At 45.7% G+C, this 72,089-nt stretch overlaps 2 protein-coding genes and 1 long non-coding RNA gene across 22 annotated transcripts; 1 reads left to right on the top strand and 2 right to left on the bottom strand.

Annotated features, from left to right (window-relative positions):
- Positions 1-22,827: 22,827 nt before the first annotated feature.
- LOC123139098 (replication protein A 32 kDa subunit B) lies at positions 22,828-37,263 on the bottom strand. 18 transcript variants are annotated; one of them, XR_006469451.1, is made up of 15 exons: positions 37,059-37,253; positions 36,799-36,935; positions 36,440-36,696; positions 35,670-35,826; positions 29,866-30,017; positions 29,718-29,771; positions 28,602-28,657; positions 25,815-25,929; positions 25,625-25,732; positions 25,329-25,547; positions 25,140-25,227; positions 24,934-25,064; positions 24,646-24,714; positions 23,151-24,547; positions 22,828-23,004 (listed from the first exon to the last, which is right to left on the bottom strand). XR_006469451.1 is itself a non-coding variant. In XM_044558902.1 (9 exons), the coding sequence occupies exons 5-9, from the start codon at positions 25,367-25,369 to the stop codon at positions 24,469-24,471; spliced, it is 408 nt and encodes a 135-aa protein (XP_044414837.1). In that variant the 5' UTR covers positions 25,370-25,406; positions 25,625-25,732; positions 25,815-28,657; positions 29,718-29,771; positions 29,866-30,024; the 3' UTR covers positions 24,298-24,468. The 18 variants fall into 18 exon arrangements, 2 of the variants coding, with proteins under 2 accessions (XP_044414837.1, XP_044414838.1); XR_006469446.1 differs by having other exon boundaries at positions 22,831-23,004; positions 25,329-25,406; XR_006469452.1 differs by lacking the exon at positions 28,602-28,657.
- A 2,993-nt stretch (positions 37,264-40,256) lies between these two features.
- On the top strand, positions 40,257-44,908 carry LOC123139102 (uncharacterized). 3 transcript variants are annotated; one of them, XR_006469454.1, is made up of 5 exons: positions 40,259-40,733; positions 40,823-41,476; positions 41,589-41,895; positions 42,553-44,228; positions 44,299-44,908. It is a non-coding gene; the product is annotated as an uncharacterized lncRNA (long non-coding RNA). The 3 variants fall into 3 exon arrangements; XR_006469455.1 differs by having other exon boundaries at positions 40,260-40,733; positions 42,645-44,228; XR_006469453.1 differs by having other exon boundaries at positions 40,257-40,733; positions 41,589-44,228.
- A 3,427-nt stretch (positions 44,909-48,335) lies between these two features.
- Positions 48,336-49,643, bottom strand: LOC123139581 (uncharacterized). The gene has a single exon (XM_044559348.1). It carries the CDS (start codon positions 49,641-49,643, stop codon positions 48,336-48,338), a length of 1,308 nt encoding a protein of 435 aa, XP_044415283.1.
- Between the last annotated feature and the right edge of the window lie 22,446 nt (positions 49,644-72,089).

Genomic DNA, 72,089 nt, shown 5'->3' on the forward strand with positions numbered 1-72,089 from the left:
GTCCGGCACCTCGGAATTACGAGCTTCACAAGGGACAGGGTCGGTATTCGGCTCCATCGCCGTAGAGGTAGCAGCCCCCAAGGCGGTGTCTAGCCACCCATCCTCGATCGGCGCAGTCGGCTCCAAGTTAAGGGATGGAGCGGACTCTTGTGCGGCCTCCAGGGCACTGTCCGGCAGCAGAGCTAGATCATGCCCGTCGTGACAGTGCGGCGCGCTCGGTTGTGGCTCGAATTCGTCGAAGATCAAGTCTCCACGGATATCAGCCGTGAAGTTCAAACTTCCAAATCTGACCTGATGGCCAGGGGCGTAGCTTTTGATCTGCTCCAGATGGCCAAGTGAATTGGCCCGCAGTGCGAAGCCGCCGAATACGAAGATCTGTCCGGGGAGAAAAGTCTCACCCTGGACCGCATTGTTGTTGATGATCGAAGGAGCCATCGGGCCTATAGGTGACGACACATAGGAACTCTCAATGAAAGGACCAATGTCGGTGTCAAAACCGGCGGATCTCGGGTAGGAGGTCCCGAACTGTGCGTCTAGGCGGATGGTAACAGGAGACAAGGGACACGATGTTTTTACCCAGGTTCGGGCCCTCTCGATGGAGGTAAAACCCTACTCCTGCTTGATTGATATTGATGATATGGGTAGTACAAGAGTAGATCTACCATGAGATCAAGGAGGCTAAACCCTAGAAGCTAGCCTATGGTATGATTGTTGTTCGTCCTATGGACTAAAACCCTCCGGTTTATATAGACACCGGAGAGGGCTAGGGTTACACAGAGTCGGTTACAATGGTAGGAGATCTACATATCCGTATTGCCAAGCTTGCCTTCCACGCCAAGGAAAGTCCCATCCGGACACGGGACGAAGTCTTCAATCTTGTATCTTCATAGTCTTGGAGTCCGGCCAATGATGATAGTTCGGCCATCCGGACACCCCCTAGTCCAGGACTCCCTCACCCTTCATGGCCTGTTCGGCCACCTTGTGGAGCTCGACCAGCTGCTTCAGCTGGTCGCTAAGGGGCACCAGATGTCCGGCCTCAGCATACTGAGACCAGAACACCTTCTCCGTCGAGCTCCCCTCCTCGGCTCTATAGAAAGCGGCAACATCGGACACGCTACGGGGTAGATCTACGAACGCTCCTGGAGAGCTCCAAATTCGGGTAAGTAACAGGTAATTCACTTTTACATGCTTGCTTTGCATGAAGAATGCCTTACCCGCCGCTATTTTCTTCAATGCCTCGATTTCCTGGAGGGCCTTGTGGGCTTAGGCCTTAGCGGCTTTGGCACTCTCAAGAGCCGACGCAAGCTCGGACTCTCGAGTCTTCGAGTCACATTCCAAACTCTCGTGTTTTTCCACGAGAGCCTGGAGCTCTTGCCGTACCTCCGCCACCCGCGCCTCCTGCTTCTCTCGCTCGGCACGTTCCGCGGCCGCATTGCGTTCGGCCGCGGACACCGCCTCCTTTAGGGTCGCCACCTCGTTCGTAGCCCTTGGAGTACCCACGTTATCCTTGTCATTTCTCTTGCAACCAAATCCTTTTCTGTAAGGTACAACTTTAATAAGGTGTTACTCACCTTCCTTGTCCTCGACCTGCTTCTTGGCACGGTCGAGCTCGCTCTCGGACCACTCGAGGCTCTGCTTCAAGGCATTAACCTTCGCAGTCAGTGCGGCAGAGGTCAGCAGCGCAGCCTGCATTCCCATATTGACATATTTTTGTTAAGACTCCTGCGTATATCTTTTTAGATCCTCAGTCCGGCTTTTCTTTCCGAACACCGAACCGAGCATCAGGGGCTACTGTCTATGTGGTACTATTTTACATATCTTAAAATTCTTACCTCAAAGCCTGTTAGAAGGCTGTTGCAGGCTTCGGTCAGCCTGCTTTTGGCGAACAGAACCTTCTGAATCACCGCACTCATGACAGTGCAGTGTTCCTCTTTGATGGAAGCGTCGTTGAGCGCCTCCAGTAAGTTATCTGGCGCCTCCGGTTGGACGGAGGCCGCCGGCGTCACAGTCTTTCCCTTCTTACGAAGGGGCCGCCCGCCAGACTCCGGAACCACTTCAGGTTCCGGTGCGGAGTCCGGTCCAAAGTCCGGAAGGTTGCCCTGCGGCACCTCCGGGGCCTCCCCCTCCTAGTGGGTCCCTTTCTGAGATCCCACCTCGGCGTCACGGGGGGAGGAGGCGGTCGGAAGTGAAGTGCTATTCACATCCGACGTACCCAAGGACCCGCTCGATGAAGCGGGAAGATCGTCCTTGGGCGGACTACAGGGTTGTATGCGGCGTTAAAAGATGCTATGCGACAAAAAGAAAAATTATGAGTTATTCAGGAGTCTGGACACTTACAATCTCGCCAGGGGCTTGGCCCTTGAGGGCCACTCCTCGTCGGCCTCGCCGGCGTTGGCAGAGCAGTCCGGGGGAAGGGTCCTTCCCTTCTTGGACCCTTCGGCCTCCCCCGTTGGGGAGGCCTTCCTCTTCTTCTCTCCCCCCGCTGGGGGAGAGGCCTCTTTCTTCTCCTCCGGGAGGAGTCCGCCTCGGAGTCATCGAACGATGAATCCGATAACACCTGACGCCGGGAACTCCTCTGGGTTCCCGTGGCCTTCTTCTTGGCCTTCTTCTCCGGCACCACGTAAGGCGCCGGGACCAGCAGCCCTGTCAAACGGGCATTCGCTGGGTCTTCTAGAAGGGGAGCCGGACAGTTAACCTGTCCGGACGTCTTCTGCCAAGCCTATTAAAGGTATTGGGAGTTTAAATCCTGCATAGAGTCAAACTATGAAAAGCAAGTGTCCCATAAAGGATAACATGGCTTACCTCGCCAGCCGGATGCTGCGAGCTGAATCCGCGATCTTCGGTAGCGGATGCGGGAGCCTCGGCGCCCTTGAACAACACCCTCCAGGCCTCTTCGTACATAGTGTCGAAGAGCCCGCTCAAGGTCTGGTGCTGTGCCGGATCAAACTCCCACAAATAGAAGTCCCGCTGTTGGCAGGGGAGAATCCGGCGGATGAGCATGACCTGGATTATGTTGACAAGCTTGAGCTTCTTGTTCACCAGGGTTTGGAGACAGGATTGGAGTCCGGTCAGCTCTTCCGAATCGCCCCACAGCAGGTCCTTCTCTTTCCAGGAAGTGAGCCGCATGGGGATGACTGATCTGAATTCGGGGGCCGCTGCCCATTCAGGGTCACGCGGCTCGGTGATGTAGAACCACCCCGATTACCACCCTTTGATGGTTTCCACGAAGGCGCCCTCGAGCCAAGTGACGTTGGGCATCTTGCCCACCATGGCGCCTCCGCACTCCGCTTGGCTGCCCTTCACAATCTTCGGCTTCACATTAAAGGTCTTTAGCCATAAGCCGAAGTGGGGCTGGATGCAGAGGAAGGCCTCGCACACGACGATAAACGCCGAGATGTTGAGGATGAAATTCAGGGCCAGATCATGGAAATCCAGGCCGTAGTAGAACATGAGCCCCCGGACAAAGGGGTGGAGTGGGAAGCCCAGTCCGCGGAGGAAATGGGGAAGGAATACCACCCTCTCATGGGGCCCGGGGGTGGGGATGAGCTGCCCCTCGTCGGGGAGCCGGTGCGCGATGTCGCTGGACAAATATCCGGCGCTGCGCAGCTTCTTGATGTGCCCCTCCGTAACGGAGGAGGCCATCTGAGGGAGTCCTGGAATAGGGGGTGTCCGAATAGCCGGACTATCATCATCGGCCGGACTCCAAGACTATGAAGATACAAGATTGAAGACTTCGTCCCGTGTCCGGATGGGACTTTCCTTGGCGTGGAAGGCAAGCTTGGCGATACAGATATGTAGATCTCCTACCATTGTAACCGACTCTATGTAACCCTAGCCCTCTCCGATGTCTATATAAACCGGAGGGTTTTAGTCCGTAGGACGAACAACCATTACAACAATCATACCATACGCTAGCTTCTAGGGTTTAGCCTCCTTGATCACGTGGTAGATCCACTCTTGTACTACCCATATCATCAATATCAACCAAGCAGGAGTAGGGTTTTACCTCCATCGAGAGGGCCCGAACCTGGGTAAAAACATCGTGCCCCTTGTCTCCTGTTACCATCCGCCTAGACGCACAGTTCGGGACCCCCTACCCGAGATCCGCCGGTTTTGACACCGACATTGGTGCTTTCATTGAGAGTTCCTCTGTGTCGTCACCAATAGGAAGGATGCCTCTTCCCGTCTTCAAAGACGGTATCTTCACCAAAGGAGCCTTGGCCACCAGCCAAACTATCCGGCTGGGTGGTTTTCTCATGACCGCCTGTTCGGCCACCGCTTCGACGATGACCTCTCGGGTCATCAAAAGCAATCTTCACGTCAACTCGGAATTCGCCGAGCAGTTGGATCCAACAGAGCTCTCATCCATAAACGAACTCTTGGATCGCATTGCCGCCCTGGGAGTCGCTACAGACTACAACCAAATTGGGCTTAAAATCGATCTGAGAGAGATTAAGTCTCCCCAGGTTACCCACCATGTTGCAGTGGTAGAGGAACAACGCGGCGACTCTTCTCCTATATTGAAAACTAGTCGTGTCCGGGCTTCCGAACCCCCCATGCCGGATTCCCGCGGGGGGACGGACTTCGATCAAGCACTGAACCTAAAGTCAGGCATCGGACCGGACTCGTTGGACAACGTTCAACGATCCAAGTTTCCAAATTCGGAAACTTCTCGGCCTTGAGCCTTGAGATGGGTAGGATTCCGGACTTAATTCCACCCACCCGCCCAGACATATGCGATCTATCTCAAATCCGGCAAGAGCCCGCTGAAACAGTACATCATTACTGGGCCAGATTCCTCCTGGTTATGGACAGGATAAAGGACTGCCGTGAGGAAAACGCAATTTCAATTTTCTGCAATAATTGCACGGACAAGGGAATTTTGAACGCCGTCAGTCGCCGCGAAATTACACGCTTCGCCGATCTGGCGTCCATAGTACGAAAGTACTGTGCGATGGAGAGTTTCCGGAAAACCGAAACTAAGTTTTGGGACAATCCGGCCCCGAATACAACCCTAGTCCAAAGTAAAAGGATGCATCACACTCAGGCAACAGGTACAAAAGCCAAAAAGCAAAAACCCCATAAAGGGCACGGAACCGTACTGGAAGGTTGGCTCAACGGACCCTGTGAAATCCACAAAACAGAAGGCGCCACTCCAACACATAGCCTTCGAGCATGTTGGATATTGCGGCAGGTGGCCAAAAGTGGCGAAGAGCTTCTAGCCCCGGAGAGCCACTCCAATAATACCAGTACGGTGTCAACAGTCTTCGAGACTTTCGCATCGAATAATATGCGGAAACGAACAATCCGCAGCCTTGCCGAAGTCTACCAAGTAGCAACAACAAATCCATGGAGCGACACGGCCATCACCTTCAACGCCACCGACGAACCTAAGTTCAGAACAGCCCGAGCACCAGCCGCATTGGTCCTCAGTCCAATAGTGGATGGCTTTCGTCTTACCAAGGTACTCATGGATGGCGGCAGCGGACTAAACCTCATCTGCGAGGAAACTCTTCAAAAAATGGAAATAGACTGGAGCCGCATTGAGCGAAGCAGCACAACCTTTACAGGGATAATCCCTAGTCGGGAAGCGCGCTGCACAGGAAAAATCACACTTGATGTGGTGTTCGGCTCGCCGGACAATTATAGATCCGAAGAGGTCATGTTCTAAGTGGCCCCGTTCAGCAGCGGATATCACGCTATTAGGGCGAGAGGGATTCACAATTTTTCAAGCCATACCCCATTACGGGTACATGAAGCTTAAGATGCCTGGGCCCGGCGGAATAATCACTCTCGCTAGTGATCCGGACATAGCACTCCGCGCCGAAAATAAGACAGCCGCATTAGCCCTAGAGGCATTATCCGAAGCCCTAGCGGTGGAGGAACTTACTGCGCTACGCTCTACGGTGAATAGGGACGATGTGATACTCGATAAGAGACCCAAGTCCACCTCTTTTAAACCAGCAGATGAAATAGTCAAATTCCAGGTCCATCCAACGGACTCAACAAAGACGGCCTCCATCGGGGCACAGTTGAACCCTGAGGTAGATGCCGCACTGCGAGAATTCCTTCGGGAAAATTGGGACATCTTTGCCTGGCACCCTTCAGATATGCCAGGAATCCCACGCAGATTGGCAGAACACAGCCTAAACATCCTAAAAGGATTCAAGCCAGTCAAACAGGCTCTTCGGCGATTTTCCGAACCCAAAAGACAGGCAATGGGAGAAGAGCTAGCCAAACTATTGGAAGCCGGATTCATCAGAGACATTAAACATCCGGACTGGCTAGCAAACCTGGTAATGGTACCAAAGAAGGATAAATCCTGGCGCCTATGTGTCGATTTTAAAGACCTCAACAAGGCCTGCCCAAAGGACCCCTTCCCCCTTCCCCGCATCGACCAAATAATCGATGCTACTGCAGGGCACGATTCATTGTGCTTCCTTGACGCATACTCCGGTTACCATCAAATTAAGATGGCGGAGGCAGACCAAGCCGCAACGGCATTCATTACTCCATATGGACCATTCTGCTTCAACACGATGCCCTTCGGACTCAAAAACGCCGGCGCAACATATCAGCGCATGATTCAGACATGTCTGGCTACCCAGATCGGCAAAACAGTAGAGGCATACGTAGACGACGTAGTCGTCAAAACCAGACACGTCGAAACTCTAGTAGACGATTTGAGGCTCACATTCGACAACCTCCGAGCATATGACATTAAGCTGAATCCGGAAAAATGCGTTTTCGGCGTACCAGCAGGAAAGCTCCTGGGCTTCATTGTATCCGGTAGAGGAATTGAAGCAAACCCAGCCAAGATCCGAGCTCTGTCACAGCTGGATATTCCAAAAGACCTCAAACAAATACAAAAATTGACTGGATGCGTGGCGGCTTTAAGCCGCTTTATCTCCCGTCTGGGAGAAAAGGCATTGCCCCTCTATCGCCTCCTCAGGCGCACCGAACACTTCGAGTGGACGGATGCTGCCACTGCCGGACTCGAAGAAATAAAAGCCATATTGGCAACAAATCCGGTCCTGGCCGCGCCTAACCTGGGCGAACCAATGTTGTTATACATCGCGGCAACACATCAAGTTGTAAGCGCGGTACTCGTCGTCGAACGAGAAACAGAAGGGCATAAATTCCCTCTCCAAAAACCAGTGTACTACGTATCCACTGTCTTAACTCCCTGCAAGTCCCGTTACCCGCACTATCAAAAGATAGCGTACGCAGTGTTCATGGCATCCCGGAAGCTCCGACACTACTTTCAAGAGTGTTCGATAACAGTGGCCTCCGAAGTGCCCCTCAACGACATCATAAACAACCGCGACGCAACGGGCAGGATTGCAAAATGGGCCATTGAGCTCTTACCATTCGATATAACTTACAAACCTCGGCGAGCCATAAAGTCACAAGTCTTGGCTGACTTTGTCGCTGAATGGACTGAAGCCGAACTCCCTAAAGAGTACGGCGCATACTCCAATTGGACTATGCATTTCGACGGCTCCAAAATGTTGGCCGGCTTGGGGGCTGGCGTCGTATTGACGTCCCCAACCGGGGATACAGTCCAATACGTACTTCAGATAATGTACACGGACTCCAACAATGCAGCCGAATATGAGGCCCTCCTACATGGCCTCCAGATGGCAATCTCCATGGGCATTCAACGCCTAGAGGTGCGCGGGGACTCAAACCTCGCAATATCCCAAGTAAATGGGGACTTTGACGCCAAAGATCCGAAGATGGCAGCCTATCGTAACGCTGTCCTAAAAATGTCAGCCCGGTTCGAAGGACTTGAATTCCACCACGTAGCCCGGGATAATAACCAAGCAGCCGACGTATTGGCACGCATCGGTGCGAAGCGCGACGCTGTCCCTCCAAACATCTTCCTGGAACGGCTCTTTAAGCCATCCGTACTATGGGAAGAGGAGTCCGGAAATAACAACCCGGAAGCAGCCGCACCACCCAACACAGAACAATCTGACATAATCGGCAACCCAGCCGATGAAATAACGCCTTCAGCCCACGAAATAATGGCAGTAATTGCCCCGTGGACAGAACCATTCCTAGCCTACCTGATTAGGCAGGAGCTTCCCGAAGACCAAAATGAGGCCCGCTGCATAGTTCGGCGATCTAAAGCCTACAAGGTACACGAGGGAGAACTGTATAAGAAAAGCACAACCGGAGTCCTTCAAAGGTGTATCTCCGAAGAGGAAGGGCGAAACCTTCTGGCTGAAATTCATGCCGGACTAGGCGGACACCACGCCGCAGCTCGGGCCCTTGTAGGCAAGGCCTTCCGTACAGGATTTTATTGGCCGACGGCCCGGGCAGATGCTCAGGACTTAGTCCAAAGATGCGTCGGTTGTCAGCTCTTTGCTAATCAGAGCCATATGCCACCCACCGCCCTCAAAACTATACCCATTACCTGGTCGTTCGCGGTCTGGGGGCTTGACATGGTTGGACCCCTTAAAGGGGGAACCCATAAGCAAAGGTACCTATTGGTCATGGTGGAGAAATTCACCAAATGGATAGAGGCTAAGCCAGTTAAAACGGCAGAGTCCGGACCAGTGATAGACTTTATATCCGGGGTAGTACACCGTTATGGTGTCCCCCATAGCATCATTACCGATAACGGCACGAACTTCACGGCCGACGAGGTTAAATCATGGTGCAAAAATATGGGCATTAAGCTCGATTACGCTTCAGCCTATCATCCTCAAACCAACGGTCAAGTGGAACGAGCAAATGGTCTAATAATGAGCGGCATCAAACCCAGACTAGTGCGGTCCCTTACGAAATTGGACACGCACTGGGTAGAGGAGCTCGACTCCGTACTCTGGGGGCTGCGGACAACGCCCAACCGCACTACCGGATTCACACCATTTTTTATGGTATACGGCGCAGAGGCAGTTTTGCCCTGCGACATCATTCACGACTCACCTCGAGTGCGCATGTACGAAGAAAGAGAAGCCGAGCTGGATCGGCAGGACAGCTTGGACGCATTGGAGGAAGAACGCGACGTCGCCAAGGCTCGTTCCGCATTCTATCAACAGCAGGCTCGAAGATATCAAAGCAGAGAAGTACGGGCTAAGACTTACAATGTTGGCGAACTAGTGCTACGCCTGCCGGACAAGAAAAAGGACAAGCTCAAGCCCAAATGGGAGGGCCCCTTCATTATCGATCAAGTCCTGACCGGCGGAGCGTACCGTCTGCGAAATGCATCGGACAACCGACTCGAGCCGAACCCATGGAACGCAGCCCGCCTCCGACGATTTTACGCCTAGCACCGGACTAAGAGTTCGTCTCCTTCCCCCCGTCCAAATTTTTACATTTCAGCTGTCTTTCATTTCTCTCTTTTTTCTCACCCTTTTTCATAAAAGCCCTTGAAGCCCTACTTGCGCATTGTTCGCACACACTTGATGTGCTATCCGCACTCATTATACCTGGGGGCTTCTTTACCAGAAGCTTACTTATAAGGGCTCCATGCCCAGCACATGTGTCAAACTTCCACATGTACCTTTTATTCACCATTATATGCATCGATATGACTTAAGTTTTGGCCAAGCTGGGTTGCCTGGCTCCTGTGCTTACCCCTACGTTCCCGATTGTTCGGCTAGGAGGTAAAGGGAGCACCTCTGCGATTGTTACTGCCGGGTCAGCCGGATGTGTACCTCAGACTGGGTGAAGCCGAAAGCTAGCGTTCTTAAGGGAATATTCGGTCGCTGACTTGAAAGATGATTTTTTACCTATTTATTTATCTGCCCCCAGATGTTTTCCTGCTCTTTTCGCAGACCGGACATGCACTTTAGGGCATGCCTCCCAGGGAAAGGAACCCTTAACGGAACTATTCTCCCTGGAAGATGTTTCTTACTAACCATGTAATATAACATAACTAGTTGGGCACTTGTCTGATAAAGCACTAATGACCCCTACGCCTGGTCTCCATGCATACCCCGGTTGTTCCTTAACCGAGAAGGTATTCAGACACACTCCGGACTCTAGGGTCCCGAGGTTGAAGCAAAAAGGTCGGCAAAGACAAACGATCTACAGTCTGGCTAGAAGACAGTTTACGTGTCATTCTAAAATACATTGTCAAATCGACTGACTGTATTCCTCCTCAATCCCGTCTAACAGACTGTCTAATTTACAGTCCCGTTGGGAATATTTAGCGGCCAACTCTACTTGGCCGTACACTAAGCTCACAGGGATCTCCTTCCCATCAGGCCCCACTGGTCCGACCTCGGCCAAGTGGTTTGGATCCGCCTTCTTGTACCGCGTCTTCACCATGGCCCAGGCCTCCCTGGCACCTTGGCGGCAGGCAGATATCTTCCATAAGCAGAAGCGCTGCCGCGCTCCCTGAAGCTTATCCGCAAGCTCTCCAAGGCCCTCGGGTAGGGAGAGGGACGGCCATAAAGCCTGGATGATGCCGCTCATTGCCTGCCGAACTCGTTCGAGTAGCTGCACCAGCTCGGGAAGTTGATCACCCGTTGATACGGGCATCTCCTCCACAGGGCGACCTGTGAGCACACCTACAGACATGTTTCTGTCAATTGACTTCCTCGCCGAACTCTTCTTTTCAAAGGAGTTCGCTCAAGCACTTACTATAGATGCCGCGGTGAAGCTGCTGATTCTCCTTCACGGAGCCAGATAGCACGGCCCGAACACCTTTCAGCTCCTCTCCAAGCTGGGCGTGGGTATCCTCGAGTCTGTTCCTTTCCTGCTGCACCTTCGTCAGCACCCTCTCGCCGGCCTTCAGCTGGCGCAGTAGTTGTTGCTTGTCCGGATCTAGTCCGGCAACATCTGCAATATCATTGTCAGACTTACACGTATGCCGTACACCGCTTATCTTTTTGAAATAATGTGTTACCAGGAGGTGTCTCAGTGTCTCCTCCTGCGGCAGCGAGTGCGGCCTCAAGTTGAGCCTTGCACTCTTGTAGCTCCTGAGACAATTGGGTATTCTTCTCTGTAAGAACCTGCATATCAAATGATCCTTAAATCAGTTACCCTAACTACTTTAAGTCTCGGGGGCTACTGGCATATACAACTATTAAAATCTCTTACCCGTATGTCTTTTACATACTGCTCCGTGGCTCTGGTCAAACCATCTTGAGCAGCGCGGAGGTGCGCGTCCCCCGCGTTAAAGGCATTCAACGCCTCAAGGGAGAAGCACGCGTCACGAAAAACTGTCCGGCGACGCCTATGGTTCATGGCGCTCTCCACCTCAGACTTGGTGGTGGACAGTCTGTCGGCATCCTCCGTTGGAGGAGTACCCGGCTCACGCCTTGCGCTCGCCTCCCCCTCCAGACCAGGTGTTGGAGCCTGGCTGGCAGAGGCTTGGTTGGCAACCTCACCGCCCGCAGTCCGGCGAGCGCTTTTTCTCCTACAAAAGTTATGAGCATTCAAACGCCTCCTTGGAACTTTGTCCTAAACAATGGTCGCGAGCTGTACCGTTGCGGTGACATTTCGATTTGCACCGCACCCCTCTTCCGCCTGCGGGGCCGGACTGACCCCTGTGGGTCAGCCGCCGCGGGTTCGGCTCCCCGCCTTGAAGGTACCTCCTGCGAGACACCATTGTATACGGCGGTCAGAAATGCGCAGGGACGAAATAATGGTGGCAGGACTTCGGTCACAATCACCTGGGGAGCCGGAGATAGGCCGGGGTAGTCAGCCGTAATGGCGACTAGAGCATTATCCATGCTGAGCTGGTGGAACACCCCGTCAATCAGCTCCACCTTTATGTCCGGATCCTCTTCGGAGGACGGATCAAGGGATCTTTCTGGGTCCTCGGGCTGCGGGGCCGGGCTATGTATGCTCTCCACAGTCCGGCGCAGATCCTGCGTCAAAAATCATAAAAGTTAGGTACTTAACTTTGAAAGTGTGATTCGAATAAATGAATGTCCGCTTACCCAGCTCCGAGGATTGTTCATGGAGAACCCATTCAATGGGCTCGTCTGGAGGAAGTCCTCCTTCTCCCCCTTGTACAGGCCGGACAGAATTTTCGCCAGGTCTTCGGCCGATCCCGGCCCTTGGCGGCCATGACGAGTGGCATCATTCTCCCCATTGAAATCCCACATGGGGTGGCCTCTGTATTGCAGCGGCTGCACCCCCCGCATAATGCACGTGGCCATGACTCCAATCATGGTCAGTCCGGAATGAGCCAGTAACCTTATCTGGCCCATCAAATAATGGACGCTCTTGTCTTCCTCCAGCTGGGGGCTCCGCGGGCGCCAACTCAGGCGTTTCTTCAGGGGAGCATTGCTAAACTCCGGGAGGCCGATCCGAACAGGGTCCGGCAGTGGAGCGTCTTCTACATAAAACCATTCTGAAGGCCAGTCTTCGGACGCCTTCTTAGGGGTTCCGGAGGGATATCCGGTCCCGGCGATGCGCCATATTTCGGCACCGCCCACTTGATAAATTGACCCCTCGTGAGAGCGGGGTACGAGGCAGAATAGCCTCTTCCACAGCGCAAAATGGGGCTCGATGCCCAGGAATAGCTCGCAAAGAGCTACAAAACCCGCGATATGCAGAATAGAGGCGGGTGTGAGGTGATGGAGCTGGAGTCCGTAGAACTCCAGAAGCCCGCGGAGGAACGGATGTACAGGAAATCCGAGCCCTCTTATCACATAGGGGACGAAGCATACCCGCTCCCCTTTATTGGGACTTGGGGTGGCCTCCACTTGCTTCCCACCTTTGTAGGTGGCCAGCCCGGCTCGAACCGGGACCATGAAGGCCGGAGGAAGATATCCCTCCGCTTGGAGCGCTACCAGCTCGCTGTGTAGGACAGAACATCTCCTCCAATCCCCTGGCAGAGGGCTGGGAGCACGAGAGGAGGAGCCGCGACGATGGTCCATGATGGAATGGATTTTTGGTCAGAGGCGCTCCGATGAGTACTCGCGGAAGAAAGATGGTGTGGTTTGGATCTGGATTCTTGCCTCTCTTATAGGCGGATTATTTGCGCAGCTAGGGGGTAAAACATAAAAGATACCCTAGCTTTTCGCATTCGTGCGACGCGTGGAAGAGGGCCATTATTGGGCGTGGAAGCCAAGGAGCGCAACATTCATAAGGAAGCCAGACACTATTCGGTAAGCACATGGAATTTGGAGGAGAACCCGCCTTGCAACACCGAAGACTATACATGCGCTGGACTTGTCGTCATTGAAGCCTGGTTCGGGGGCTACTGAGGCTGGAATAGGGGGTGTCCGGATAGCCGGACTATCATCATCCGCCGGACTCCAAGACTATGAAGATACAAGATTGAAGACTTCGTCCCGTGTCCGGATGGGACTTTCCTTGGCGTGGAAGGCAAGCTTGGCGATACGGATATGTAGATCTCCTACCATTGTAACCGACTCTATGTAACCCTAGCCCTCTCCGGTGTCTATATAAACCGGAGGGTTTTAGTCCGTAGGACGAACAACCATTACAACAATCATACCATAGGCTAGCTTCTAGGGTTTAGCCTCCTTGATCTCGTGGTAGATCCACTCTTGTACTACCCATATCATCAATATCAATCAAGCAGGAGTAGGGTTTTACCTCCATCGAGAGGGCCCGAACCTGGGTAAAAACATCGTGTCCCTTGTCTCCTGTTACCATTCGCCTAGACGCACAGTTCGGGACCCCCTACCCGAGATCCGCCGGTTTTGACACCGACACCATCCACTTGCCTCCTGCTCCGGACATGGTTGGAGAAGGTTGAGGTGAGATGTGCGGACTTGGGCGCTGGAGCTCGAGTGCGCGGAGATGGATAATAGAGTATTGTCTGCATAGTGCAGACACATAACTCCTCCCTCCACCATATCAGGACACAAACATTTTACTAAACCAGCTCTACTACCTTTCACCAACATCCTGGGAAACACATCAACTACCAGGTTAAACAAGAGAGGGGAAAAGGGATCTCCTTGCCGCACCGTTTCCCAGTGATGAAGAAATCACTCTCCATACCATTCAATTTTAATCTTACAGAGTCGTTCTCAGTTAGACTCTTAACCCAGTTAATCCATTTAGGTCCAAAACATCTAAGTTTCAAAACATCAATGACAAAATCTAAGTTGACCCTACCATATGCCTTCTCATAATCTAGTTTAAGAACCAGGCCATGTTTCCCTCAATAATGGACCTCATGTATAATCTCATGCGCAGTAACTACACTCTCCAGAATATACCTCCATCTAATAAAGATAGATTGGCATCCAGAAACCAATCTCCCAATTAACACAACTAGTCTGTTAGTGTTCACCTTAGAAAAGATCTTAAAACCGCAGTTCAAGAGGCTGATGGGCCAAAATTTGTTCTTGGTCTTGTCCTCATCATCATTCAGAATAAGTGTGATCATAGCAAAATTATGTTATTAGTCGAACGGAAACAACTTTACCATCATCCATAATAGATTTTGTACTTTGCTAAAATGTGTATCGCACTTAAACTATAGGACACGAAGTACTATTCGGTGTGTATGAAATATACCATCATCCATAAATTAGTATGAACTTTACTAATATTAACATTATCCATATGAACTTTAAGAACTTTACATATGTGTGAGGCACACTTGAGGTATAGGATTCACAATACCTTAGCAAAGAACCTCATAACTTGTGATATGATCTTTATTCATGCACGTTCCACACTTGAGAGGTCGAATCAAAAGAACTTTAACGTCACCCCTAATAATTTGAGTACTTACTCTGACGTGAACTTCATGTATAGGATTCGAAAGGACTTACCAAAGGACATCATCAATTACCAAAAAAACATTATTCATGCACATTTAGCCCTTGAGAGGTCCACCCGAAAGAACTTTACCATCATCCACAACGAATTGAGCACTATGATAACATTATCCATATGAAATTTAAGAAGTTTACATATGCGTGAGGCGAACTTGAGGTATAGGTTTCACGAGAACTTGCCAGAGACCTCGTGAGGCGAACTTGAGGTATAGGTTTCACGAGAACTTGCCAGAGACCTCATAACCTGTGATAGGACCTTTATTCATGCATGTGCCGCATTTCACGTATAGGCATTGAAAGTACTTTGATATAATTTGATGCACATTTCACGTATAGGCTTCAAAAGGACTTATCAAATAACCTCAGAAATTACCAAACAAACATTATTCATGGACATTCAGTCCTTAAGAGGTACACCCGAAAGTACTTTACAATTATCCCCAACGAATTGAGAACTTTGCTAACATGTGTGGCGCACTTAACGTATAAGACATCAAGGGCTTATCAAGTTTAATTATCACTTATGATGAGATTGTGGTCCAGGCACGTTCTGCACTTTGGAGGTGGGCACAAAAGAACTTTACCGTCCTCACCTAAGAGGTCGAACGGAAACAACTTTACCATCATCCATAACAGATTTTGTACTTTGCTAAAACGTGTATCGCACTTAAAGTATAGGACACGAAGTACTATTCGGTGCGGATGAAATATACTATCATTCATAAATTATTATGAACTTTACTAATATTAACATTACCCATATGAATTTTAAGAACTTTACATATGCGTGAGGCGCACTTGAGGTATAGGTTTCACAATACCTTAGCAAAGAACCTCATAACTTGTGATATAACCTTTATTCATGCACGTTCCGCACTTGAGAGGTCGAATCAAAAGAACTTTAATATCACTCTTACTAATTTGAGTACTTTGCTATACTCTGACGCGCACTTCATGTATAGGCTTCGAAAGGACTTACCAAAGAACATCATCAATTACCAAAAAAAACATTATTCATGCACATTCAGCCCTTAAGAGGTCCCCCCGAAAGAACTTTACCATCATCCACAATGAATTGAGCACTTTGATAACATTATCCATATGAAATTTAAGAACTTTACATATGCGTGAGGCGAACTTGAGGTATAGGTTTCACGAGAACTTGGCAGAGACCTCATAACTTGTGATAGGACCTTTATTCATGCACGTTACGCACTTAATTGAGAGGTCGAATCAAAAGAAATTTAACATCACCCACAATAATTTAAGAACTTTATTCATGGATATTCAGTCCTTGAGAGGTCCACCTGAATGTACTTTACCATTATCCACAACGAATTGAGCACTTTGCTAACATGTGTGGTGCACTTAACGCATAAGGTAGTAAGGGCTTATCAAGGTTAATTATCACTTATGATGAGTATGTGGTCCAGGCACGTTCCACACTTTAGATGTGAGAATGAAAGAACTTTACCGTCCTCGCTTGAGAGGTCGAACGGAAACAACTTTACCATCATCCATAATAGATTGTGTACTTTGCTAGAACGTGTATCGCACTTAAAGTATAGGACACAAAGTACTATTCGGTGCGGATGAAATATACCATCATCCATAAATTATTATGAACTAATCTAAAAATAACAATATCCATCTAAATTTTAAGAACTTTACATATGCGTGAGAGGCACTTGAGGTATAAGTTTCACAAGAACTTAGCAGAGAACCTCATAACTTGTGATAGGACCTGTATTCATGCACATTCCGCACTGTAGAGGTCGAATCAAAAAAACTTTAATGTGACCCATACTAGTTTAAGTACTTTACTATAATCTGACGCACACTTGATGTATAGGCTTCAAAAGGACTAATCAAAGAAAATCATGAATTACCAAAAAAAGCATTATTCATGCACATTCAACCTTTAAGAGGTACACCCGAAATAACTTTACCATCATCCACAACAAACTGAGCACTTTGATAACAATATCCATATGAATTTTAAGAACTTTACATATGTGTGAGGCGCACTTGAGGTGTAGGTTTCAAATGAACTTAACAGATAACCTCATAACTTGTGACAGTACCTTTTATTTATGCATGTTCCGCACTTGAGAGGTCGAATCAAAAGAACTTTAACATCACCCCCAATAATTTAAGTACCTTGCTATAATGTGAGGCGCACTTGATGTATAGGCTTCAAAAGGACTTATCACAGAACCTCATCAATTATCAACAAAACATTATTCATGCACATTCAGCCTTTAAGAGGTTTACCCGAAAGAACTTTACCATCATCACCAACGAATTGAGCACTTTGCTAACATGTGTGGCGCACTTGACGTATAAGACAGTAAAGACTTATCAAGTTTAATTATCGCTTATGATGAGAATGTGGTCCAGGCACGTTCTGCACTTTATTGGTTGGCACGAAGGTGCTTTACCGTCCTCAATTGATTGGTCGCACGGAAACAACTTTACCATTATCCATAACAGATTTTGTACTTTGCTAAAACGTGTATCGCACTTAAAGTATAGGACACGAAGTACTATTCGGTGCGGATGAAATATACCATCAGCCATACATTTCTATGAACTTTGCTAATAATAAGATTATCCAGATGAATTTTAATAACTTTACATATGCGTGAGGCGCACTTGATGTATATGTTTCACAAGAACTTATCAGAGAAACTCGTAACTTGTGATAGGACCTATATTCATGCACGTTCCGCACTTGAGAGGTCAAGTCAAAAGAACTTTAACATCACCCATAATAATTTAAGTACTTTGCTATAATCTATTTTTGTCTGACTATTCATTTTTTATTAATGCATGGTCCAGACTTCATAGATCGTTCGGACCGAAACACTAACGTCATCAATATGAAGTTAAGAACTTACCAAATGTGTGAGGCGCACTTGAGGTACAGGTTTCACAATGAAAAACCTGAGAACCTTGTAACTTGGGATGGATACTTTAATAATGCACATTGCGCACTTAAGGGTCGCCCTTAAAGATCTCTACCGTCTTACATAACAAGTTGAGTACTTTGGTACAAGGTGAGGCGCACTTAATGGATATGGCAATTACCATCATCCATAAATTATTAAGCTCTTTGCTAGAGTGGGTGGTGCACATATATCATAGGCTTCAGAAGGACTTATCAACCTCATCAAGTATGATAAAAACATTATTCATTCACATTCCGCACTAGAGAGGTCGGCCCGAAAGAACTTTACAACTATCCACAACGAATCGAGCACTTTTCCTAACATGTGTGGCGCACTTAATGTACAGGACAGTGTGGGCTTGTCAAGGTTTTTTATGATTTATGATGAGAATTAGGTTCATGCATGTTCTGCACTTGAGATGTGGGCATGAAATAACTTTACCGTCCTCACTTGAGAGCTCGAATGGGAACAACTTTACCATCATCCATAACAAAATTAGTATTTTGCTACAACGTGCGGCGCACTTAATTTATAGCACTCAATTATATTTATCAGTTATGGTGGAAATGTTGTTCATGCATGTTCCGCAATTAACAGTTGTCCAGAAAGAACTCTACCGCCCTACATAACAATTTGAGTACTTAGGTAAAACATGTATCGCACTTAAAGTACATGGCTTGAAGTACTAATCAGTGCGGATGAATTTTACCACCATCCATAAATTATTAATAACCTTGCTAAAGCAGGTAGTGCGGATGAAATATACCATCATCCATAAAATAAGTAATTTTGAAAGGTAAATTTCAAAGTTTTTTCCTAGAACGCGTGGTGCACATATATTATAGTGCATGTATGAATCATCGAATTTCTTTCTTTTAAGATGCATTGTTTTATTAATGCATGGTCTCTTATAACCCATTAGTATAGGGATCTTTCAATAAATAATAGTTTCGAACCACCGATACAACTCTAGCACACTTGACGTTTACTTTACCTAAAACAAGTATGAATCTATTTTGCAACAATAAAACTATCGGTACTTTGCGGGAATAAAAGAGTACCACACAGCAGGAACTACAACATATAAACGGCACCCCAACTAGGGAAGATATTAAACATCCAACTACTAACTTGCATCTCTAAAGACTCTTTTTAAACAGGCCAAAGCAACAAGACCAGCATCAACTTCTATTTTCCTCTCAAAGGAGAAAACCAGATAACTGCAGGGGAGGGCGTCCAACCCCTCATCCAGCGAACACCACATGGATAGCGTCCGCCTCATGAGGGTTCATCTGTTGGCACTCCAGCATGCTCCTCCCGCCATGTGCAGCTCCATAGATAGGTTCAGGCCACAACAGGCTCTCCAGACCTTGCTTGCAGCTTGTCAACCCGGTTCTAGCTCCAGAGGATTTCTTAGCTTCTTCAACAGAGCTTCCTTGAAAACATGCATCTTTCCCCCTTGGAGATCCTCGAATGGTTTCGTCCCGTCCTTTAGGTACCGCGAGACTCGACAGAACACCTTTTGGATGGAGAACAAGGGGCACCAATTAAAAACTATAGCATTTCTACAGTCCAACGGCCTCCATAGGTCTGCTGAAGAAAACAAATTTAAGTGTAGATGTTTCTACTCACACAGCCACCAATTAGCTAAGGACTCAAAATCTGTAATGACCATGTTAAATATATCCTCAACCTCTCTACACATTAACCTAGCCACCACACATTCAAATAACAGATGAAACACCGACTCAATCTCAGTGCAATGGATACACTAAAGAGGTTTTGACAGTCACCTCTTTCTCAGGTTGTTATATGTCATGATCCTATTTTGAGAGAACAACCAAAGAAACCCTTGGACCTTAGGAGGCACCTTTATTTTCCAAGCTGTAGGCAGGAAAATAGGTTGAACTCCTCTAAAGTTAATTATAGAATACTAAGATTTCTTAGAGTAAATCCCTTTTGATTCATATTGCCAAATCAGGGTATCTTCCTCCTGACTAATTCTAGACATTTTTAGGATATTTACTGAATCAAACCACTGAACGAGCATTCGAGCTCAAGGACATCCCAGATGTCAACTATGGATATTTGTTTTTCTCATTAACCAAAAAAAGATCCCATAACTGGGTCGCGAAAGGCGCATTCGCATGCCAAAAATCTTCCGAGAATCTAATCGATCCACCATTCCCTAACGACCATTTATCATGGCAAAAAAGTACATTAGGACTCCTAGTATTATACTTGATGTCTATCACTCTCCTCCAGAGAGTCCCTTCACCCGTGATGTATCCTTTAACCCAAGCTCCAATCACGTAGATGTTCATATCTTGTAAATTAAGCACCCCCCATCCCTCCAAACTCCTTCCTCATACAAATGGAAGTCCAGTTTGCTAAATGGATTTTATCATTCCCTTAACTATCACAGCACAAAAAGCTTGCCATGTGTGAGTTTATTAGCTGGATAGCCCATTTAGGAATCTTAATGAAGGACAGAAGGTATAGAGGAATACTAGCTAGGCATGATTTAATCAAAGTAAACATTCCTAAATAGGATAGAAGCTTCCGTCTCTAGCTAGCAATACTAGATAGTATATTGTCAATAAGGATTTGTATATCCTCTTGACTCAGCTTACTATAATGCAGCGGTATGCACAAATACTTAATAGGAAAATCACCAGCTACACATTGAAATATATAAATAAAAGGTATCATATCTTTCGACCCTATATTGATGGGAATAAGCGCACTCTTACGGAAATTGATCCTCGTCACGGTGACTTGCTCAGAACAGGTGATTATCCATTTGTGATTTAGAGCTGCGCTGGGGTTCAACTGAAGGAATAATAGAGTATCGTCTGCATAGTGCAGACACATCACTCCTCCCTCCAACATATCAGGACACAAACATTTTACTAAACCAGCTCTGCTACCTATCACCAACATACTGGGAAACACATCAACTACCAGGTAAAACAATTGAGGGGAAAAGGGATCTTTGTGCCGCAGCCATTTCCCAGTGATGAAGAAATAACTCGCAATACCGTTCAATGTGACTCCTACAAAGCCGTTCTCAGTTAGACTCTTAACCAAGTTAATCCATTTAGGTCCAAAACCTCTAAGTTTCAAAACATCATAGACAAAATATAAGTTGACCTTACCATATGCTTTTTCATAATCTAGTTTAAGAACCAGGCACTGTTTCCCTCAAGAATGGACCTCATGTATAATCTCATACGCAGTAACTACACTTTCAAGAATATACCTCCATCTAATAACGGAAGATTGGTAACCATAAACCAATCACTGAATTATCACAGCTAGTCTGTTAGTGATCACCTTAGAAAATATCTTAAAACTGCAGTTCAGGAGGCCGATGGGCCTAAATTTGTTCTTGGTCTTGGCTTCATCCTCCTTCAGAATAAGTCTGATCATAGCATAATTTAGTTTTAAATTATCTAGATCACCCTAAAACCAAGCAGCAAAGAGCCTAATTAAATAATTTTAAATTATCTCCCAACATTCCTGAAAGAACATTAAAGGTAGACCATCTGGGCCTGGAGCTACATCAGATTAAGAGCCAAATACTACCTCTCTAATTTCTTTGTCAGAAAATCTAGCTTCTAGACTACTTTTTCCAAACTAGTCACTTCCCCCCCCCCTCCTTAGAAAAATCATCTCCCAGTTTAATGTCTGACCTGGGATCCAATTCAAAAAGCTTCTAATAATAATTCAGACTTTGTTTGATATGGATATTCTGCGAAACAAAAAAACATGCAAAAAACAGGAACTGACAGTGGGCACTGGATAAATAGGTTACTCCAATAAATCACATAAAATAGGGTCTTTTACGCCTGTGTCGCAAACTGGAACCCACCAATCATATTTGCCCCTAATTTTCGAAGCCTGCTCAGGTCTGCCCCTCTGCCATTATTGTCACTTATATAAATGCCCTTGTCTGTTGTTACCGTCCGGTCAAAGGGCTTTCACCTTCTTGCAAGAAATAGCAAAAAAATTCTAGAAAATCTAAAATTTTGTCGGATCAACGATACTCGTGTTCGCAAGATGTGTGCATATTTTTGTGTTGTTTGGACATTCCAGGAGCTCGTGGCAAAGAAAACAATAAATAGTAAATTCAAATAAATAGCAAGAAAATTCATAAAAACATGAAGTTTTTTGGCATCAAAGAGGCTCGGGGCCGCAAGGTGCATGCAATTTTTTTTGTGTTTAGACACTAAAGGATCTCGTGGAGAAAAAAAGTTTGGCTCAGGGAAAAACTTTGCAAAAAGTGACTGTTTTTTTATAGAGCTCCTCGCATGTCATTGATAACAAAAAATTGCAAGAACCTTGTGCACCCAAGCATCATTCATGCCAAATAAAATCATATTTTTTTGAAATTTCTTGCTATTTTATATGGTACGAATACTATTTCGATGCGATGAAATTTACCATCATCCATAAATTATTAAGAACATTGCTGGAGCGTGTGGTGCACTCACTATATAGGGGAAGAATCACCATTTGGTGCGGATGAAATTTACCATCACCCATAATTTTTTAAGAACTTGCTTACAACCGGCGGTGACGTGTATTTTAATGCACGAATCAATTCTCTAATTTTTTATGTCTTAGGATTAATATTTTATGGAAGCACGGTCCGCACTTCAGATATCGGTCTAGAAGAAACCGAAACGTCATCCATATCAGTTTTAGAACTTAACAAATGGGCGCGGCGCACTTGAGGTATAGGTTTTACAAGGGCTTAGTAAATAACCTCCTCACTTAGGATAGAAACGTTTTTCATACGGCACGAAGGACTTATCAATTGTACTTCTCACTTAAGATGGAAATGTTCTTTCGGAAAAAAAAAACACCCGGTGACGCACTCAATATACCAAATGCACTTTAATGCATGAACTTTCGGTGGCTTATGATGAAAATACTGTTCATGCACTCGCGCACCGGGTATATCGGTCTGGAAGACATTAGACTTGAAGATTTATCAACATAACAGTCCTTTTTCCTAGTGAAAATTCAACAGGAACGGTTTGTACATTTGGATGAGATGTGCAAGAACTAAAAAAGGTTGAAATGACATTTTTTGCTAAATGAAATCTGGATCGGACAGCATACACGAAATATTAAGAGGGACTACTGAGTCAAGCAACATTCGGGCATACAAACAACAGACATATTCAGATATTAAATTCGACAGAAATGCAAGATAAGATTAAATCTGGAGATACAACAGTCGCACGCCCATTGCCTTGTTTATCTCTATGTTGCATCAGGATTAGGCAAATGAAGCACCGGTGGCCAACACTCTGTAAGAGAAACAATAGACCTTAGAGCGCCATCTTCATCAAGGTACTGCACCTCATGTACGTTGCCGCTTGTGTTCTCCAAGATGAAAACGGCATGATGAAAGCTGAATTTCAGAAACACAAAGGATGAGTCTATGCTAGATGACCTGATTTGCATAGAATGAAGGCCATCATCTAAACCATCACCAAGGAAGAATTGACGCCACATGGGATGCTGAGCCTGCCTAGCAAAAGATGATGTCAGACTGATAACGGACACAAGAACCCATTTTTTGTTCATGTTGTTGTGATGATAATGTCCATGTGAGAAGTGATGGATTGTTAGTGTGAACAAGTGATATTATACCTGAACTGCTACTAGAGATGTGGTAGTCAAAGCAGGACATGGCACTTAAAGGGAGCTGGACAGTGGAGAAGACTGAACTATCAATGTTGAAGCAAACAACAAATCCTACCACATACATCATGTATAGATTGGAACCAACTATGAGACAGTATGGATCCCAATGGAACAATGATCCATCACTATCAGGAGGAGTTCGAAGAGGTGGGGAAACAAAGCGGGACCATTCGTTGTTTTTTAGGATGCAAACATGGACATATAGATCTGCAACTGAACTGAAACTCAAACCAGAATAAGAACGAAGGAAAGGGCCTACTGCTTGCTTAACAAAGAAGAAAATCTAGGCCTACTGCCAAGAGGAATGACACCGAATTGCCCGTAAAAATTCAGGATGTGCTGAGGGTGGGCAAGAGGGACTCGAGGCATTCTGGGAGCTAAGAATGCCCGAGAAATTGGAGTAGTTGGACATACAAAGAAGAACCCGCCGTCGAGCCCTCTGACCAAGATGAGCAACTCACCTCCTTCAGATGCGAGGATGTTCTCCATGGCAAAGGTTGTCATGTCCACCCTAGCAAGGAGAGCAGCTTGTCCTGGATCAGGAGGGTGAGCCACAACGCCCACAAGACGTACGTGCAGCTCGAAGAGGTGCCCGAATGCAGCAACGAATCCTAGGACTGCTGGAGCATTGCAGCGAGCATACTCTGTGATGAACTGCTAGGAGGTGCAGATCTCGAACCATCTAGGACTCACTAAAGAACTACGAACAAGACATCTAGTGCAGCCTAGCCTGATGAAGATCTCACTCAAAATATTGTTATCTAAGCGAGATGAGAAATCTAGCTGGTCAATGTCCATGGTGGATAGAGGAGGACAGATGGTAGTCTGGGAAAGAAGGGCGGTATGGGGTGTGAGTGCATCTGTGTTGTAATCCAGGCAAAAGTGGGGATGTGGGACACCACATAATAAAATAACTGAGAGAATTGCAATGTGTGAACCGGGGTTGAAATATATTGTACAAACATGAGAGGTCTAAATGAAAATCATTGCAGGGCTTAACCATAAATGTCAGACACACATTACATAATTAAACTCTAAAATTTAACACGTGGACCATCGACCAATCAGATGGAGGACTTGAAGTGGTTGTCATCAAGAGTAGTGTATATCATCCCGAGGTAGATCTGCTCTGTAATGACTTGCCTGGGTATTTATACCAAAAAGTAATTGAAATAGTGTCAGCTATACTGTGAGTGAATAACAAGAAAGTACTATATGAATTATATGATGTGATGTCTTACATTATTTCGTCCTGGCTGATGTCCAATGCACTGCGGATTAACTTCAAGCTAACGCCGTGTTGAATATCACTGTATTAGGGAAAATGGGAGAAAACTTGGAATTATCTTTGGCGATGAATCATGAAACTTTAGGTTTTAACTGTTGGCTATGCATGCATGTGGAACTATATGTTATTGGGGAGAAACGTGGATATACATGTGTAGTAGCAAAAGGAACTTAGTCAACGAGCATGTAGTTATCTCTCTTACTAATGGAAGAACTTTATGGATCAGCTATCCAGCACTTACCGGTAGGCCGGGTCGCACAGGATGGCAAATGTCTTGTCCTTTGTTGATGAATGCAAAGGTACCTCCGAAGGGGTAATTGATGGACCCTTTGGGTACAAAGTTGATGCAATAGAGACAGGTTGTATTTTTGCCTATGAGAGGTAATGCATGTGAGAATGAATGTATGTATCATGTAGGTATATTTCAAGAATAATATCAATAATTACCTTGAGAGCGTTTCTCTTATGAATGTCTAATGTAGTGTAAATGGTATACAAGTAGTGATGCGTGATGTCATTGTAGTTTTTGATTACCCTGCAAAATTTTCAAAATGTATGGCTATGTATATAAATAAAGTTATATATGTATAGATTTTCTCAACATAGACAAATAAAGAAGATGGGGTTTCAAGTAACCTGATCTTGAAAGCTTTAATCTGAAGGAAATTGCCATCCATCGCAGGTTTGCCAAATAGTTGAACATAGTCACCATTTCTGCAAATAAGATGTAACGATTGAAAGAGTAGCCTTGTTGACCAGCGAGTTTAACAACTAGGACTGGAAAAGTGAATTATCTTGATGGTAGCATTAATTCATTCTATCAGTAGAGTGTGAAACAGTTCCTATCCGGATCACCTAACAAATGAAGAAATGTATTAAGAGCAGCCAGTGGATGGGTTTGATAATGGAAATGACATGATATATACACTCACTGATGAGACGGTGTCTCTGTCAACTACAATAGGATAACGCTCTATGTCCTCCAGGAATCCATCATACAGCTGCTTGATTGTCATACGCCTGAGAGTGGATGGATGAGCCTGTACATTTAATGTGGGTTAACAAAATAGCAATGAATTATACAATGCTAGTTCAAAAGCAAAGGCTGGTGGCAATACTCACGGGTACGACGGTGGTGGCAGTCGAGCGTGCTGGGGAAACCATCATGGCATCGCCGGTGAACAGAGCATCGGTCGCGTCGGCGTTGTCATCCATGACGTCGTTGTAGGAGAACGGGCTAGGGATGGTTGAGTTATATACAACTTTGAGGTACTAGCCTATAGAGAGCTCAAGCAACGAAGCAGTTTAAGTTGATTTGACATGTAGGTGGGAGCTGGCCAGAAGGGATCGAAGGGAGGCGTTATCTGAATGCGAATGCAATCTGTTTTGACTTGTTTTTCAATGGGAGAAACGGTTAAGGGAAGTGGGATTTGATTTTCAGTGTTGAGATGCCCTTATGTATTTTGATGTAACACATGGGCAAACGGGATCTCACATATATAACGACGTGATTAATGCGATCCCAATGGAGCGTTGATTAACCAGTTCATGTCAAAAGGAGTGCATGGCATGGAGTTGATCAGAGAGGGAAGGTGGCAGTATTAAAATTATAGAACACATGCATCCCTTAGAGTGGAGTGGTACAACGCCATGGCGCCCATGCCTTGCTGTCCAGAGTGTTGTGCAGCTCACGGGTGAGTCAAATATCACATTGAACCATGCACTCCTCTCCAACAAAGATGTAGCAGTACGACGGTACATGAGATAAGGTCGATTTGACCTCACAACTTTACTGTTCGACCGGCGCGCCGTATGGGCGGGAACGAGACACTGCCCCCTTCGGTAGTGCCGAAAGTATGTGTACTATGGTTGGTTCGATATAACTGCATACAATTAATACCAGGGCTATACATACGAGTGGAATGGAACGTGAGTCACCACAACACTTCTTCTGCAATAACCAAATAACTTAGAAGAACATGTCCATTGTAAATCTGATACTTCGATGTGAACGCGGCATGCCATGCGCCAGGAAAGCTGGCTCTGCTGTGGCGAGGCAGGATCAGTTCTACTTCAGCTGGGTGAACTATGGGGTAAGAAAATGCAGAAAAGAAGAAATGTAGCAGATTCCATTCAGTACCTCAACTGACTAAAGATTCTTTTGCTCTTGTTTCTTCATTCCTATGTATAGGTTCAGAGGAGAGTGTGAGAGGTCTATGTGTGGGAGGATGTATTGGAGCAATACATGCAGAAGAGAATCCAAGCTGAACGAATGAAGCTGCGGGAGGTGACTGAAGACCGAGACGAGTTCATCGAGGAGATGGCTGACAAGAACAGGGAGATTAGAACGCTCAAGAGGATGAACAAGGTGCTTCAACTTGCACTCGCATCCACCGCGCCAGTGGCAGCGATGATCGCAGTCACGGCTACTTGGGTTGGGAAATGAAAAGTTGGTTAAGATTAAGCAAGGAAAAATGGGTTAGCAGACCAGGAAGTTATCTTCATTTAGTTCTAGTTGCAACCTTATCCTTAGTGAGTTGCAGGAGCCGCGTCATCTATCATTATGAAGTGCTTCAATGCTAGTAGTGTCAAGTTAGGGGTCTAATTAATGTTAAGGTCTTTAGTTAAGTCAAGGGTCTTGAACTATCCAAAATTTGTATTTCCTAGATTCTATATTTCCTGGTCACCCATGAAGTTGTATTTGTACTAGTCATGCATGTGTTCATTTTGCACAAGTGTGCGCACGCCCTACGGGTCTATTTATGGCGAAAAGGAACATGTTTCATGAAGGTGCAATTAGTTTGGACTTAGGAGCTTAACAATCAAATGCAGAAGAACCTAATATGAGTCAAAAAGTCCTGGTAGTTGCAATGAAATAAGCAGTGTAATTATTGCATATGCACTTAGTCTTCACATTACATGTACTTATATGCCATCGACACAGAACTTATCATTTGTGTGTGCCAACCATTGAAGACTACCATTTCTGTATGATTTTGTAGCTTAACTCCAGGCAACTTTAAATTGGATTCTGGTTGAACTTGATTGGTAGAAACAAGGTCGTCCAGTACTGTGGAACTATACTAAAATGTACAACAAATAGCATGTACAAAAAAAGGGAAGGTGGAATTTATGTTGCTCCTGATGAATATGTTTCTTTTTATCGAATACGAACCTTAATGGATTCATTGTTCTGATGGCAATTAGTGATGAAAACAAAGTCAAGTTCAGATGTTACTCCTACTGTTGTTAATATGACCACGGTGCGAAAGATTAGAAACAGCCAAAAAGAATATAACGAAATGGTTGAGCCCAGCCGATTGACTACAATAAATAATATAAATTTGTGGGCTTTCAGCGGGAGGGGTGAAATAGTAATTTGAAACTGAAAATAATGTGGCTCGGTTTTCAAGTGCTTTTTGGAAGCCAAGGGAGGGTAGCTGTGTGTGGGGTACAAAAAGATTCCAAACACCTATCTAGACACCTATCACATGTCACTTGTTCAAAGGGACGAGCTGTGAGAGGGAGGGGTGCATTGACAGAGATTCATTTGCATCTGGTGCTCCTCTCTCATTCTCCCCAAGGCTGAAGAACTAGGAGCTCCTTCCCACCAAGAATGAAGAACTAGGAGCTCCTTCCCACAAAGGATGAAGAACTAGGAGCTCCTTCTCCCCAAGGATGAAGATCAAGGAGCTCCTCACTACTTCAACTGGAAAAAAGGTACTGCATGTTCGATTGTCTAGTTGGACAATGGTTGTTGATTTCGTCCATGACAGTTTGATATATAGCAATATAGGAATAATTTTAGTAGTTTGGTTTGTGTGGCATTTCTAAACAAAAGTAGTTCTTCTTGTTCTTGATGGTTTCCAAATGTTTGGGATGGCATCTATATGGTAAGATTAGAGATACCTGATGCAGATTATGGAAGTTGTGAATACCTACTGCATGTCATGGATGATATATACCTAATGTTGAAAAGAACTTCCATTAGATTATATGATAAAAAAGGTGGTAGCAAAGATTTCCCGGACATCATTGTTGATGATTTGTTTTTGCAAACCATAAAGTGCTATATATATATACGTATATATATATATATATATATATATATATATATTCAGAAAAGATGCATAGTGGTGGTCAACAGATCAATAATAAGCTTTTGGAAATGGAACTTAAAATAGGGTGCTCTGATGTGCATTTTCTTTATCTATATAAAAATGTATTCTCTACTGGAACTTAGCATATTACATTTGAGGAACTAAATTTGTTTTGGAAGATGTGTAAAGAATGAAAAGAGCTGCTTAACAAGAGAAGTCATGTTAACATAATCAAAAGTCAAGATCTTTTATTTTAGTGGATCTGCATTCCATAGTATGGAATTTATATTCAGAAAATATACATTGTGGGATTACAGATGTTGTAGAGGTCTATCAGCTGTAAGGATAAGATAGACCGATTAATTAATGGATTAGCTTATAATTACAGTATCACTATGTTGACTGTCCTAGGGTGAGTGGACAATGGGGGGAAATTTCATGATATCTTTAGATAATGACAAACTGGATTTTTCTTGGTGCATACAACAATAATTATCATTGTTAATCATCATGCTATATACTATACATGTCCCCTGATTTTGTTTCTAAATACACCACAGAAATGGTATCCGGTTCGTCATCATCTCATTACTAGCAATCCGATGAGGAATCATCAGAAGGGTTCGATGTGTATCCTACACAACACATCGGGACACCGGAAGATTCAGCGTCCGACGACGCTAGAAAGGGCAAGAAGAAGGCATCACAAAACCCAATAAATTCAAGGAGCGTCATAAAAAAGATGAAGGCATTGATTGATGGGTTGTCTGAAGAAAAAAAAAGGCTCTAGTACGTGAGATGGAGTTCGAAGGACTACTTCAGGTACCAGCAATAACAAGGTCGAACATGCAACAATCCATGTGGCTTATGAGCAAGGTTGACGAGAAGGCATCTGCTATCATAATTGATGCTAGGAGAGACTTACCTTTCGACGACGGAGACGTCGGTAAGGTACTGGGGGTGCCATCAGTAGGATCTCCTGTTAACAAGAATGTACCAGCGCACGTGTCAGTTACTGTATGTGAAATCTTAGGGATTGGCAATGCAGAAAACAAGATCACACCCATAGTTACCATATTGAAGATTGAGTATGTTAGGACCATGACAAAGGCCGAAGCAGACAAATTCAAGGTTGCTTTTGCGATTTGCACGATGACTTTCCTCCTAGCCCCTCCGCTGAAGCATAACTACTCCATGACAAACTATTGGAATGGCCTGCACATACCTGATATGATTCAAATGTTCAATTGGGGATGGTACATTAGAGAAGAGCGCATTTCCTCTGCTGGTAGGGTGAACTCTGAACTGTTAGGTGGGAAACTGAAGTCAAATCTCACTGGATGCACGTTCTTCTGGCAGGTTTGAGAAAATGGCATTCCTTCCACTTAAACTTGTGACAAAACGACTAATCACAAATTTGTTTCATGTGGCAGGTTTTCTATCCTGGCAACCCCGAACGAGAAGATAAGAACCTCCCCCACGACGTGTTCCCTAGGTGCAAGGAATACACACAAAAGACTATCTCTGATGTTATTGAGGAAGACACGACAACTGGGAAAGATGCAGAGATTGTAGTGTATGGACACCTACTGGTAAGTTAATTCACAGAACATAATAGTGTGAAATCATCTTCTGATGGCCAGGAGTTTCGTTTTTTGGAACTAGGCCCAGTGTGGTATATACTACTCTAGCTGTTACAAATGGACGCATTGCTAGCCTATGTGATCAATAGATGTGAATTAAGCTATATATAGTACAGTTCAGCTGCATGACACATATAAAAGAAAATCCTGGAATGTATTTTACTGAACATGTTTGACTTATTTAGCTATCGTATAGAATTTTTCAACAACATGCTTATGTCTTCCTCGTATTAGCTTGTTTTCCATTTGCTTCTACTCTAACTGGTATGTTTATATATATAAGTCCGTTTACATGTTGCTTTGCAATGATGCGATCATTTTGGATGAATGTTAACAGCCAAGGAAACCGGGGACAGTATGCTACAGCCGTAACACAATGGCCACAGCAACTCAGACAACAATTGATGGATACGGGATTGGGTGCAGCAAAGATGGAATTGGTGTTGATAAAGACTTCATAGATGTAAGCATTTTATATAGGCTAACATATTGACGAGTCAGTAATATCTGAAACATAAACTGACATAACTCGATGGTAAATCTTTAGAAAATGCAGTTTGCAGGTATTATTATCAACAAGGTCGAGCAGTACTCAAACAAGTGCAAAACAGTTGTACATGAGGCATCAAAGAAAGGAGCAAGACTAAACAAGAGACACGCAGAAGGATGGGAGGAGATTGCCAATGATACTAACGGGCTAATAGTTGCAGAGACTGACAAGATAATTTCAGACATCAACCAGATATCTGACGCAATGAGGGCATGAAAGAAGAGAGCCAAGTATTCAACCAAAGAAGTACTGCAATTCGCACAGAATAGATTGATGTTTGCACTTAAAAACATACCTGTCAACTGACTAATATGTTGATTTTGTATTTTCTTAGATGTTCCAGGGGGTGCAGACAATCCACTGAGCATAGAGTCGGCAGAGGGAGCTTCCGCTAATGTTCATCCATTGGCAAAAAGGCAAGGAGGGGTGAAAAGAAAGAAGGTTGTCACATCAAGGAGGCACACCCTGAAGAGGGCAAGGATAGAGAGTGATACGTCTCCAATGTATCTATAATTTTTTATTGTTCCATGCTATTATATTACCCATTTTGGATGTTTATGGGCTTTACTTTACACTTTTATATCATTTTTGGGGACTAACCTACTAACCGGAGGCCCAGCCCGAATTGCTGTTTTTTGCCTATTTCGGTGTTTCGAAGAAAAGGAATATCAAACGGAGTCCAAACGGAATGAAACCTTCGGGAGCGATCTTTTTGGAACAAACGTGATCCAGAGGACTTGGAGTGGAAGTCAAGAAACAAGCGAGGCGGCCACGAGGGTGCCCGGTGTGCCCCCTACAGGTGGGTGCGCCCCCCACCCTCGTGGGCCCCTCGAGCGTCCACCGAGCTACTTCTTCCTCTTACATATACCTACGTACCCCGAAAACATCAGAAGCGACCACAAAAAACTATTTCCACCACTGTAACCTTCTGTATCTGTGAGATCCCATCTTGGAGCCTTCGCCGGCGCTCCGCCGGAGGGGCAATCGGCCACAAAGGGCCTCTACATCATCTCCAAGGCCTCTTCGATGAGTTGTGAGTAGTTTACCACAGACCTTCGGGTCCATAGTTATTAGCTAGATGGTTTCTTCTCTCTCTTTGAATCTCAATACAAAGTTCTCCTCGATCTTCTTGGAGATCTATTCGATGTAACTCTTTTTGCGGTGTGTTTGTCGAGATCCGATGAATTGTGCGTTTATGATCAAGTTTATCTATGAGAAATATTTGAATCTCCTCTGAATTCGTTTATGTGTGATTAAGTTATCTTTGCAAGTCTCTTCGAATTATCAGTTTGGTTTGCAATGGGAGAAGTGCTTAGCTTCGGGTTCAATCTTGCGGTGTCCTTTCCCAGTGACAGCAGGGGCAGCAAGGCACGTATTGTATTGTTGTCATCGAGGATAGAAAGATGGGGTTTATATCATATTGCATGAGTTTATCCCTCTACAACATGTCATCTTTCTTAATGCATTACTCTGTTCTTTATGAACTTAATACTCTAGATGCATGCTGGATAGCGGTCGATGTGTGGAGTAATAGTAGTAGATGCAGGCAGGAGTCGATCTACTTGTCACAGACGTGATGCCTATATACATGATCATGCCTAGATAATCTCATAATTATTCGCTTTTCTATCAATTGCTCGACAGTAATTTGTTCACCCACCGTAATACTTATTCTATCTTGAGAGAAGCCACTGGTGAAACCTATGGCCCCCGGGTCTATCTCTTATCATATAAGCTTTCAATCTACTTTTATTTGCATCTTTACTTTTCCAATCTATATCATAAAATACTAAAAATATATTTATCTTATCATATTATCTCTATCAGATCTCACTTTCGCAAGTGGCCGTGAAGGGATTGACAACCCCTTTATTGCGTTGGTTGCGAGTTCTTGTTTGTTTGTGTAGGTGCGTGGGACTTCTGAGGAGCCTCCTACTGGATTGATACCTTGGTTCTCAAAACCTGAGGCAAATACTTACGCTACTATTGCTGCATCACCCTTTCCTCTTCAAGGAAAACTAACGCAAGCTCAAGACATAGCAGAGAGCTCTGAAGAATCTGAAGGTGCTCAAGAAGAAGCAAATAAAGCAATAGATGACCTGATTGAAGCAGCAGATGAATACAGCAGGGTGCATAGTGGGATTGTTGGCAATGCGACAGGGCCGTTGGACGATACTACAGGAAACAACTTGGCGATGTCAGTGGTGTGTGGGGTGGCAAGAAATGAAGTTATAAGCTCTCCAAAAACAGCATCAGGAACTGATGAAGGTGAAGAGAACCAAAACGATGGTTTTGAAGATAAACAATTGTCAATCATTCCATCGGGCCAGGATGCGGACTTAGGTGCAGGTGGATCAATTGATCCTCCAGAGATGCATGGGAAGTTCAAAGTTGTAATGTCAGGTCTTAGGAAGACGGACTTGATGAATGCATTTACAGCTACTTCAGTGTCCAACGGTATGTGTTTTAAATCCGTATGATTGATCATCCCTTGTGACTGAATATTAAGTGAATCACAGAAACTAATACATTGATTACTACATTGTTCCAGACTTGTCGGTTGCGTATGCAAACAGCACGCCTGGTTCGCCAACAACCAAGGGGGAAACTCTCGAAGGTAACAGTGATTCTTTAACAAGTTGGATTGATTGTTAACATCTAAATCTAATAATGTTGGGTCATGATCGCCATTCTAAAATTGCCGTGTTTGCCATGCAGATTCAGGAATGTAGATTGTCGCCACTCCAGCACCAAACCAAGTTCTTGCAGGTACATCTTCAAGGCCTTCTCTAGTTAGCCTCCATCGCCAGATGTGTGCTGTCGAGCTCGACATTAGGGAGGAGATAGAGGAGGGAGCAATCAACCTCAACGTCACTATGTCACAGGGATCGTTTAGCACACAGCCTCAGCCAAAGAGGGTGGTCAGGCCTGGGAAATATGCAAGGTCTCCGTTTGTAATGGGTTATGACCCTCCTACTAGAGCTCCAGCAAATGTGATGAAAATATACAAGTTGTTCTATAGAGCGAACGCGAACAAACTAAAAGAGTAAGCTATCAGCAGGAAAAAAAGTTGTGTTTACTTTTGTTTTACATGCTTACCCTTTGAAATGCATATATTGTAGACTAAATATATGCTTTATTTCAAATGTCCAGCATGTGGATTATAAGCACCAACCCAAAATACATGGACATCAGTGGAGAACGGCTCCATGAGATGCTACGCGATGGTGGTGAGGTGGATAGCGTGTTGATGACATTGGTGATGAGAAGGTACCAACAGATGGGTGTGGTATTCGCTACTGCAAAACGAGAGGGATGTTGGAGACATTGGCTGGAGCCAGATTTTGTGGTGAGGAACTTCTTTTAAAATCGTTGATGAATAAGCAAAGTTTGATGCTTCGGCTATGTGTTACTCATAAATTTCAAAACATGCAGAACCATGTTAGTAGAGGAGACAACATTTCAAAGCTGAGGTACATCAAGGACATGTTCGTCGGGCCGCATATCACTTACGAGGTTCACAAGTGCACTGAGGTGACATTAAAATAGACAAAAATGATATAAGAAAGGCAATTATTAATGTTCAGTTACTAATACCCAGTGCCTTTCTCTCAGTTAACAGTTTGTGTTGCCAATTAAGTTCGACTTTAAATGGTCTACGTACATATGGGACTTTCCAAGGTCGAAGATTTTTGTCCTCGACCCAACAATGAACAATTCGGATGAGTCTGATAAGGAAATTCAGCTCAGGCACAGGAAGGTGGCAGACAAACTTCACAAGGCTATAGAGATGTGCATAAAGTCATTTTTCTCTGGATGGGATCCAAACATGAGGTCGTGGAATACATGCTTCCCAAGGGGCCTGGCAACAGGGATATGCATGAAGTAATGATTTTGTTGTGACCCTAATGCCTATATTTGGAAACCATGTCTATTGAAATCAATAATGGTTGACATTATCGATCTTGACACATTTTACAGGGAAGACACCAGGATATATGCTACTCACTTTGGAAGGAATTTGATGGGAACTAAACTGAAAAGGGACATGAACCCGGTAAGATATTTCCAGCACTTAAGATGCTTGCAGAACAAGTGGTTAGAAAGTTGAATCGCTAACTGAAACTCTTCTTTCAACAAACGCTGGGTGATGGTGTCATGCATGCTAGGATGAACATGCTTGTTGATTTGCTTGGTTCAGAAGGTAATATTGGTCATCTGCCTACGAGGTACAAGGATTGCCTTATTCGCAAGAAGGACAAGAACAAGGATTGACTTGTTCACAAGAAGGGCAATATGAACAAGTTCTTTTGCTGGGAGTGGATGGACTAATTGAAATGTCAATGTTTGTTTAGCTTCGGAGAGGATTCTTAAGACTTCCGAACTATTTGTGTGTTTAAAACTATGATGTACTCCGAATTAATTTGCTATCAACTGGTGAACATGTTAAGTTATTTTATTTGCAAGTTGCTTTCTGTTCATTGTTTCGCATACTCACCGGTGTGTCATCATTCAAACTAGCATATACGAGACCAGGTCATTAGGATGTTTGCAAGAAGTACAGGACTTGATAAATCAGTGTCTTGCAAAAACAGATAAAGTACCAAAAAAAGGTTGATACAACATTGGTACAACATGGGAAATGCGATTGATAGATGAATTTATAATAGGAACAGAAGAGTACCTTCTTAAGAATGAGGTTTACTATGAAATTGGTCCTGATGTCAAATCCTTTGTTTGCCAACAATGTTTGCATTATCCAAATGTTGCATACGTATAATGCGACCAAACTTCAAAAGTGTAAACAGTACAAAATATGTTGGCAGTGGTCTTCAGCTAACCTGTTTGGAAAAAAGAATGAACCTTTTTTCCTCAGTACATATGTCACCTCGGAAAACATCCTCGATTCAATCGGAAAAAAATGCATTGCATAAACACCATCGTTGTCAATGTGTTCAAAAAAGCATAACTCAAGTGATTTCTTTGAATCTGGTATAGATGACAGGAAGCCTCAATTTTCATACTTATCAAATAGAAACAATTGACAAAACTACCTTTGGAACTTCAGTTGTAACATGAAAAGAACTTAACAACTGTCCCGAATATCCGAGGTGTACTTAAAAAACTGCCTTTGGAACTTCAGATGTAACATGAGAAGAACTAATGTGCAGATCTTTTAATGGATAAAAAGACATGCACGCGGCCAGGATAAAAAACTTGGAACATCAATCATCATTTCCGGTAGAATAGTAATCAATAATTAGGGATGAGTAAGAACTAGATTCGGCACCAACAAACTCGAACTCAGTTGGCACATACAAAAGCTCCAAGTGCAGCACATACATGCTTACTAACAAACTAAACTAATGTGCAGACAACACATAAGTAAGCACTGAAGCAAGAGTAACAGCTGAAGAAATAAATGCCACACACATCTTAGTGTGAAAATCCAACCTCCTTGACATCTTAATCTCCGTGTTCAGTATTGTGTTCTTCAACTTGTTGACCACCTGCTCGTGTTCAATCTCAATATTGCTTCTCTCAGTCCACAACTCTAAGTATGACTGCTCCATTTCCTTTTTCTTAGTCTCCAACATTGCTGCTCTTTCAGAGTCCAGACAAGCCTGATCCCAGAGTTGTATTAATGAACGGCTAAGTACAGGACTCCATGCTTCATCAATCCACAAAAACCAGGGGCACCTATCAACTCCCTGCATACAGACCAAATAGGATAGGATAGAATAAATGTGAATCCCTGCAGATGGAATTGGAAAAAATGATAAGATTGCAACAGAACATGAGGTCATCTGTACCGAGAGAGGGCATCCAAGAAACATCATGCCTGTGGCCACGTAGATGTAAGCCACTTTTCTTGCTGGATGCATTTTGTGATGGCATCTGTGTGGAGAGGAAGTATCTACACCGAAGAACTCCGGATCAAGAATCTCTTCTGGAGGTCATCCGTTGTAGCGTTGACAGGTTGCAGATCAGGAGAGGAAAGAGGTTAAGAAAAGGCGGATCTGACAAGAAGAAAAATGGGGGAAGTGATAAAGGAGAGGATAGCGAACATAACCTGAAGAGATTCACTTGATTCAACACTGCCATGGCTTAGATCCATGGACGTGATTGAGCTTCCTCCATCTCCTGTATAGCCGCTCCTAGGCGCCATCGATGCTGAGAAAGAACAACTCCTGGTCCAAATGCTCTGCTTCGCTAGAGACAAATGAAGAAGAAGGGATAATGTGGTGGGGGGGGGGAAAGGGGGTGGGGCCGCTACTGTGGAATATGGTGGGATGGGGCGGGGTGGTAAAGTGATATACGGGAGAGTACGGGAGCAGTGTGCGGTCCCACTGGGCCCTGGCGTGCATGCAACGTGAATCCACATGCTCACGCTAGCGGACTGGATTTACGCTGTGAATTGAACGCGAAGGAAAAAATCCGCATCCAATCGTTTGTTCTTTCATTCTAAAACCAGTCCTGTGTTACAGAAATCTACCGAAACAAGGCCGTTATCGCAAGAATAAGACTGCCCGCGCGGGACCGACTTGTGGCCCGCGTGGCCGCTTGATCAGGATTGATCTACGCAAGCGGCGGATGCTCGGATAGCGTTTGATTTTATTCCAGAGGATAGCGTTTTCCGAAAAGAAATGTCTGGTTTGTAGAAACCCGGCACCGCACCAGCTTATTCCATATGCGCTTCCGTGTCCGTCTCCGGCGATGCCTCGTGCACGCAGTACCGTCTCGTCACGAGGCAGAGACCAGCCTTTTCTCTACTCCTAATGGAGCAGTTGGTAGTCTTGCTTCTAGGTTTTTTTTCGTCCCACCACTTTCGTCCGGGTTTTTTCGTAGGTTAACCGTCGTAGATTTTTTTCGATGTTGGTTTCTTATTCACCGGTTTATTTACCCCTCAGCTCTTTCCTTGCAAATCAGCACATTCCAAACGTGCACGCAATCATGGATCTAAATTTACTAACTTATCCAAATCAACCGATACCTTCCATTATTGCAAATTTCTTTAGGAAACAAATAATAGATTTTAAGGAAACAAATAAAAGATTTTAAAGACGCATCATACTTTACTAACAATCACTAAAAATCAAATCTAAATTAATTAACCTTACCTTAAATCACTCAATCACTTTAATTAGAAAACATTTTCTTTCCTAACTGTAGTTGGTAGTCTCGCTTCCAGGTTTTTTTTCGTCCCACCACTTTCGTCCGGATTTTTTTCGTAGGTTAGCCTTCGTAGATTTTTTTCGATGCTGGTTTCTTATTCACCGGTTTATTTACCCCTTAGCTCTTTCCTTGCAAATCAACACTTTCCAAACATGCACGCAATCACGGATTTAAATTTACTAACATATCCAAATCAACCGATACCTTCCATTATTGCAAATTTCTTTAGGAAACAAATAATAGATTTTAAGGAAACAAATAAAAGATTTTAAAGATGCATCATACTTTACTAACAATCACTAAAAATCAAATCTAAATTAATTAACCTTACCTTAAATCACTGAATCACTTTAATTAGAAAACATTTTCTTTTCTAACTGCACCCCGCTTAGTGTGCACATAACAATCTGAAGTAATTAGAGTCACATGATTGAATCCATTTATTTAGAGTGACATGATTGAATTCATTTATTAACAATAATCCTCACCAAAAGTGCGTTTAGCAATTTTAGAGGGCGGACCAGAAGTCTGCCATCCGCTCGCCCGTGTTTGTTTAGGTACAGGAAAAAATGGCATAATATATGAAAACAACACGACCGGGGCGGCGGCGCAATCTTCGGGGATAGGGGATCGGAGGAGAAGGATTGGCCTGGCAGCATGATCGGGGTGCTTCCCCGCGGCCGCGGCCGTCCTCGCGATGCCACCTACCCGAAATCAACGCTGCTCCCTGCCGTCAGCCAAGGCGACGCCGCCTGCCCTCCTACCCACGGTCCGCTGCCGCGTGCAGCTACAGCGGGAGGAGGAGCGATAGGGCCGAGGTCCTTCATGCGTTCCGGGATGGAGGCCATGATTTCGTCGAGGTTGTTGCTGCCTCCTACACTCAGGGTGTGTCGCCGAGATCGAGGCGAGCATGAGGAGCTGTGGCCACCGCCATGGTCACCCCATCGCAGGGGATGGAGCACGCCGTCGGCCTACAGCTTGTGGAGATCATTGTTGCTCTTCAGGTCGCGTGGTGACCGGATCTTGCCGATGTGTCCCTCCCCAACGACCTCCTCTTCGCCCGGTTGGCCGGCATGGATCTCGCCACTGCTGCCCTCAACTTCTTTGCCTCGAGCTCGACGGTCAGCCACCATGGATCCCCCAGCTGGAGGGTCACGTGAACCAGCCGTCCTCCCATGCTGCAGCGGCGAGAAGGTGACATGGCTCTCCGTACACGAAGAGTGGAGTTCAGTCAAGTACTTATATACTTGGCCTCTACTGCTGATCCATGTACATGGAGAAGAACAGACAACCGCTCATTCATGCTTCGTTCCACTCCTTTGCGCTACATTACTGGAGGTGACATTTTCCTATCTCTCTATGTTGTAACAAGCCTGCTGCCTGCATAGTTAATGGATTTTTATTTAAATTTATCGCTGCTTAGTGCTTTGTTGCAATTGTTCACCCAACATTCTTATATATAATCTGAGCGTATGTAGGCATACTTAGCTTTGTTATTCCATTTTTTCTGGCGCATAGAAATAAGAGTATTGTCCAGGTTAGGTATTCAATTGAGTATGGTATTTGGATTGCTTTCAGAATGTCTTTTCTATGCATGTGATTTCTCACATTTGGTTATAATATTTATGAAGACGTGCATTGCATGTGCACTTGGAAGCGGGCCCGTGGCCCGCGCTGGACGGCGCCGACACCGACCCGAGCCACCTCGTCCGCGTATTCTTGGAGCTGTGGCTGGTCGATTTACATGAAATTAATTCCCTCAGTTCTGGTGGTAAATATAATACACATAATCCATATTGTTATGCACTAGCGTGTATGTGTGAAATAGATGGATTATGGTCTCGTACCCAATAAGATGGATATGTGTGTGTGTTAGAGAGAGATGGAGAGGGGGATAGAGAGTGAGGAAGAGGGAGGGAGAGTGTGTGTCTGTGTGTGTGAGGATTTGATGGTAAAAAAGATCGTCAATGTCGTAATATTTTTTGAACTCTTAAAGTTAATGTGACCCCGTTGTAACGCACGGGCGTTCTTCTAGTTTGCGTAGTATACGTACGACCCTTCCACGTCGCCCGCCCGCACGGCCATCTCTCGCACGGCACCACGATCGCGGACCCGCTTCGCAGGCCAAACGGCGCTTTCGTGCCGCCTTGTCCGTCCGTGGTGACCACGATCGATACGCCTCTTCCGTCCGTGACCCACGCACGCAAGCGAGAGATATCAACGGAGCCAATCGATCTGTGCGCCGGCCTCCCTCCCTCTATGGTTAGTCTTCTCCTTCCCCTGTGCACCCTGATCCGCGAGAATCCTCCTCCAAGCCGCCGCCATGCGCCACGCGGAATTCCGTCTGCTGTCGCCCCGGCCATGCGCTTCAGTTTTGCCTCGCTCGGTGGATCTACGCCGCCCCCGCCGGAATCAGCTCTCGCCGTGCCCTCGGAGCGTCCCGCCGGCCGGCCGATCGCACGGACGCGCAGCTCGACGTGCCAGGGGCGAATTTCCTTGCGGGTATTGCACATGCATGTGTGCTCACTTTGCCGGGGATGAACCATAAAGTCGCGATTTTTACACATGGATGGTGAGCCTTTCTCGATCTGCAAGAGCGCTCAAGTTTGGTCAGTTTTTTTTGCAACAACTGTATTTTTTACAACCTCTAGATGGCCGCAGATCGTGGCTTCCGCCCGGACGTGATGTGAAGGCAGGCTGCCTTGGATCGGTAAGTTCCCCTGCCTTGGACGTGATGTGAAGGCAGGCTGCCCGGAGGAACTCAGTGATATTTGTGTCAGAAAGCGGTGGCTTTCTAATGTCAGCAATCCATTTGCTGTCCCGTGGAGCCGATTGGTCTTTCCTTGTGGATCTCTCAAACAGCGAGGGCGCAACGCAGCGGGCAGGAAGATTGTTTAACCAAGTGGACTCCCGGAAGCTTGTTGTCTCCCCCATTGCCGATGCCTGACAGTCGTCGCCGCGGCGAAAAGATCCCTGTCCTTTTTATCACAAGGCAGTTCATCAGAGCCCGCCCAAGGTCTCTGGGCTCTGGGGTGCACTCCAAGCTAGTCACAGCCACAGAAGGTGCAAAGCGTGAGCGAATTTTCTCATGCCGTGGATCCCTAGGCCTCCTAGATCCACCAGCCAGCAAGTCTAGCCCTGATGCGATCAAGAACAAACTGCAGTTGAATCTTTCAGTCTCCCCATAGTCATCTGCATATAAGCTGACCGGTAGCTTTGTTATTTCTGTCATCTCTGCCTATCAAATGAAAAGATACACAAGCTTTGTGTATTCGCGGAAAAAGTACACTGCCGCTGTCACAAATAGTGGAGCAGGTATTCTGCAATCTCCTGTTCCTGCCCCTCGCCCCTCTGCATTCATGAAAAGATTTCGTTCATTCTGATGCATCGTGCATTTGTATAATGTTGTTCTGCAAATTGCATGCAGATTGGTGTACCACCACAGAGTGCCACGATCCAAACATATAGAGATATAACGAACAACAAGGTTGGCACTGATGTTCAGGTACAAATCGGGAGCAAAGCAAGGGGATGAGATACAAGTAGCAGTAGGCGACATATGTACCCAGGAACCAAACGTTCCCCTCCTAGGCGACATGCTCTCAACATTTTTCAATCCTTCGATGATATACTATGCTGCTTCTAGTTCTGAAGATGTTGGATACAACCATACGCTCAGGAAGGCAAAATTGCTGGTCTCTTTACTGTGAAGAATTCTGCTCAATATAAATAAGGTAATGAGTGCTCAAAAAGAAATTCAAAATCATTGTTTTGAGTTTTTTGGAACAGTTCAGCAAAAAATGAACATTGTTCAAAACTTTAACACAATCTAACCCTTCCTATGCAATGCCAATATGTCCATGGCTTTTCTGCCACACTGTCCAACGCCAACGGCCTTGACGTTTCTTCCTTGTGCAACGCCACGGCCCTTGGCGTTTGAAGGTTGCAGCAGCAACGTCTATGGCGTTTCATACTGCTACAGCAACGCCATGATACTTGGCATTGCTAAACAGGGTTAGATGTGTTAAAGTTTCCTACGGAGGTCATTTTGTCTGAACTTTATCAAAACATTGATTTTGGCCAATGCTACCACCTAGTACGCATCCTGGTATCCCAATGTTTTCACGTTTTGCACATCAGTTTTCATGTATGAGGTATCACAGAAGAACAGGAACTACATTTTATTAATATATTAAATATTGTGGGGGCATTAAATTTTCTTTAATGTACTGATCAGGGCTGAAATCACTCATATGAAACGGTAGTGGAGATTGTTTTTCAAATGCACATCTAAATGCAGAGTTGCAACAAAACTGCTTTTCCTTCAGATGAGAAAATCACATTAACCAATCAATCAAGAATTACTAATATTCTGCTGTTTGGTGTTGCAGAGTAATCGTTCTGGATATATCCTTTACCAAATCCGAAAACTGAATTTAGTGCAAGCATCTATCATCCAAGTCTAATTCTTGCATATTTGCAGGTCAGAACCTGAATAACTGTATCATCGCTTCAGATGAGCGGCTTCAGCTGTGATTTCTAACTAACCTTACCAAGCTCAGTTCGTTTCAATCTGTCTAATTTGGCATCCAATCATTAATCTGACGCTCACTTCTTCCCCTTGCCCTTCTTGCCGGGCTTGGGCGTCTTGTCCGCCTTGGCCAGGTCTGCAACCGCCGCCGCCGCCGCCGCCGCCGCCTTGGCCGCCTGGACAACCAGGCACGATCTGTGGTGATCTCGCACGAAAGTGGACTGGTATCCACTCTCGCGGGGCGGAAAGCCGCAGGGGATGCAGCTCCAGTGCTGCATCCCCTGGGGCAGAGGGACTCCCGACATCTGTCCTGGTTCTTGCGCGCTCTCCGACGAGCCGCGTCCTGGTTCTTGCGCCCTCTCGGACTAGCCGCGTCTTGGTTCTTGCGCCCTCTCCGACGAGCCGCGCGCTGGTTCTTGCGCGCGCCCCGACGAGCCGCGCCCTGGTTCTTGCGCGCTCTCCGACGAGCCGCGCCCTGGTTCTTGCGCGCTCCCCGACGAGCCCCGAGCGTAGTCTCCGGTCCGGCCGCTACGGCTCTCTCGCGCTGCGCGTAGACTCTGATCTTCCTCCTCTGTCTCTGTCTCTCGTCAAGCCCTGCTCTCGAACTAAGGAAGACGATGCTATGGGTAGGCAGAGGAAGAGAGGGAAGAGCTCGGCCGGCTTATAACGGGGGGGATTTCTTTTTATCTGATGATGAGAACCGGGGAGAGGGAAACAGTCGGGAAAAGAAGTTGCGGTGCTGGCATGGGCCAGGCCAGTAAAATGCGGTCACATTTTTCACCAACGTTACAGATCTGCCATTAGATTACATTGCACGAATTTTGACGCACGCTGGTCATCACGTCACCTGTTTAGAGCAACTCTAGCAGCCCCTTATCCCGTAAAATAACCGCCTGTTTATGCTTTCTCGTGCAAAAAACACAGTATCGGCCCGCGAACTATAAAAAAAATTGCGGGGCACAGAGAAACTTCACCCTCAATCTTTAGATTCACAGGGTGGGAGGGCGACCCGAGCTTGACCCCTATCCGCTGCGAGATTTGGTGGGAGGGACATTTTCGCGTGGCAGTTCCCGCCTCCCTTCCCTTTCGCTGCCAACCACCTCCCTCCATCCATTCTGGAACACCTTCGCCGGTTTCCCTCCGCCGCCATGGAAGTCTCCTAGCCGCCGGCCGTCACTGCGGATGCCATCCCGAGCCAGTCCTGTCGGCATATCTCGTCACGACGATGTCGCGCAATCGCCATTCAAGGCTCCGCCTCGTCGCCCCGCAAGCAGCAGGGCAACATAGTTGTTCAAGGCGGCGCTCTCGCAGGCCCCGTTAGGAAGACACGCGCGCCCGCCGCCCCAACCACTGCGAAACCGGTACGTCCCGTGCCGGCAAAGAAAGGGAATGTTGCCGGTGTGAAGCGCAAGAAGACCGCCACAAGAGCGACCCGCCAACACCTCCCCTGATAGCGTCGGCAATAACTGCCCCAAGGATGCCCGCCGATGGCGTTGCTGCCGTCCCCCTCGAGGTGTTAGACGGAATGGCCTTGAGGTATGATGCTTCAATTTTCTTTCACTTTTGTGCATTGTGCGTGTTCGTGACCTGGTGAGCGAAATTGCAGCGTTGGTTTGCATGATGCGACAGCCGACTTCGTGCAAATATTGGACGACAACACCGTCGACATCGATCAAGCCCCGATCGGTGATTACGGTTACAATGAGATGGATGGTGGCGTGCAGGAGGTTGATGAGGGGATGCTCGACGAAGCGCAAGCAAAGTCACGCGCAAGATCGAGGAACTACACACCATTGGAAGATAAAGTCTTGATCAAGGCTCTGGAATCGGTGTCTCTTGATCCGTGCACCGGCACCGACCAAACCGCCAAGTGGTATTGGCAAAGGATCGAGGATCAATACTTCCGCATGATGGCAAATTATCCCAACCGGATGCCACACACCTTTCGGTCTCTTCAAGGTCGTTGGGACATGATCAAGCCAATTTGTAGTCGTTGGGCCTCATGCTTGCAATGAGTCCACAATGCACCTCCAAGAGGAGCCGTTGAAGCCGACTATGTGAGTTGGTTTTCATGTTCCAAGTTGTGCAACAAGTCCACAATCTTTTGTCTCCATGGGAGAGGTTGCATATACATTGTTTTCATTTTGTAGAAGAAAATTGCGCAGAAAGGTACACAGACATGGAAGCTTCTGTAAAAAGGCATTTCAACTTGAGCATTGTTGGGAACTTCTCAAAGAAAGCGAGAAGTGGAAGTTGATTGACAAGGAATCCCCACCGAAGAGAGGTGCACTCACCAAGATTGATGATGATGAAGATGATGATGGCCAAAGAAATAAGAACAAGCCCGATGGAAACAAGAAGGCCAAGGACAAGATCAAGAAGGAAGCGGAGGCTTCAAACTTGCGGGACAAGCTAGATCACATGGTCAAGTTCAATGAGCTTTTGGTGATCAAGACATTGGAGGCAAAAAAAGGAGTTGACCGAGAAGAAGGCTCAAGAGAAGCAAGAGAAATGGCAACTTCTAAAGGAGGAGACCATGCGCAAGGCTGTCATTGAAGAGAGAAGAGCCATGGCCGACGAGAACAAAGCCATGGCCAAGCTCCTTCTAGAGGAGAACAAGATCATGATGATGAACCAAAATGAGATGGACGAGGTCACCAAAGAATAGCATGACATGGCAAGGATGGAGATCTTGGAGAGGAGGAGGCTAGCCGGAAGAGGCCATGCGGTGCCAAGGTTCGGTGAGCATGGTGGTTCAACATGTGGTGGTGGCAACAGTGGCGGTGAAGATTTCATCTTGTGATGATGATGATGATGATGATGATGGAGTGATGACGGATGCGGTGTCTTTTGGGTTGTGGTGCAAAAACTATGTTCAAATGTCGCCAAAACTGTGTGGTGGTGGCAAGATCATGTTTGAATTCTTTGCATTTATGTTTTATTTGTTCAAAATCACGGTCAATTGATTTGTGTGCTTCTACGGTTTGAGGGGCTGGGGCGGAACAGAGCCCACAAAGCCGAGTGGTAAAAGAGTATATCCAGGGGGTTTTGCGGGCTTTGTTCTGCCGCAGCAGAATTCGACCCTTAAAACACAATTTTCTCGACCCTTATCCCGCTTATAAGGGTCGCGGTTTTAAGGGGTTTGCTAGAGTTGCTCTTACAGTAGATAGATCGCTCCAAGTTCATTTTGTGGGAACACAAGCCTTGCATTAATTTTCCTTAGGCATCTCCAATGCTGACCCCTAGACTGGTCACCGTACTTGTTCCTGAACACCGATGTGGGAGGCGGCCTATCCGTGTCAAAACTGGCGGATCTCAGGTAGGGGTTCCCGAGCCGTGGACCTTGGATCGATGGATAACAGAGAAGAGAAAGTGTTTACCCAGGTTCGGGTCCTCTCCAAGAGGTAAAACCCTAGGTCCTTCTTGGTTGTATTAATCATCCAGACACAAGAAAGAAAACATTTCCCAGAGCACAAGACATAGGGTCTTTACCTCTTCAAAGAGGGGCCTGAATTTCTAAATATCTTGTGTCACACCTGTGTCGTAGCTATAGATCTAGCCTTACTCCTACTCCTTCTCTATACTGTCAAACTTATCCCCATGACACAACCCATGCGCTACTCTTCCTTCTTGCTGCCGGCACTTGTGCTCTGGAGCAGCGCTAACAGCTTCAGGCAGGAAGGGGCGTAAGCGCGGGAAAGCGGTTTTTGGTGGGCCAGGTTAGTTAGAAGCGGGCATCGCAGATATCCGGACGCCCGCAATCCCCCTAGTTTATCTCCAGTTTGCGGGTAAAGCACGTCCGAACCAGCCTGCAGACCGATACATGACCGCGTTGGATGGCACAACATTCTGGACCGCGTGGTCTAGACGGTTGCGGGCGGTTTGAGGGTCGTCGTTGGAGATGCGCTAATAAAGATCTCACATCACCTCATGAAATGTGTTAATCTGACTCTCTTTGACTGGACGTGTGGAGATGCATTAGCCATTGGCGGATTTATTTTCTTTCTTTCGATTCTCGTGACCATATGAATACTTTGTGGTTGTGTGTATGTGTTTTTGTTTTGATGGTGGAAATATCGTGTGTTCTTGTTGTTGCTTGGTGAACATGAAAAAAATCGCAGCTAAACTATAAATTATTCGTTTCTTTGGCTTAGGCCTACTATTGATCAACGTTTGGGACTTATGACCTAATTCGGGCTTGAAAGTTCAAGGTTGATTTTTCTAAACCTGGTCGGCCCGAGTAATGCTTAAGTTTACCCCAAATGCACAACCTCACCGAGAAGAGGGTCCACGTTATCGTCTGCCATTTTCAAGACATGCGACGGCGGCAATGCTTCTTGTGCCTTTGAACCATGACGACATGGGGACGCTAAGGGTGTTCACATCAGTACCCCAGTTTATGCCACCCGGGCCAAGGCTAGCGACACCGACCGCCGCAGTTGACAAGGACGGTCCGAGGAGCATGTTCATCACGCTTAGGAGAGTGTGCCACCATCTGCGGTGGTGGCCTCTGTGTCTCAAGTTCGAGCACGGCAGAAAACTGCAGTTGCCTTGGGGGGAAAGGTGTGGGAAGGGGGCCAGTTCGCCGGGCATTGGCTGTGAACGCAGGTGGGGGTGCCTCATATGGTGAAGGCGCCTACCCAGACTCGAGGATTGATGCCAGGCTAGGAGTAGATGGAGTGACGTCACTCTTCCAATTGTGGTTGAGTGTGTTGTTATATGAGTGGCACACGGTATCTAGCAACAGGGATGCCGGGGTAGCGGCCCTGGATGGCGGTCTGCATGATCTTTCTTCGACGGGCATCATTGTGGTGGTGGTGGCGCTCCTCCCGGGTTGTGTGGGCATCGAGATGTGTTGCGGCATGTAGCTCGGGCGTGGCCTCTCTCTCAGAGGGGCAGCGCCCCGATCCAGATCTAGAGATTTGACATCGTTGCGTTCCTCCTAGCGGCCTTGTGGTGGCATGGTTGAGTTGCAGAGCGGAAGCTCCGTGCCTTGGCTCCGATCACGATGAAACCCGTGGGTGCCGCGCTCATCTTGAATATGTTGTTGTGGTTCTTCTCTCTGTGCCAGGGCTCTTGGGGGAGTTTTGGAACTTAGGTGTGCTAGGTCGTACTTGCGGGTGTTTAGGTCTTCCGGTGCTCGTTGCTAATAGCGTAGTAGTGTGTGTTCTGTGTATGCCAGTTATCTCATGATCAACTTTGTAAGAGGGCTACCTCACCATCTTGTATCGTTCAGAGATGTACTTCGGGTGTTGCTTTATATATAAAGCCGGGCGAAAGCCTGTTTCGAGAGGAAAAAACTGGGGTGGGGGTTGTAGAAAGTGCGGGTGGAGGTGACACGTGTGAGTGGAACATGCGTAGGAATTTGTGGTGAACATTGACGCAGGCACAAAGTTCAGGTGAAGAAGTTACATGTACGTGTGAATGAGGTTCTTGAGGCATGCTTATTCTATTAGGATCATTCGTACATATTTTTTTTCTTCCATTGCAACGCACACTTATTTTTTTGCCACTCCAGTATATAAAAAATTATGCAGAAATATTGAGACAAAAAATACGATAATATTTGGTGCAGTGTGAATTTAGCATTCACCGGAATACACCTATGCCAGAAAAGAACAACAAAAATGTTCAACTTGCCATTTAGACAACTAGGTTAGGTGGGAAAACCCACGTCGCCCTCCACCGGTCATGTAACGGGTTCATGTGCATTAACAGTCTAATTGTCTTGGACTTGATGTTAAATACGTCATTAGTGTCGGGAAAATAAATGACATCCTCTTCCACTTCTCCGCAAGCAGGAACTATGTTGGTGAAGCGATAGCTGATGAATATTGCCTGGCCGTCACCCAACCTACTGCTCGTGGGTATCCATGCACATGCATCCATGTCCGCCTCAAACACTTCGACCTTGCGAGTGTGGTGAGTTGGAGTCAAGGCTGCAATTAGTCGTTCTCGCTTAATCATGAGTAGTTTACCTTGTATCCTGACAAGGTGCCGGCTGGTGTGGACGGCGTCCCACCCTTCTCTCACACCGTCTTCACATTCAGAAAAAGTATCCTCTTCCATGAAAGCTAAGTGTTTTCTGTCATCGTCAGTGTCACTATCATCACCGACCAGTTCATTGTGAGCATCTTCTTGACTTAACACTTCGTTATTGTCCTCTTCACACAATGCCTCATCATCCGAGTCTTCCTCAGAGTCCTCGTCACTTGACGAATCGATGTCGGTCAACCTCTTCCACATGCCGACGTCATACATATCGTCCTCGTGGCCTGGGGCATGCCTGATGATTCGTTTGACATTCTTAACAGTGGGCTTGCCATCGTCGTCCTCAGCAAGGTGAAGGGCAAAAAGGTCCTCGGCCTTAGTGATCACATAGAGCTTGTCTCCTGAAAATAGAATGTCACAGATACGGAAGTATGGCATGGCTAATAGCCTCGGTACCCAGACTCCTTTCCCGGGTCGGCATAGAATCAGAGGGTACTTCCATGTATTACACGTGACGGCGACAAGGTCTTGGGGTGTCGACCGCATGACCACCTTGCGGATCTGGAAATCCTGCGGAACATAGCCGATGATGGAGTCCAGCTCTGGGAGCGGGACGGTTGCGCCGGAAAAGTGGTTGTGCAGCCTATATGTGTGCGTCTGCGTGGCCTCGTCCTTACAGTCGAGGGCGATCCAGTCGCCGGTTGAGCCAACGCACTCGGTGTTCTTGCCGAAGGGCGCGCGGTGGATGCCGCCGTCTGAGAGCGTCAGGAAGGTGCCGTCGAGAAGGACGACCGACGGGAGGCGCCGCTGAGGGGAGACGTGCAGGCGCACGGCCGAATGCCACGAGCGGCAGACGGCGCGGAAGCGGGCGCGGTCGGCGATGTGCGGGAGGCGGGCGATCACCTGGCCCAGTAGATCCGGCAGGAGGCTGGACCAGTTCGGAGGAGCGGACGCCGCCATGGCCTGGGATCAGGTGCAGACCGATCGTATGTGCAAGCGTGCGAACTGCGGGGGAGGAAATCGCGTGTGTGCCGGGCGAGCGGGCGAGAAATATGTAGTGCCCCCAACAGCCAAGATTGCCCGGTCGTGATCCGAGTCTGATCGGGTCAGACTCCGACCTTGTGATGGCTTGACTGGTGCAAGCTAATATTTCTCTGCCTATTAAAATTGCTCCTGTTTTTAGCGTTGCGTGGTGTGGGGGGATATGTAGTGATCGGTCATGTGCTTGTAAGACCCTGATTGAATTGTATTCGAATTATGGCTCAATTGCTATCTGAATTTGGGAATTTGGTTCAGGGGAAGAGGATACAAGGGAATCGCCAAGGAAGGAGACCCCACTTCCGTACGCTAGCTAGGGTTCTACCTAATTCTAATGATGCGAATATTCCCGCTGCCCGAACAAGCCTCGGTGCCCAGCATATAACCCACGGCCAGCTCGATCAAGTTACTACTGTTCCAACGGTTACGTTACAGTAACGGAAAGACAATGACATTGACTCCATCTTGACCGTCGATCTACTTCGAACCGTTCTTCTCGCATCTTCACCGTTCGTTAACTGAATCTGCCTTGCTCTGTTCTTCTTCTTCAGTAGTCGCATGGTGCAAGTCCTGACAATGCCGCCGCCTTGACGACCGCCTTGTCCTCGAGGCGGAAAAGTTTATGCCCTGGAAAGGTCTTGTTGAGAAATGCTGCATCTTCCCATGTTGCGTCATCCGGGGCCAGACTTTCCCATTGCACCAAACACTGCCCCACTGGAGTCTTGTTGCGTTGGATCACTCGACGATCCAGAACTGCCACTGGAATTGTTTTGACATATCCATCCGGAGTGACCAAAGGAACGTGAGGTAATGGTACTGCCCTATGGCCGATGTGCTTCTTCAACTGGCTGATGTGGAAAACGGGGTGTATATTAGTGCCCTCTGGTACTTGAAGTTTGTAAGAAACTGCCCCAACTCGTTCCAAAATCTTGTATGGTCCATAGAATTTCGATCGCGGTTTGAGAGATCCTCTTAGTCCAAAAGCATTTTGTCTATAAGGCTGAATCTTCAAGTATACCAAATCTCCCACTTCCAGTTGCCTCTCTGTTCTTTTCTGATCTGCAAAATACTTGATTCTGCCTTGAGCATGCTCCAGGTTGGCCTTTAGTCTCTGTACCATGTGTTCTCTAGAAGTGATTGTTATTGCTGCCTCTGAAGATAGTGTTGGATCTATTGCAAATTCTGCTACTTGAGGTGGTTTGTATCCATACAAGGCTTGAAATGGTGTGCATTTCAATGACGTGTGATAACTGGTATTGTACCATAATTCAGCCAGTGGTAACCACTTCATCCATTTCTTTGGTTCTTGAAAAACCATTCCTCTTAGGTATGCTTCTAGACACTGGTTCACTCGTTCAGACTGGCCATCTGTTTGAGGATGAGATGCAGTACTGAACCTGATTTGTACCCCAAAAGCCTTAAACAGTTCCTGATAGAGAGCACTGGTGAAAATAGGGTCCCTGTCTGACACAATGCACACAGGAAGGCCGTGTAGCTTGATGACATTGTCCATTAAAGTGTCCAAAACTGTTTGCACTGAGTAAGGGTGAGCTAGTGGCAGGAAATGTGCATATTTAGTAAACCTATCCTCCACCACTAGAATGACTTCCTTTCCCTGAGAATTTGGAAGAGCTGTGATGAAATCCATGGTGATATGAGCCCATGCCATGTCAGGTACAGGTAATGGCTGTAGTAGTCCAGGAGGATGCAGATGTTCCACTTTGTTTAACTGACAAATTGGACACTGGCTGACAAACACTTCAATATCCTTTTTCATATTTGGCCAGTAGAACACTTTTTTAATCCTGTGGTATGTTGCTTTAACTCCAGAATGACCTCCTAAAGCAGAAGAGTGAAAGGTGTGCAGTAACTGCTGTCTGAAATCAGTGGTAGCTCCTACATACAGTCTGTTCTTGTATTTCAACAAGCCTTGGTGAGTGGCAAACTTTGGTGGATCCTCATTATCTGTGGCCACCTTCTTGAGTATCTTGTCAGTGTCTTGATCTCCTTGGTAGCTGTTCTTTAGATCTTCAGTCCAAGTAGGAATGACCACAGTGGCATTATGACATTGCATGGAGTACACACTGTCCCTTCTGGATAGGGCATCTGCCACTGTATTTTCCTTTCCCTTCTTGTATTCAATTGTGTAATCATACTCCAGGAGTTTCAGTAATAGTTTGTGTTGTACTCCTTCAGTCAATCTCTGTGTTGCCATATATTTCAAAGCTTGTTGATCTGTTTTGATTATTAGTTTGTTACCCCATACATAGTGTCTCCACTTTTTTAATGCTTCTAATATGGCCATGGCTTCTTTCTCATAGATAGATAGGGCAGCAGATTTGGGACCCAAACTTTTGCTCAGGAAGGCAATTGGCCTGCCCTTTTGCATTAACACTGCCCCAATCCCTTTTGCACAAGCATCTGCCTCAATTGTAAAAGGCATAGTGAAGTCTGGCAGTGTTAGTACTGGACAACTGGTCATTGCAATCTTCAGGGTTTGAAAAGCTTTGTCTTGATCAGGACCCCACTGAAAAGCATCTTTTCTGAGCATGTCATGGAGAGGCCTGCATATTTGCCCATAATCTTTGACAAATCTTCTGTAATAGCCAGTCAGTCCTAGGAAGCCCCTGAGTTGCTTCACATTTCCTGGGGTTGGCCAATTCACCACTGCTTGTATCTTGCCTGGGTCAGTAGCTACTCCTTGCTCTGAAATGATATGCCCCAAATAAGACACATGATTTGTTGCAAATGTGCACTTGGACAATTTGACATACAATTCATGTTTCTTCAGAGCAGCAAAAGTTCTTTCTAAGTGTGCATAGTGTTCTTCCACTATCTTACTGAACACTAACATATCATCAAAGAAATCTAATATGATTTTCTCTGTCTCAGGTGCATTTATCTCCTCACACACTGTGTTCATTAGTCCTTGGAATGTCCCAGGTCCACAGGATAATCCAAAAGGAACCACCTTGTATTCATAATGACCCATATGTGTTCTGAAATCAGTTTTTGGAATATCCTCTATACTCATCCTAATTTGGTGGTATCCAGACCTGAGATATAATTTTGAAAACACTCTAGCTCCATGTAGTTCATCTATGAGGTCTTCAATGATAGGCATAGGAAACTTGTTCTTAACTGTGATTGCATTGAGCTCTCTGTGATCTACACAAAGTCTCCATCCTCCATCTTTCTTCCTGACCATAATTGCAGGTGAGGAAAAAGGGCTGAAACTATCCTGAATTTCACCTTTCTTAATCAGCTGCTTAATGATCTCCTCCATTGCAGCCTTCTGTTAGTGTGGTACTCTATAGGGCCTCAAATTAGGAGGTTTTGCTCCTTCTTGCAACACAATCTTGTGGTCACATTTTCTTTGTGGAGGAAGCTTCTCTGACTCTTGAAATATCTCTGCATATTTCTGTAATAGAGGTTTGAGAGCTGCTGGTGCTGAAGGGGTTTTTGTATTATTTTCAGTTTGCATCTCTTGAATTTGCAGTATATATCCCATTACTCCTTTCTTTAGAAGTTTTTCCATCCTCATTGCAGACACAATACACTTCTTTTTGGGGATGGAGTGGTCAAAGAGTGTCACTGGTTGTCCTTGTTTTGTGACAATTAAGATTCTTTCCACCAAATCCAAGCAAATAGGACCGTACTGATATATCCAATCAGCCCCCAGGATTATATCATAGGCCTGTAAATCCAACACCTTGAAACTGCTGCAGAAAGTGTGACCTTGAATGCTAAAATTCATATCTGGAACTTTGGATTTTGCTATTAGTTTTCCTCCCCCAGCAACTGTCACTTTCCTTGGTTGCATTGCTTGCTGGTGGCAATTGCTGCTAATAGCAAATTCAGTGCTAATGAATGTGTCTGAAGAGCCACTATCAAACAAAATTGTAGCCCTTTTGCCTGCAATTTCTATGATCAAGGAGAAGGTGTTTGCACCAGGAGTTCCTTCTACTGCATGCACTGTAATATGCATAGCTTGTGCATGTTTCTCTACAGTCCCTTCACTTTGTTTCTCTTTGTCCGGAGTATTTGGAGCTGTATGATACACTTGTTCTTGGCTAGCATTGTCCTCAGTATTGTCACTATCTTCCTCATCCTCTATTTCTTGCAAGATGTGGATTGTCTTCCCAATTTTACATTTGTGTTGCCTGGACCATGGTTCTCTGCAATACCAACAAGCCCTTGCATCTTTAGGAAATGGCACATTGTATTTCTCTTGGGAAGGAATTTGCACTTGCATAGGATTGCCAGAGTTTCTATGAGGGTTTTGGTATGGCCTGGACTTATATACTGGTGTGTTTTGTACTTTTCTTGCTGCTGCAGCTTTTTCATAAACCTTAGCATACCAATATGCTTCTATAATACCAGTAGGCTTTTGTCCACACACCCCATGTTTAATATCACTTCTCAACCCCCCAATGAAACAACTTAGCAGGAAATTTTCTTGTAGACAAGGATGGTCTCTTTTAACCAAAGCCACACACTGTTCAAAGTTGTCAATATATTGTGCCACTATATTAGTTTGCTGTATGTTTTTCAGTAATTCCACAGCTTCATGCACACTTGCTTCTGAAAATCTATCAGCTAACATCTGACAAAATTGTTGCCAGGTGACCATTTGGCATGGCACACAGATGTTTTTCAACCAATTGGATGCTCTTCCTTGCAAATGACATGTTGCTAGATTTACCCACTGCTCATATGGTGTTCCAGACATGTCAAAGAACTTTTCACAAGCAATTAACCAGCCTATAGGATCATCTCCACTGAATAAAGGGATTTCCAACCTGGGTCCTTTTAACACTGCCTTAGCAAAATAAGAAGGACCACCTAGCTGAGTTGCATATTGATTTCTCTGCATATCATACAAGTTCCCTACTGCTTGATACACAGGAGAAACTCCTTGAGCAGTTGTTGTCATATTAATGTATTGACCAGTGACAGGATTGTAAGTATGAGGACGAGAGAATAAAGGTGCACTGATAGGAGCAAAATACCCACTATTTCCTCCAAACCCCATGGCGTGTGCTTGTATTGTGGCACTTCAATTAGCTGTATGATTATTGACTTGTCCCATTCTTCCCATCTCCTGCTGCTTATCACTAAATACTCTTGTACTTTCTGACATTAACTGAGTGTGTGGTAACTCTGTAGTCACACCAGCCATGTTAGTAATTGGGTTTTTTCATGAAACTCTAAACTCTTGTTCCAGATTTCGAGCAACTAGCTCTACTGATGTTGTGGTTTTGCCTGTACTAACAACTGGCACCTGATCACTAGCCCTGTTCTGGTCAGGCTGTTCTGTGGGTTTAGGATCTGGTGTGATTATCTCTTCTTTCTGACTATTAATGTTCATCTATTTCAAAATCAGCTGCAGTGTCTGTTGAATTCCCTCATTCATTTCAGACAACTTTGCTTCCACCTTGGGCATCGTCACCATCTCAGATCTCATCCTAGTTACCTCCTGCTTCAGTTCTTGTAAGCCTTCTACCTCTACCCGCAGATCTGCTACTTCCTTTTCCACTCGATCGACTGTGATCTGAACTTTGGCTCTAGTGTCAGCCATCTTGCTCTTTGGAATGCGACTGAGGCAGCCCCGTTAGTTCTGCTAAACGGATCCCCTCGATGGCGCACAGATCTCCTTCAGATCCCGGAATTTTACCACCAAGAGAATGTCTCCCGGCAACCGGATCGGACTAGGTGATCTGCGCCCGAATGTCACCGCCGCCTGTCGCCGCCACCCAACACCGCCGCCGCAAACTGGGAGGGACGGGAGGGATTTTACGAGAGACCCCAACCTCCGGTTCTCCACAGCCCGATTCGCCGTCGTTGAGCTCTCGCCGAGGAATCAACCGGCTGCTCTTATACCTTTGTAAGACCCTGATTGAATTGTATTCGAATTATGGCTCAATTGCTATCTGAATTTGGGAATTTGGTTCAGGGGAAGAGGATACAAGGGAATCGCCAAGGAAGGAGACCCCGCTTCCGTACGCTAGCTAGGGTTCTACCTAATTCTAATGATGCGAATATTCCCGCTGCCCGAACAAGCCTCGGTGCCCAGCATATAACCCACGGCCAGATCGATCAAGTTACTACTGTTCCAACGGTTACGTTACAGTAACGGAAAGACAATGATATTGACTCCATATTGACCGTCGATCTGCTTCGAACCGTTCTTCTCGCGTCTTGACCGTTCGTTAACTGAATCTGCCTTGCTCTGTTCTTCTTCTTTAGTAGTCGCGTGGTGCAGGTCCTGACAGTGCTAGTGTACATTTTTCACTCCATAGGGTATGGAACGCCATGGCGGAGCTCCTATAGCTAGGTCAATGGCGGGGCTGGAACCTTCCACTAATGAAACATCATTCGCATATCAAACATTATAATTCCCAAATTTTTTTGAGCGATAACCGCACATCATATTAAAAAACAAAGGATTACAACACTTACAACGTGGAAATCAAACGAAACAGCCAGAACTATAGGTGCCATGATGAAGATTCCCAAATTGTGAAGCTAGCATTCAGTGAACAAATGAAACCATATGAAAAATACCTGTCAAAATAGGTTGGACACATATTATAGTAAATTTAAACAACCAAGCCCGGTGGAAAGACCCACGCCCTCCAACAGGCGTCTAACCGCTCCTAAAGTTCTAATAATCCTCTTCCACTTCTCCACAGGCAGCAGTGACTATATTGCCGAAGCCATCACTAATGAATATCGCATGATCGCTACCTAGCCTACCGGTCATTGGTACCCATGTGCCTTTGTCCACGTCCGCCTCAAAAACTTCGACCTTGTGAATGCGATGGTTTGGAGTGAAAGCTGAGACTAAGCATTGCCGCCTAACCATAAGCAACTTACCGAGGGACTCAGCAAGGTGTTTGTAAGTAGGCCCGGCCCTGGGACAGGGCGAACGGGGCGGCCCCCCGAGCGCAAGCCCCCCTCCTCCTCCCCCCCCCCCAAGGTGTCCCATGTAACTTGACGGTGGCGGAGCTATGAGATCTGAGCGAGGGTGCACAAAAAAAAGAGAACAGAACGAAGCTCCGTACTCACATGGGCCGTGTAAGCCTTTTCCCTCGGTCCATGACGTGAAAGAGTAATTTGCCTGATCTTTTTAACTGGCAAAACTGGGTAGGCCTGATTACAAAGGCAGTCCTAGAGCTACTATCAAGAAAACTAAGTTAGGTAATCTAAAAAACCGGGAGCTCCTATTGGGCGCTGTAGGCGCCCGTTGGAGAACTGGCGCCTACAGCGACCAGCCATGGGCCGAGGCCCATTAAGAGAAGATCGCTCCCTCGCTCCCCCTTCGGTTCGCTCGCTCGCTCGCTGAAGAAAAACAGACTCGCATCGCTGGCCTTTTTGGGGCTGTGCTGCGCTTCTGGTTCAGGGAAAAGACCGGCCTTCGTTATTTTTACAATTTTGAATATGTTTGTGAAAAAAGGTCATATATTATTAAGAAAAGTTCATCGATTTTGAACAATAAAGTTCACAAATCTAAAAAAAGATCATTAATTTTAAAAAAGTTCATCGGATTTGAAAAAAGTTCATCAGATTAAAAACAGTTCATCAAATCGAAATAGTTCATTGGATTTGGAAAAAAAGTTCATCGAATCGAAAAAAGTTCATTCAATTTGAAAAAAAAAGTTCGCCGGATTGAAAAAAGTTCATCGGAATTTGGAAAAAGTTCATCGATTTTTAGAATAAGTTTAGAAAAGTGTTTAAAAGTTCATTCACTTTCGAGTTAATCAAGTTTGAAAAAAAATCATTGGACTTGAAAAAGTTCATTGAAATTGAAAAATAGTTCGAATTGAAGGAAGTTCTTCAGTACACAGAAAAAGTTCACGAATTAGAAATCGTCTATTTGCAAACAATTCACGCATTTAAGAAAAAAAACAAGAAACAAAAAAAGAAAGGGGAACAAGCGCAGGAAAAAAAGGTATAAAGAGATGTAAAGGAGGCATGTGTTCACGAGTCAAGGGGGTGATGTAGTGGTGTTTTGAGTTTTCTATCAACTAAGAGAAGAGATTGTTGGTTCGATTCCTGGCTGTGCTAGCTTTCGCTAACTCTCCTTTTTTTAAGTTCGAAAACAGGGGGAAAGGGTAGTTGGGCCGAGCCCAGCTAGCGCCGCTGCAGGCGCCGGTTTGTGGAAACAACTATAAACCGGCGCCTGCAGCGCCAAATAGGAAATGCCAAAAAAACCGCTAAAAATAAGGTAATCTAAAAAAACTGGGTTAGGCATTCCGCATGACCAGAGGCTTGTACCTATGAACATTGCTATTAATCAATAGGTTGCTAAAAAATGCTATTAATCAATAAAGTGGTGAGATTTCTCAGAAAAAAATAAAAAAATAGGTGTGTGGTCTCTTTGCTTTCATCTTGCTAAACCCAAATATAATCCCTTTCCCTTCATCTTAGCATGTTCGTTACAATTATTAATTTTTATTCAGCAGTCACGTACCTTACTAAACTCCGCCCATGTTGTCTCAACATAGCCGGTCCCAAGCCCGGGTAAAGGAGGAGGGTTGTGATAGGCTTGGCGAGCCAACGTTAAAACTCAGCCACTCTTATGGAGATGAAACCCAAAAGATTTTGTTGGGGCGTAACCCTCTCAGCGACGCGCCACATCGGAACCCGGGTGTGGTGGAAAATGGGCAAGGGCCGGGCCGTCTCCCCCCAAGTGGTGCGCCGTATCTTGATCCGGATACGGTGGCAAGTGAGCAAGGATTCTACTGTCAGAGGGCGTCAGGTAGGCGCCGTCGTTAAGGACAACCCACGGAAGCCCTCCCTTGAAAACGGTATTGGAATGCTTGGAAACAAGGCCTAGGGTTCATACTTTCACTAGTGCAAGTTCTCTCAACAATGATAACATAATTAGATCATATGACAATCCCTCAACATGCGACAAAAGTCACTCCAAAGTTCCTATCACAGAGAACATAAGATGAAATTGCTTGTAGGGTACGAACCACCTAAAAGTTATTCTTTCGGATCAATCCATTGACTATTCCTATAAGTGTCACAAACAACCCTCGAGTTCGTAGTAAAATAACACCATATGACACACAAAGATCAACCCTAATGTCACCTAGATACTCCAATGTCACCACAAGTATCCGTGGGTCAATTATACGATATGCATCAAACAACTTCAGATTCATAATATTCAATCCAACACAAAGAACTTCAAAAAGTGCCCCAAGATTTCTACTGGAGAAACAAGGATGAAAACGTGCATCAACCCCTATGCATAGATTACCCCAATGTCATCTCAGGAATCTGCGAGTTGAGTGCCAAAACATACATCAAGTGTTCTCAAATCCATATTAGTATTCAACCCGATAATAGTGAAACCTCAAAGGTAAAACTCAATTCATCACAAGAAGGTAGATAGGGAAGAAACACCATATGATCCAACTATAATAACAAAGCTCGCGGTACATCAAGATCGTGCCAAATCAAGAATGAGAGAGAGAGAGAGAGAGAGAGAGAGAGATCAAACGCATAGCTACTGGTACATACCCTCAGCCCCGAGGGTGAACTACTCCCTCCTCATCATGGTGACCGCCGGGATGATGAAGATGGCCTCCGGTGATGATTTCCCCCTTCGACAGGGTGCTGGAACTGGGCCCCGAGAGGTTTTTCGTGGCTACACACTACAAAAAAATACACTTCCATGATGATACGTATTTGTCACAGTAGGTCACATTTTTTGTCATGCATGTACATCCATGACAAATTTATGACAGAATCAAGATAGTCATACCTGTGCTGTCGTAGAAGTGTTCCATGACATTACCAAAATTATCATCACGGAAGTGTCCACTTCCATGACGATAAATCGCGCGTCACAGAAGTGCTTTCGTCAAAGGTGACCGACACATGGCATCCACCATAACGGAACGCCGTTAACCTATCGGGTCGGGTTTTGGATCCGATAACCCGTTAACAGCCCCGACCAGTGGGGATTTTCCACGTGTAAAATCATCATTGGCTGGAGGAAACACGTGTCGGCTCGTTGTTGGGACAGATGTCATCCACTCATTGGACAGAAGGCGCCTATGATACGTCGACGCGTGGCACGGCCCAACAGAGGCCCATTCCTGTGAAAAGGCCGGCCCGTTTGACTTTGTCAAAAGGTGACGGGCCGGCCCATGGAAAGCCTGTTAACGGCCTGTTCGCATATAGCCCATTTACAGCCCGCTAACCCAAGGCCCGTTACGCCCTATCCGAATTAGGCCCAGTAGCGTCATCTGGGCCATCCAATATGATTCCAGCCCGTTTTCACTTCTGGCCCATGTATGGCCCATGACGTCTTTCGGCCCATATGAGGCCCTATGTAACTCTTGGCCTATTAACGGCCCGTGGTGAAACTGGCCCGCAATGAACAGTGTATCACTTTAGACCCATTAACGGCCCGTGGTGAAACTGGCCCGTAATGAACAGTGTATCACTTTATACCCATTAAGGGCCCGTTATTCAGTTGGGCCGTTTCCAGCCCATGTTATCTTTCGGCCTTCTCAGAGCCCATTTATTCTTGGGCTCATTTCGAGCATTCGTTTACTTACGGCCCGTTACTGTCATTTTCTGCTTGTGGGCCAAATTCAGCCCGTGGTTACAGTCGGCCCGTTTGTGGTCCGTTAATACATTGGGCCGTTTTCATAGCGTCATCAAATACAGCCTATTAACGATGGCCCGTTATGGTCGGCCCATGAACGGACGATTCCAACTCTAGCCCGTTTACGGCCATAATGCGGCCTGTTATTGGCCCATGTTTGGCCAATCGATCATACGGCCCGTATAAGGCCCATTGATGATACGGCCCGTAGAAGGCCCATTGTTTCTACGGCCCGTAGAAGGCCCAATGTTTCTACGGCCCGTAGAAGGCCTACTGTTTCTACGGCCCGTAGAAGGCCCACTGTTTCTACGGCCCGTAGGAGGCCCAGTGTCACTACAGTAAATATTAGCCCATGGTTATTGTGGCCTAGTTTTAAAAAATAGGTTATTGCAGCCACTAGCAAACCGCGGAAAAAGAACTGCACTGACTACAAGCAAACAAATAAACAAGACAACAAGGAAATAAATAAGCAAGCAACTTATGCTAGGCTATCACGGCTATTACACATATTACATCCACTGGGCATCAAAGTTCACCACCAGTGCAAATATAGGGAACACAACAGCATATAAACGCCGCAGCAAAACAAGTCCAGAACTGAAACCACTTCAGAAGAGTTCAAGAAACAATATCCTGGGTACCCATAATGCTGGCAAGATGCTTAGCAAGCTTATTAACTTTCTCTTGTTTGGCGCTTAAATCCTCCAGCGCTTGCTGTTGCACAAGAAAGTACGCATCTGAATTCTGCAGGGACTTCCTCAGTCCTTCGGCTTCTTGCCGCAGCACAGCTGACTGATGCCTTTCAGCTTGTAGCTGAGACTGAAGAAGCCGAAGTGATTCAGGCAGCGAGTTCGAAGAGCTTGTGCCAGCGGTACTGGCCAGTAACTCGAACACTACATCAACGCAGGACTGTGGGGTTTTCTCACTGTCTACAAGATCGTTTTTATCACCTTTCTTGGAGACCAACAGGGTTGTCTCACTATCTTGAACCTTATCTGCATTACTTTCTCTACCATTGCATAGTGGGGTGCTCTTCTCCAATATTCTGTTTGCATACTACAAGAGAAACAAGCAGACACATCACAGGTTTAGCTTGTAGTATACCAAACTCATTTTGGTAAACCGGTTCAGTAGTAAGGTGGACAGGATAACAGCATGAAACAAACATATATCTATGTACTATGGTCACTGTATTGTCCATATCATTCTAGTTTATGTTCCCTAATCAAGATAGAGACACAGTTCAACTCATATATTTTTAAGACACAGCAGCATAGACAGAATATAAGTGTGAGAAACTACACAGCATTGGCAGCACTTGTAATGTGCATCACATGAGAACATAACTGTTTATACAACTTAAACTGAAATCAACATAGAGCAAGAAGTTAGAACAGCAATCCAGTTAAAGAAATAGGTTTAAAACATACCTGTTGCGCCATTGGAGTTTCAATTGGATCCTTCAAATTCGAAAGTAGTTGGTATGAGTAAATACAGTGATGCAACAGCAAAGGAGTATGGACCATAGCTACGGAATCTGACCTGAGAACAGTTGCTCTTCTGCTTTAAACGTGGAGTTTGGGTTAGCTGTGGTGGTCTTCGTGCTTTGGGCACTGCAGTAGCTTTACAAACTGCTCGTGTGGGGGTACTCTGTGGTGGACATGGTGCTTTGTCAACTATAAGTGGGTTACTATCCGCTGGGGTTGCGGTTAGATGGGTTGTAGCTGGTTCTCTGCCCAACGGTGTAAGTGTGCAATCTGGAAGAGTCTCGATTATGTGTGGTGGGGCTAGTTTGTGGGCCAGTACAACCATGGTTCTATCTGCATCGACGGGTAGCACTGTCTTTTGTGAAGAACGGGTTTTTGCTCCCTTAGATACTGCCATCACCCCCTCCAATTCAAATGGCTGATAAACAAGAAAAGAAATTGAACGTACAGACATTGTATGATAGACAGATGTGGTAATTCACATATATGTTGTCTAACCAAACAGGACAGCATGACACAATTTCACATATATGATGCCTAACTAAACAGGATAGCATGACACAGTTTCAGATATATGATGGATAACTTAACAGGATATAATGGCATAATTCAACATATGATGAGTACCTAAACAGGATGACATGACAAAACTATATGATGTCTTTCTAAAATAGGTTGGGATGAAATAATTCACATACATGTTGTCTAAGTATACAGGATGGCATGATATAATTGACATAATTGATTCATATACTAAGCAGCTGGCACTCGCATGTATGATCTCTAAACTAAGCAGATAGAATTCAATATTGTGCATATGATGTCTAAACTAAGCAATGCAAGACACCATATGCATCATATGAGAAATATAAACATTGCAACTTAGAGCATACACCTCAGGTGGGATATAGGACTGGTCATCTGTCTCTGAATCCTCCTCTGAGGAGCTCCCTGTAACCATCGAGATATATGCTTCAACAGGTACCATTGCCTGCTCTGAAGACCTTGTTTTCACTCCAGATTTTTCCATAACCGGCTCAAATGGCTGATACACATGAAGAGTAGTTCAATATACACAGATTGTCGACAAATGGAATACGTAATGAAAAAAAAGATGGCATGAGATAATTCACATATATGATGCCTGGCTCCATGGCGGTGCATAATTCACATATATGATAACTGGCTGAAAAACATGGCATTGCATAATTCACATATCTGATATAGAAAGCAAACAGGAGGCATTCACACAAAGCATGTCTAATCTAAGCAGATGGCATGGCAATGCAAGACACCATATGCATGATATGAGCAATATAACCCAGCCAAGTTAGAGCATGCACCTCGGGGGGGGGGATACGACTGGTCATCTCTCTCTGAATCCTCCTCTGAGGAGCTATCTGTAACCAGCAAGAAATCTGCATCGACAGGTAGCACTGACTGCTCAGAAGACCTTGTTTTCACTCCAGATTTTCCCATGACCGACTCAAATGGCTGATGCACAGGAAGAGTAGATGAATGTATAAACATTGTTGACAAATGGAATACATTATGGAAAAAATATGGCACGATACAATTCACATATACGATGACTGGCTAAACAGGATGGCATTGCATGATTCACGTATATGATGCCTGGCTAAAGAAGATGGCATTGCATAATTCCCATATACTCCCTCCGTTCCTAAATATTTGTCTTTTTAGAGATTTCAAATGGACTACCACATACGGATGTATATAGACATATTTTAGAGTGTAGATTCACTCATTTTGTTCCGTATGTAGTCACTTGTTGAAATCTCTAAAAAGACAAATATTTAGGAATGGTGGGAGTATGATATAGAAACCAAACAGGTGGCATTCACACAAAGCAAATCTAAACTAAGCTGATGACATATAAGATGTATAATGTAAGCAATGCAAGGCGCCATATGCATGATATGACCAACATCAGCATGCCAGGTTAGAGCAAACACCTCAGGTGGTAAACAGGCATGGTCGGCTCCTTCTGAATCTCCATCTGAACAGTTATCTTCCTCTGGAATACAATCTGGAAATGCAGGAGAGGGGGGGGGCACTTCGCCCACCATGGAGCAGCGTCTGCATGACATTATATTCGCACGCAACGGTCTTCTCTTTTTCTCTACATGTTCAGTACGATTGTGTACAATATCTGACATGCATAATAAAAAAATAGTTAGATTTTGTAAGGCCTAAGGGGTGCATGCAAAAATCAAGACTGATGGTAGCAAACGAGTGGATGGATCCAAAACTAATGATAGCAGGTAGATTATAGCTTCAGTTTAAAAAGATAGACAATGGATCATCTATTGTTTGTTGCCCACCCAACATGAACCACATAGAAGACCCCAGATGAACCAGATAGTAGACAGATACTATTCGTTGCTGGCTCGATATGAGACCCATGGGCAATTCAAAACTCAAGATTGAACGATAAAGTAGCAGGTAATAATAACCGATGTATAACGTAAGCAAACACGAAAGACTGCGACCTCTCTTCCGGAACTGTGTAGTCCTCAGGTTCATCTGCTCAGTCGATGATGGTAATGCAGTTGGCGTGGCTGCCGGCAACGGGGAAGATGATCTGAGGCGGCGAAAGAAAGTCTGCAGGGGGGATCTCTGCTGCAGTGAACGCTTCTGTCGATGGTGCACCTCAGGTGGGGTGGATGACGGCACGGCAGGAGCAGGACATAACACACAGAGTTTTCTTTGACGCCAATCTGAAAATGAAGTAAATCTGTAAGGGCTCCTTAGAATTGGAGGATTCTATAAACGCAGGGACAGGAAAAACACAGGAATAGGATAGGAATGCACGTGCAAAACAGAGCATTTGGAAACATAGGATTTCAGTCAACCTGGGTGTTTGGCTCACATGAATTGGAAGAACAGAGGAATGGAGAAACAAAGTGATGCGACGAGTGTACAACCTCTTTGGCATAGCCTTGTGGACCTCAGCATCATTGGGTTGGACGTGGAGGATGGTGATGATGCTGGTGTGACTGTCGGAGGCGGGGAAGAAGATCCGAGGCCTCTGGAAACGGCGCCGAGGGTACTGCTCCGCTGTGATGGACGGTTCCGTCGTTGGAGCAGCTCCGCTAAGGTGTACGGCGACGAGGCTGAAGCATGACAAGACAGACAACTTTAATCTGAAGTGGGACCCTAATATCATCTGCAATAGATGATGTAAAATACATCACCAAAAAGTGCTAGATGTAAAACGCATCAGCCGCGCCACGGCAGCTCCGACAGATGTTGTAAGTACTGTTCACTCTGAAGTTAACTGAAGAAAATGAACTTCACAGTCAAATCTGAATTTTACTGTCGAAACTGATTGAACTAGTAACAGAGCATTGCAATAGATGTTTAGGGCGTTCGAGCACTAGTAGCAGAGAAGCAGTGATCTAAATCAGCAGACGCTCGAGCAGGGAACGCACTAGCAGAGAGCAAGTCATGCAGTAGCACCGCGAGCAAGTGCTAAAGCAGCAACTCCTGTAGCTGCCGGAGGTCATGCAGCAGCAGCAGCGCAAGCGAGAGCAAGAGCAGAGCAGCAGCACGAATGAAAGCAGGAGCAGTGCAGGAGCGCGACCGACAGCAAGAACAGAGCTGCAGCGCGAGCGAGAGCCGGAGCAGCTGCAGCTAGTGCCGTTGTGGAAGTCGCTGCCGAGGAAGCAACGACATGGGGGAGAGACGCCGTGGATGATGTGGCCGGCGACGGTGCCGTTAATGGAGACGTCATGTCTGCTCGGTATCGAGCACCGCCAGTCCCGTGAGATCGAATAAAAGATAAAATGCAGCGGTGAGTGCAGAACCTCCTTGGTGGTGCCGAGTTGGCCTCGGCTTCATCGGAGGAATTGGTGAGGGTGCTGCAATTCTGGTGGGGCAGGTCAAGACTGCGTTGGGGGGATTGAGGTGGCGCGATAGACGAGGCGAACGTCGGGGCAGCTCCTTGGAGGTGGAGGACGGGGCGGCTGATCCGACGGGACGACGAGATCGACAACGGATCCTCATCCGGTGCGGTGGATGAGGGACGGCGAGCTATTGTGGTGGACGACGTAGTCGGGGAAGAGTCTCCGGCTGGGCGGCGGTCGGGAGGACGACGGAGGAGCGTGGGGTTTCGCGGGTTTTGGCGGACTCGGTGTACGAATGGGGGGCGAAGGGGGAGGGGGGAGCCAAGCTTAGGGACGCGCTTGTCCGAAATGTAGGGTAAGTTACCAGCGTACCCCCACCGGTTTTGACACCGTGACGTGGAGCTTCATTTCCGGCTGAGGGGTAGAAGTGGGATTTCGCGTGTCTGGGCTGCGGGAGCGATTTCGGATGAGGAGGGAGTTCTTGCGCGCGTCCAAATTTCGGGATAACAAGGCGCGGCGCGGGTTGAAGAAGCGGGAGTTTCAAAGCAGGTGAGACAAAAGATACTCGAGCTTGAAAATTTCGGGATAACAAGGTGCGGATTCCTTGTTCGGCAGAACAAACTTAACGTGTAAAAAAATCATACAAGACACAAGAGAGTCATGTCCCCTTTTACTATATTGCTATAGATGCCATTGAAAAAAGTACAAGAAAAATGTAAAAAAAAATCGGGAGAACAAGATTACCCTGCAAAGTACCAAATCGATTCGCACTTCCCTCAACAACAACAAAAAACAAATCAATTCCCACCAAAGAAAGAGTAATGTCCCTTTTTATATGATTACAGATGCCATGATCTCGAATTTCAATTTTTGAATCCATGTTATGTTGAATTCGAATATATCATTAGGTGACCTTGCGGTTTATAATTGATGTAGTCGTACATTTTGATCTTCCATCATATATGAACATTTTACTCCACCATGTGAACATATATATTGTCGTCTACCATATGGACTAAATTTGAATCAATTTTCCTTATTTCAATATGATTGTTGTCAAGTTATACAATAATTTAAATATTATCTTGATAACAAAAAGACATGCATATAGCAGTAATCATATTTCACTATGAACTACATGTACCATACGCTCTCCAATTCAAATATCTGTATCCATTTTATGTTGAATTCAAATCATAGTACATTATTGGTCTAGGTAGCGAGATGTTCGGGATAATCTAAACCCTGTTTTCATACGTATAATTTTTGGCTGAATTGGGACAAGTTTTGGTATAAGCCTCTTGCAAAACCGGAGATTCTCTCAACAAGCCTCGTGGTTCCGAGAGGGAACGTGTCACCTTTGTGTGCGAAACGATATACGCTGCCTCCCCCCTGATTTTATTTACAGAGGCAACATAGAACTATATGAGTGCCCTGTTAAATTTTGGAATTATTTCGGGTTCATTTGGCCTTTTTATACATTAATTGAGTTTCTGGACTTTTAATGTGCATACTCTAAATATGAATTGCATGCACATGCTCCGGTGCACCAAAGTGGGTTGAAAAATCACATGTGTGTCCTTGGCTGAATTTCTAGGTCCCATGGAAGAAATGATAATGAAATTCAAACATCTGCGTGTCATGACTCTGCCGAGAACATCGAGAAACTTAGATTTTAAATTCATGTAAATCCAAAACTCGGCTGGAAATCATGAAACTTGGCATGGTGTCATGTCATGGCACTAACATGTTGTGGTAAAAAATTGGGCCGATTTGGAAGCTCGTGGTTCTAAGAGGGAACGTGTCACCTTTGAGTGTGAAACAATATACGCTGCCCCCCCCCCCCGCCCTTGAGTTTCTTAACAAAGGCAACATAGAACTACATTAGTGCCATGTTAAATTTTGGAATTATTCCGGGTTCGTTTGTCGTTTTTTATACATTAATTGAGTTTCTGGTCATTTAATGTGCATAAGTCAAATTTGAACTACAAGCACATGCTCTCGTGCACCAAAGTTGGTTGAAAAATCACATTTGTGTCCTCGGGTGAATTTCTAGGTCCCATGCAAGAAATGAGAATAAAATTAAAACATCTGGGCATCGTGGCTCGGCCGAGAACATTGAGAAACTTGGTTTTAAAATTCTTGTAAATCCAAAACACGTCTGAAAATCATGAAACTTGGCATGGATGTCATGTCATGGTACTACCATGTTGTGGTAAAAAAAATGGCCGAATAGGAACAGATTTTGGTATAAGCTTCTTGCAAACCGAAGCTTCTCTCAAGAAGGCTCGTGGTTCTGAGAGGGAACGTGTCACCTTTGAGTGCGAAACGATATACGTTGTCCCCCTTGAGTTTATTTACAAAGGCAACATAGAACTACATGAGTGCCCTGTTAAATTTTGGAATTATTCCGGCTTCGTTTGGCCTTATTTACACATTAATTGAGTTTTTGGTCATTTAATGTGCATAATTCAAATTTGAACTACAAGCACGTGCTCCCGTGCACCAAAGTTGGTTGAAAAATCACATTTGTGTCCTCGGGTGAATTTCTACTCCCATGCAAAAAATGAGAATAAGATTCAAACATCTGGGCATCGTGGCTCGGTCGAGAACATTGAGAAACTTGGTTTTAAAATCATGAAACTTGGCATGGTGTCATGTCATGGTAGTACCATGCCGTGGTAAAAAAATTGGCCGAATAGGAACAAATTTTGGTATAAGCTTCTTGCAAATCGGAGCTTCTCTCAAGAAGGCTCGTGGTTCTGGGAGGGAACGTGTCACCTTTGTGTGCATAATTCAAATTTGAAATACAAGCACATGTTCCAGTGCACCAAAGTTGGTTGAAAAATCACATGTGTGTCCTCGGGTAAATTTCTAGGTTCCATGCAAGAAATGGGAATGAAATTCAAAATTCTGGGCGTCGTGGCTGGGTTGGAAACATTGAGAAACTTAGTTTTTTAATTCCTGTAAATCCAAAACACGCATGAAAATAATGAAACTTGGCTTGGTGCCATGACATGGCACCAACATGCTATGGTAAATTTGCAGTCCGATTTGCGAAGGCGCACACATTAACAATCAACAAAGTCATTTTGGAACAAGTGATGTCACGTTACAATCGGAAACACAAGTATCATTGAAACTGTGGGCGTTCTACTTACTAGTACCATTTACGTGCCGCCACGCGTCCCCATTTTTTATTAGCTAGGAGGCGTCGTGCAGGGTAGCTATTTGAGTACGAGAGGCGTGCGATCAGACCCCTGCGCGTGCTTATCGGGAGGAGAGCCCTTTGACCTCCATCTGCCGTCCACCTCTCTCCCAAGGTCTCCATTAATGGCGCCCAAGCCTCTGTTTAATGGCGTGGCTATGTCTCACTCGACTGAGATTTAAGAGAGAAAAAGGAAAATCTGAAAGCACGGATCTTGATGTAAGATCCGACGGACCTATATAGCATCTACTGCGACTTATAGCGAGACTGATGAATATATAAGGAAGATTTTTTTATCAAAGAAGGGCTTGCCCCTTCCGATTTTCATTATTGAAAACCACCACAATTCACAAGAAGTTCAGCACAACTCCAGCCTAACACGAAGGACTAAAAGCTACTCCCTCCGTCCCATAATATAAAACGCTTTTTGACACTAGTATAGTGTCAAAAAACGTCTTACATTATGAGATGGAGGGAGTACCAGATTGAAATCGCAACATCCCAAGAGGCCAACAAAGGCCAAACATCCGCGCTAGAACCCAACATTTCACAACCGACCACACAATCCACATCCTAAACCGATTATTGCATCAAAAGAAACCAGGAAACTGAAGGAAGCCCAGCAGCAACTAGAAGAACAGCAACGCCAGGGTCGCCACAGCAAGAGTTTTCTTCATTCCAGCCTCGCAACATTGATCTTCCACAGAAAGATAAGAACGATTAATTGTCTTACATAATTAGAAAGATAATTTAAAAAGCCACATGCGGCTACGCCTGAAATACACAAGGGCAAAAGAAGAAGGAAGACAAGGATCTGGCTCGATGATCTCTACTCTCTTGATGCGTTGCTGCAGGCCGCAGGAACTAGTCTCCGCGGCAAGCGGCGATGAGCTCTTTCGTGTCCTCAAGACGCTGCTTGAGAACATCCACGGATTCCTCCACCAGCCTTTAGCACTAGTTGTGGAGCATGTCATTCTCGTCCATAAGTTTCTTGACGATGACGTCGGTCCTCTTCAACAAGGCACTGGTATCCTCCTGTTGGTCTGCACTTCGGACGATCTTCTCCCTCAGCAGGTCGCGCTCGGCCCGGAGCCTCTCATTGCCCTCCCTTAGTTGACGGATAACGCCGGTAGCCTGTTCAAACGAGGCTTTCACGTCGTCCTGCAACCTTGCCAAGCCAGAGATCTGATCCATCTGGCTATGGACGATCGCATGCATGCGCCTGTAACAGTCGTCGCCTGCCCGTGAGAAATTTTCCCAGGTCGCCGCGGCGCGGCGGGACATCTCTGCTGCATTCGTGGCGCGGCGGGACATCTCTGCTGCTTCCGCGGCGCGGCCGGACCAGTCTGCTGCATCAACGGTGCGGCGGGATCTCCGTGCTGCTTCAGCGGCACGGCAGGATCTCTGTGCTGCTACTTCCGCGCGGCGGGACATGTCGGCTGGTCTCGCAGCGAGGCGGGACATCTCTCGTGCTTCCGCTTCCATGCTCGCCTCTCCCTGGTGGCAATCTCTTGACCCAGAACTCACGCTGGCCATGGCAGACGCAAAGGGAAGGATGATGAATGACTTGTTTGTTTTTGTGGATGAGGAGTTGAGGAGGAATGTGCAGTCATCTTGGCATACTAGTATTTATAACTGAGTACTAATACGCTCCTAACTGGGAAACCGTTTAGGTTGTGATCGGTGTGAACAGGTTTGAATTCAATATAGCGTGGAGTAATTTGGAATGTGACGAGACGCAAGCTCAAAATTTATTGACGGTTCTAGTTTCGAAGTGCGACACTATTCCCGGATGGAGTACATCTTTTTCTACTCCCTCCTTTCCGGTTTTATAGGGATTATCTCAAAATTTTAGTTTTTCCATTTTATAAGGCTCAATTTGGTTGTTCCCCAACACATGTTCAGATTCCAAGGTGCATTAAATCATTGCATGCAAGTATTAAGAGAAAATTGACCAATGCATGTAATTTATGCATGCATGCATTGCAATTAATGCATTGATAAACATATTTTTTTGAGGAAAACAAGAGCATTAATTAGGTGCTTTTGCAAACTACAAAAAATATTCCACCACTCACCATAAACCGGAAAGGAGGGAGTACTGCTGTGTACGTGCAATAACTGGCACCGCCGTATACATATCTTACGTTAATGGGGCATTCTACAGGAATACCCGCGTGGCGAGCTCTAGGCTAGTCCTTTTTTCAGACGCATTAAACCTATCTCTCGGGACTTCTCGCACGCACCATCGTGCCACCCACAAAAACTTGTACTCTGAGTTTAGTAGTACGTTATACAGGAAGAGAAGAGGTGCACGCACGCACTCGTCCTCTCACACACGCGTCTGTTTTTTCTCGAAAAGGAGGATGATGACCCCCCGCCTCTGCATCTGGGAGTCACACACGCATCTGTAGCTACGAATTGTAGTGTTCTCAACCATCCGATTGGCTCTATCATGGATGTACCTATATACTAAAACATGTCTAGATACATCTATATTTTGACAAATGGAAGGCATGTATTGTGGAACGGAGGGAGTGCTTGTCATCAAAATGGATAAAAAGGGACGTATCTAGAACTAAAATACGTCTACATACATCTCCTTTTATCCATTTTGATGACAAGTAGTACTTCTTACCCAAAGGAACTTTATATCCAACAGACACAAAATATCCGTTCGACTGTTGGAAATTACTGATCTGATGTCGAAGTAATTGCTGCATCGCCACCAAAACCCACCATTTCTTAAGCTAAAGTAGACCAAGGTAATCCCTATATTATCATATTACTAAGATAAACAGAAGGCACTGTCGAAACGTTTAGGACGTGAGCTTGTCAATCTGAATGTGGAGGGGCACAAGCTTAGCCCCGGCCAGCAGCTTGGGCGGAACTGTCAAGAAGGTCAGCTCCTGCATGTCGACATCGTCGGGATCCTTGCTGCTTGTCACCTCCATTTCCACCTTGACGGCGTCGATCATGCCTTTGGGCTCCCCCGGCGGGCCGTTCGCCCACAGCTTGGCCAAGTAGTGCGGTAGTGGGGACGCCCCCGCTCTGATGCAGACGACCGACATGGCGATAGGCGCGCCGATGTCGAGCACGCCGTCAACCAAGAAAAATGCACGGCGGTCCTACTCCGCGAACAGCAAGAGCCGTGGCTCCGACAGTGGCACT

This window comes from Triticum aestivum, chromosome 6B, assembly GCF_018294505.1.
Source record: "Triticum aestivum cultivar Chinese Spring chromosome 6B, IWGSC CS RefSeq v2.1, whole genome shotgun sequence".
NCBI lineage: Eukaryota > Viridiplantae > Streptophyta > Magnoliopsida > Poales > Poaceae > Triticum > Triticum aestivum.

Excerpts from the sequence above, each read along its gene's own strand:
- LOC123139581 (XM_044559348.1), bottom strand. The coding sequence starts at position 49,643 with ATGGCGGCGTCCGCTCCTCCGAACTGGTCCAGCCTCCTGCCGGATCTA.
- LOC123139098 (XM_044558902.1), bottom strand. The coding sequence starts at position 25,369 with ATGGATGGCAATTTCCTTCAGATTAAAGCTTTCAAGATCAG. Across the intron at positions 25,228-25,328 it reads ATTAAAGCTTTCAAGATCAG|GGTAATCAAAAACTACAATG; the intron begins GTTACTTGAAAC and ends AAAATTTTGCAG. Across the intron at positions 24,715-24,933 it reads CTGTGCGACCCGGCCTACCG|TGATATTCAACACGGCGTTA; the intron begins GTAAGTGCTGGA and ends TCCCTAATACAG.